Raw genomic sequence first — 54565 nt, 5'->3', positions numbered from 1 at the left:
TTGTAGTGCATCAAAGGGCGACAAATATAAGAAAGATAGAGATAGATACAAAGGGTGCTAGCTTAACCTACCTCAAAGGTTGAAATAATCTTTTCCCCGTTTATTATTATTCTTATGAAATTGAGTTTTCTATTCAACTACATAGTATACAATTGCACCTCTATGTATCTCTCTACTCCCACAATAGGGATTGATATGCCATTTCATAGGTGAGAGGAGAAAGATAGACAAAAGGAAATACTAACGTATACTACTAAGCAGCCTGACATATTCTTTCTCAATGGATAAGTGTGCTTGAACCTAAAGGCGTTTCCTATGCCTTCTCAAATTTTTTTTTTTAACTTTCTGTCACAGTAAATGAATAAAAAGATCATTTGTAAGCAAGCATGGGGAATGGGGTAGGTTCAAATAACCCTTTCCCATATTATCATACAGGATAAGGGTTCCATGAAAAACGAGAGAAAATAAATAAAAAATTGAATGTGGTGGCATAGGCTACCCTGTAGACTTAGAGACACTATTTTCCCTATTCTATAAAAGGAGAAAAGAATGCCATTGTACATATATGGGCACCAAAATGGCTATCTTTTCCCCTCCTCCACAAGGTTTGATGCTTAGGTGCATGTTCCCATCGGTCCCACTGACACAAGGGATACACAATCTGATTCTATCTCCTAATATAAAATATGGGTAGATCTCTGCATGGCTGTGTGGCCCTTGCACCAGCATAGGGGTCAATGAAAGCACACACAAAGGCATTAATATAGATGATATTTTTTTATTATTATTATTTCATAGGTAGGTAGTAGGAGTGTCAATGGGTCAGTTCGACATGATTTTGGTTCAGATTGAATTGGTTTTGATGTGGGAATGGGTGAAACCAAAATCGAACCAATATTGGAATTCCGATTTTAGTTTCGATGAGGTTTGGTTTTAGTTTGTCTTTGCTTTCTTATATCGGTTTGTAATCGGGTTGGTTTCAGTTTTTTGTTTGGTTTGGATTCGATTTTCTATATAAATGTATACAAAACTATGTAATTTTTTTTTAATGAATTTTGGACTATTTTCGGTTTCTTATCGGTTTGGTTTCAGTATAGGTTTTGAGTTGATTCTGATTTGGTTTTGGATTCATTCAATTTCTAGAGCGGTTCAGTTTGGTTTTGGGGTTGTAATACTACAAACCGAAATTGATGCAATAAGGCATTTGATTTAATTCAAACTAATATTGGTTCCGTCTTGCCAATTTTACCAGTTCAATTTAGGGTTTGACACCCCTAAGAGGTAGGTTACTAATTTCAAATGCTCATACATTTGATCAATTTTAGATGTGCAAGGCAGTTTTTTCATAACCCTCTAAAAATAAGGATTATGTATAGACTTAGGGAACGCTAGACAAAGAGTTATCTCTCCCAAATATTTATTTGAAGAAATAGGATATGTGTTTTCCATCTCGGAGTGCATCCCTATGCCAAGACATAAGGGGATATGAAAATGATGATTTCACCCTTCTGATCAATGTGTAAGTAGAGGTGCTGATGAAAGGAGCCACACTCTCAAATAAGAAAATATATTCTTAAGAAAATAATAGAACAAATAAAATAACGAGTTAAAATATCATCGTATAAGGGTTGTAGCGTCATTTCAACCCAAGACAGTTGGGTTGCGCGCCACCTTGGGTTTCACAAAAAAAAATTGAGAATCGAATGGGGTTTGCGACCTTGGAGTGAGAAAGGAGAGACCAATAATTAATGCTTTATTTGTTTATTAATTTAAAGGATAGGGATTACATAATTTGATTGAAATCGACGGCTCTCCAGTCCGTAGGCGTCGCATCGGCCGTGCCAAAGCTAAAGCCCCCATGTGCTCCCATCTTCTATCGGCCTCTGTAAAACCCCTCGTGTATAAAGTGGGCCCACTTTTTCATCGTCAGAAGTGATGGGGCCATATTATATATATACTATTATTATAGCACCTGTCAATTCAAGAAACAGTTTTGTTGATGGCTGCGCCCAACAGCCACCACCAGGCTTTCTTTCCCTTATCCTCTCCCAAAACTTCTCCAAAAATATCTCTTAAAAAAAAAAAAATATTGTATTTAATTGATGAGGAATGGTTTTGTGTAGGACCGTGTACCAAATCAATTATAAATTTAAATCGTTGCTAACCTCAAGTGGCTGGAGAAAGACTAGCAAGAGACAAAATAAGAGAGAGTGTGGGGGTGAAACAGGAGGGAGGAAACATAGTGCGGATTCTCTTCAATGCATCCAATGTTTGAAGGCACATCGATTGACTGGGAGGATTCGGCAAACACCTAGAGGTCCACTCAATTGTCCGATGAATATTGGGCATTAGACATGTTAAAGAAGATCTTGATGTGAGAAAACAAGGATTTCACTTTCTTTCTTATTATGTGTCTTGTTGATCACTTTCCAACATCCCAACTGAAAAAGATTTCAATCCATCAATTATTACATGAAATGGAGGACCATGAATCATACAGTCCATAAATGATTATATTCGTCCAACGATTCGATGCATAATTATACATAATGCACAACTATACACACAACATTTTGCTACTTCAGACTAATTTGTTGTGTTTTAGTAAAAAAAGAAAAACAAAAACAATTTGTTAATATATGCATGACAACTGGCTGGTATCTTTACCATGATCCTTATCTCACCATAGGGTAGAAACTCATTTTAGAGATTTTCTTTTTCTAGTATCTTTACCATGATCCTTATCTCACCATAGGGTAGAAACTCATTTTAGAGATTTTCTTTTTCTAGTATCTTTACCATGATCCTTATCTCACCATAGGGTAGAAACTCTTTTTAGAGATTTTCTTTTTCTAGTAATTATTTTTTTGGTAGAAAATATTTTTCTGATAATTGATGAAGTACAATATCCGTGGTAGAAAGTACAAATACACCAGAGGCCGTTTACCAAAAATACCCCACATGCTTGTCATGGAAGGTGGACCCCATTGTTATTAACAGCCTAGTTATACTAGGGAGTCACGTTCTCCCCATACTCCCATTAGTATTGGATCATATTTCACTGGGATCCATATCCTTTGGTCACTTCTTTGTATTTATCTTCCAAAAAGATGACTCACCACCTTAATATTAGGCTTTTTCCTTGTATTTTTAAATGCACTTTCACCCCTATATGTTGGATGGCAAAATTGCCTTTCACAGTTCTCTTATGCCGATTATTGTATTTTTTATAGAACCCAATTAATGAGTTGGGATCGACCTTTTCCTTAAGAATAATGTTAGGATTAAGTCATGTCATCGATCATTCTCTTTAAGGTTGTTATCGCCCTTACAATGTAATATGGGCTCTTACAAATCTATCTCTATGATTAAATAATCCCTAATTAGGTTTTCTAACTATTGTTTCAGCAACTTATTGGACTATGTTAGGAGACTTTTAGGTGTCTCAATCAACAAGAAGAATGGAACTCAGAAAAACCAAGAGGAGAGAGAGACAATATAAAACACTTAGAATATTTTCTATATGTCCTATACAGAAAAAATATCCCTTGAAAGCATCTGTCTAACTTTGGCTTCTTACTTCCCATGTTAACTAAGAACAAATTCTCGACAACTAATAGCTACTTTAGGATTGGAGGTGGTTCCACTAAATGTAAGAATTATCGAAAAAAGACTATAAGAATCAAAGTTAATAGGATAAGATGTTAGAAGATATACTTAGTGACTATATTTTTGGACAAACAGTTTATGTGCAACCAAGAAACAACTATAGAAATACATAATATAAACTATGGGAGTCATAGATTAATAGAATTGAACATAGAAGTGCAGTGACATTGATCTTGCAGGTTTGCAAAAAAAAAAAAAAAAAAATTACAGACAAGAAGTGGATGCCATTTGAGTTGGTTGCTTGAATTTTCAGAATTACCCTCTAAACTGAATATTTTTATACATTTAAACTAAAGATATAAATAAATCGAATATGAATGTAAAATGGATCAAATTGGATATCCCTCAATGGATACAAATGTAAATTCAATTTGAATTTATAATTATTCATCCACATCTCTAATTTAGAAACTTTTTTTTTCCAAGTCCCTCTAAATATTTGACACATTGACCTACCAAGTCAAAAAATGATTATATTTCATTAAAAGCAACTTAATTTCTTGGTGAGGAAAAGACAAACCCAAAGCTAACAGCCCTGAAATTATTATTGACAATTATTGTCCAATCAGCCATTCCAAAAAAAAAAAAAAAAATGTCCAATCAGCCTTTATGAAGTAGCATATAGAATCCTCTCCAAAATGTTGGTTGTGGATTTAATTGATTAACCCTACTCACCAGCATTCATCATAGGGTACCTTATTTCGAAGATGAGACATTTTGTCGCATTAGGCAATGCAAAAAACGAGAAGAACAACTACAAATTTAATTAGGGAAAAACTCCAATACAGAGGCTAATCCAAGCACCCTCTCCCTTCCCTACCCCCACTAGTGAATATTGATTATCAATCCAATATTGTGAATTAAAGCTATGTATCTGGATGATATTTGTCCAACATGAAAGTTACAATAGTAGAACCTTAAAACAAAAAGGTGTCATAGGACACGAGGTTTTTGCTATTTCATGATATCCGAAAAGATAGATGTAAAATATATGAATGTATGAATATACGAATATACAAAGCCTTATCTTACTTCACAGAGAGATTATTTTCATAATTTGAACTCGTGACCACTAGATTGCAATACCATTGGACCAAGTTTCATCTCCTGTGAATTCTTAATTTTCACTTATTCTCACGCTCTCTATGCTATAAGGTCCAACCGTTATCGGTCATCCAAGGATCCCAAGTTGTACAATAGAGCTACATTATTTGATTGACTTCAAACTAACGGTGCCTAATTTAGGGTCTACGGTAATATCCGTAGACCTCTAACGTGTGTCAACACGTACTGGGCGTTGAATGGGTTTTCAATGGCCACAAAGGAAAAATTGTCAGAGGTCGTTTGCCTCGGGAAATGCACAGAATATGATATGTGTCAAATCCATCTCAGCTGCCGACGGGGAGTTAAAGGAATCGTAACCGTAGGATCTTGTCTCTGCCGCCCGCATGAGGAGGACCAATCAGTTTGTCGCGTACTTGGGAATACCGAACACTTCACCAGTTAATTAGATTTACCAGAGCAGAGCAGGTATGTGGGTAGGTGTTACTGTTAGATTAGATTTGCATTTGATTCCGTACCAACGCACATGTATGCCGCTTCACATTTGTGCAGCATCTCCTCGTTTTGCTATATTGCTGTCACTGAATTTTTTTTATTATTTAATTTTCCCCTAAAAAATTATTTATTTAATTTTTGTCTAATAAAGTGAGTAAACACGACTAGATTCTCTAATCAGGATTAATTAATTTATTATTAACAGAAAATGATAAGGTGATAAGATTAAAAAAAAATGAAATGATATGATGTGGGCTCACCTATGTCTAATGATTTTATAGACGTTTGATCCATGGTTCGGGCATAATCCTGGTTCAACCGTTAGTAAGACCACAGTAATCAATGTTTTCTGCCATTGGATTAGGAGACTAAATCATGTAGGTAAGTTGTGCAAACCTAGGGGATCAAAACTTTTCGTGGAGAAGGACTTTATAATATGGAACTGGATTCAGCCTTATTATTGGCCGTCCATGGTTTGGCACCTTGTTAAGCATTGACTTTAGAGGATCATGTGGGCATCAAAATGGACAAGGTCAGACCTTAGATTTCCAAATCTTTCTATAGGACTTGGACCACCCCATTGTTCCACCTTTGGTCCACTTATGTTTTTCTTTCTCTTTTTTATTTTGGTGGGGTGAATGGTCCACTCATGATCTTTAAAATGTTTTTTCTAAACTCGTCAAGAGAGTTCATCCATCATCTTAGGTTTCACAGACTCTTATAGGATTTTAGTACTTCTTAGTAATCCCTTTTAGTGCTCTTTCACACATTTTAAACTCTATGGTGATTCCCATTCACCATGGGTACAAAAAAACTTTAACCTTTTCTTAAATGTATTTTTCTTGTAACCAAACGTAGAGCACTATGTAACACTAATTTGATTATAGAGTATAATATAAAATTTCTAGAAATCATTTCTGAGATGTGAATATGAAATGCACTTTCAAGATACATCTGTTTTGTTCTTGGTATCAAGACATCTCCATTTGTGGGAATCAAGAAATGTACTCTCTATCTATTATACAATTAATTGAGTACAATATACCTATATTATGCTCTCACGTGGTAGATGTTTGTGCATCAAAGTGGGGCTAAATTCTCTTGACATGAAGAGCTAAAGCTTTCTTACTCACATGTCGATGTTTGTTGGAATAGAATTCACCACATTAGGAAATTAAATTCTTGAGAATATTATCTATTTGTGAAAATGATTACAAATCTGGTCACTCATCTATGTGGCATAAATAGGGTGCTTACCATGTGAAATATACAATCTTTTGACTTACAATATTGAGGGGATTTGGGATGCTTTGAATTTATTAAATCCAAAAGCACCCACACAAATCCCATTGCTGTCTATCTTTTCTATCATTTTCCTTTTCCCCTAGACAATCTAGAGCCTATAAAAGGTCCTTTGCATGGCTCACATTGTATGGCATTCCTTTGTGGTCCATATAGTTTGGTCTTTATGACATGAAAATTCTTTCTATTGGATAAATATATAAATATTTGAATGGGTGGCTCTTCAAATTTAATCACATAATCCGGGGTTTTTTTTTTTTTTTAAGTTGTTTAAATTTGACTTTTAAATAGGTTTTCAAGGGACTTTCTTTGGTGCATCTTCAAAAGAGATATATCCAAAGTGATCCACAAATTCTTGTCTGAGAGCATAGTTTTCGCTAACTCTCTCCTTTTCTCCCCTCCTCTAAATGATCTTGATGTCTCCTAAAATGATTCCTTTTCAAGTGGGGGTACTAATTGGGCATTTCCTTATGGCATAGACTATGCTCTCGACAAGAATCATTCTCCTTAAGCAATATTACTATTAGATGACGACCATGTTACTTTATCAAAAAAAAGTAGTATATCATTTTTCAGGAAAGTTATTATGATCATTGAATCAAAATGGAGTGAATGTTACTAATTCATATGACCTAATATTTTCCCAATGTTATATCCAAAATTGTTATTATATTGTTCAAACATTATAACCACAGATTGAAAAGGCAAAGAACATTACTATTCGATGTAAGAACTGTTACCAATACTTGGCATATTTGATACTAAAAAAAAAAATACAATTACTAAAGTATGTATTTATAATATATATATATATATATATAATATGCGTGTGTTATTAATATATAATTAATTAAATAATATATTTAATTAATTTAACGGGAAATAATTACTATTCGAGTCTAGCTATAATCACTGTTAATTGTATTCTATTTTACTAAGCATCTAGTAAATGTTACTGCTTTCCACCAAAAAAAAAAAAAAAAAGGGAAGCAAATGTTACTGCTCCATCCCCACGTCTAGGTGGAATTTTATCTTATGTTATATCAAATATTATTTTGTAACTATTGAGATGTTACAATTATTTTGATGGATAATAAGGAACATTATAAGATGTTATAATCATTTTATGCTGGAGTAAGGAATATTACTATTCAATGTAGAAACTATTACTATTATCTGGCCAACTCAGGAGGAGAGAAGATGGAAGAACTACAGCTAACTCGTGAAACAATACGAGAGATAAAAGATGGAGGATTACCTTCTATAGATACTTTAATTTTAACAATTATTAAATAACACTGTCAAGCTATAACATACGCTAACACACTTCCATGTGTCTATCTCTCTCTATCTCTCTTATGAAATGACATATCTTCCCCCAAAAAAACTCTAGCTTAGACAGCCGGACTCAATCCCTACATTAAATTAGTATGGCATACAACAAAAGTTACTAATACCAAAAAAAAAAAAAAAAAAAGGCACAAGTGTAACAAGTTCCTAAGGTTGCTACTTGCCTTCAAAATTAAAGATTTTAAATTTGAGGCCAATATTAAATTGCATTCAATTAACAATTTTATCTAGTGTATAGAAAAATGCTGGTTATTAAAGCTCTTGTTTTGCCATGTGATTATCTTCCTTAGGATTTTTTATTTTTTTTTATAACCAACTTCATTAGGATTAAAAACTTGACCTATGAGTACGAAACTTAATTAAAATTCTACTTACCCACAAAATTTTATTGCAAGAGAGGGACATCGACTTTAATTGACAGTTTTTTTTTTATATAACATCTAACTTTGATTCCCATAACTCAAAACGTGCACTAAATTGATAATATTAATTAAAAAATTTTCCCCCATAAAGTCGTGTGTATTAAATATAAAAAAAAGAAAAAGAATATATAGTACATCACCAAGAGGGAGAGCAAATAAGCTCAGGCCTCTCACAAGAAGAGAAAGGAAATGCACAAACTCCACCTTCGGCATTGCCATCAGCAAAGCAGAACACCCACAAACTCAACTGCCCAAACCAAAAGAAAAATTGACATCCTAGACAAATCTAGAACAAGGACGACCAGAGGCGTCCATATCTAAGTCCATCTTTACCAGCACAGACTAGGAAGTTACTGGCGCAGGGATTTCAAACCGAGCTGCAGATTTTGACAAAAAATCCGCTAGTGAGTTTGCTTCACGATAACCCACTGTTATTTTCCACTCCCTCTCTTCAAGGAAGGACTTGCAATTTGACCATTTTTGACGAGCTATCCACGGAGGTTTCCTCTTAAGAAAAACGGTAACAACCGTGACTGAGTCACACTCGATCCATAACTATTGCACCCAAGATGCTTAGCAAGGTCAATCCCAATCATAAGCGCCAAGAACTCTGCCTCAAAATTTGATTTAATGCCTAGGAAATTTCTGAAATTAGTAACCACCTCTACCCTTTCGTTCCTGAGTAAACCACCTGCTCCAGCCTTCCCTGGGTTACCAAATGGGCATCAATCCGTATTCAGCTTAAACCAACCAGCCTGAGGAGGACACCAAAAAATTTCAAAACTTTCTCGAGGTCTTCCCCTCACCCCTGAAAAGCCCAATCCTCTAGCACTCAGCAGATCTGATACCGAGATGGGCGAGCCTGTGAGAATCAAAGATTGAGAGCTTATTTCATTTCGCAAAGAGCCAGAACACTGATCAACTAAATGAATAGTATCATCATACTTTCTGCCGTTCCTCTCCAGCCAGATAAAATATGGAATCCAAATAAAACCCTTCAGCCAAACCCCCTTGAAGGAAGTCTTCTTTGCCTAGGCCTTCCACCAAGCAGTCAATTTTATCAATCTTGTCAAATATTGGCCAATGTAAACGAAAACAACCACAGAATTTCTACCACAAGGAAATCGCAAAACACTCATAAAAAGAGTGATTCCTAGATTCCTCAGTGCGATCAAGAAGGGAGGGCGACCCCTCGTTTTTTAACATTGTCATCAGTAGGCAATTTATTTTTCATCATTTCCAGCCAAAGACAGATTGCCTAGGTTGGAGATGAGCTTTCCAAGTTAAGGAGAACCACCCCACCTTCGAAGACTCCCATCTTACACTTTCCCAAGCTGATTTAATGATAAACAATTCAGAAGAGGTTGGCCCCCAGTGACACGAGTCCTCCAAGTCAGATAACACAAGGAAATCGCAAACAACACTCATAAAAAGAGTGATTCCTAGATTCCTCAGTGCGATCAAGAAGGGGAGGGCGACCCCTCGTTTTTTAACATTGTCATCAGTAGGCAATTTATTTTTCATCATTTCCAGCCAAAGACAGATTGCCTAGGTTGGAGATGAGCTTCCCAAGTTAAGGAGAACCACCCCACCTTCGAAGACTCCCATCTTACACTTTCCCAAGCTGATTTAATGATAAACAATTCAGAAGAGGTTGGCCCCCAGTGACATGAGTCCTCCAAGTCAGATAAAATAATATTTTTTGCCTGCTGAAAGATATTATTCATAAAAACTGACTCTACTATGGGAAAGTTCCACTCACCTTGAGATATTAAATCCGAGACTTTTGCTTGCATCGAACCAAGTTGGTCCAAAGGCAAATCTGAAAGGACTTCAATAGAATTACTTCCCAACCAACTATCCCTCAACAAATTAACCTTCTGACCATTCCCTACAATCCACTGCTCATGAGACTCCACCCATCGCCAAACCTTTTTAAGGCCTGGCCAAATCGAAGAGGGAATGTGGCTGGTTTTCAGCGACCCATTAGGATTTAAGAAATGAGCACGAAAGAATGTGTTCATTAAGGAATTTTCATACTTTATCTGCTATACTAATTTAGCTAAGCAGGCAAAATTCACATCACGCAGCATTCTGATTCCTAAATCGCCTCCTTCAAAGGTTTATAGGCATCTTCCCACTTCACCACAATCTTCTTACCTATCTCCAAATCACCAGACCAAATGAAAATATACATCCAATTTTCCACCACTTTTACAGAGCTCCCCGGCCACCAGTAAATCCCAAAATTATGGATAGGGATAATAAAAATCACTGACATCACAAGCTCCACCCTACCTGCCATAGAAAGAATGTAGGTAAAGTTGTGTCAGATTATTGAAAGAGCAAACCTCAATGTCGCCTTCTTGATAAAAGAACTTTCAATCTATCATCTGTATGAAATATTTCTGATACTTGAAACAAAGATTGTTAGAAAAATTGGTGGGTTGAGTCATGTCACTTGACACTGTCCTTAAGTCTGTAGATGCCCCCTATGGTACAAATGGGAATATTGTAAATCGGCCTCCAAGATAAAACAGCCCGATGATTCCCCCAGTAATTGTGCACTCAACTACTGGATTCCTTCGAATGCTATAAGGCTGTGTTCAAACTAGAAAACAAAACACCAAGAAATTGATATGTGAAATCCAATGAAACTCAAGAAAATCAAAATTTGACAACACACACTTAAATGCTTCAAGTGACTTGATCCGTGTTTTTGCAAATGCTAAAGCTTTCCCTATTTATAAGACAATTGGGATGAGGAGTAAAAGAAAGGAATTAAAGAACTTTAAAATCAAAGTGAATAAATTGATACTTAAAGATATGAGATTAAAGATCTCTCAAATTTAATCTCTCAAAAACTGAAGAATTTGCTTCCTCAAGAAGCTTTTGTGTAGAGACATAAAATGTCTCAAAAATTTAAAAGAGAAATTGCCTTAAGGAGCTTCAAAGGATAAATTACGTACTAGCAACTGTAGTATTTAATAACAATTTTATGTAGAGACTTAAAGGATCTCCAAAACTGAAGGAAGTACATAATCCCTCTAGCTTCAACAATAGGCTACATAAACAAACTAGTCAATTAAGAAGCAATTAAGGGGAGATGTAAATAAGCTTAAAGAAAAACTAAAAGGACAAGTGTTTTGAATCTTAATTTGTTTTTTAAAAGTTGCATTAAAAAACAACAGAGAAGCCTCCCCTTCCAACCTGAGAGTATTTTTTTTAATGTTATTACTATTCTTTTCAGCAGTAGTTAGTTTCATTCTTGTTTATTATCATTTCATGCTAAGAACCCCATCAGTTGATATAAAAATTTCCAAACACTGTCTTTCTTTGTGACCATTATAAATTGTTGACATGACCATTCCCTTTTATCTCTTAAATAAAATTAAATTAACTTAAATATTACATTGTGAATTATGAATGTAATAGTTATAAGGTCATGGTCCCTGCCAAATATAGGAGAAAAAGAAAAGGAACAAGAATTTGACTTGAAAAAAAATATATATATATATATATATATATGAGTTTTTAAAATTAAAAATCATTTTATTTATAATAAATTATTTAAGGAATAGGAGATAATGCTGTCATGAACTTAGGATAGGATGACGTGTTATTAGATTTTGTTAAATTCTTAGAATTCATAAAAAGGAAGCTCACCACTTGGAGCCAGGTGCTTTGAAATTTTCTTTATGTAGAACCTGTTGGATCTCCCCACCAGTTTTCTTCGTAATTATGAATTTTGCTCAATGGTAACCGAATCCCCAGAGCGAGGACCATTGACGGAACTCTTTGAATCTGTTATAAGCCTGTGTTTCAGCTTTATTCCTTTGCCTTAGCATGCGAAGGTTTTTTTGACTAACCTGAGCAAACCACCTTGATGAGCGCTATTGCTCAGTTAGCAAAAAGTGAGAAGGCATTAAAGAAAATCTGTCTCTTTTCAGCACAATTTTCGTGAAGCCAATGCAGTGGCGGATCTCCTTGCCTCTAATCCTATTACTAGTTAATCTCCTCTTATGTTGAGACTCTCTCCTCCCCCCTTCCTTAAGCTGTCATTTGTATGATAATTGTATTGGTTCTGTGTTTTTACGTTAATGAAGTTTTTTTTTCATAAAAAAAATTAAAGAAAATCTATGAGACCTTTGGTCAAAGAACAGAATTAATGCTTATTTTAGTTAAATTTTTATTACACTTTTGTTTGAAAAAAAAAAGTTGCCGATCCGTTTGCCTTCCTTACCCGATGGTCAGTAAGGGTAAAGGGAAATGTGAATCTTTATAATTCCTTTTACCTTTTTCGCCTATGTATCCTTATTCATGATGGAATGATGGTTTCTTATCCATATCATATGAGGGCAAAAAGCTAAGACCCCACCAGCCACAAAAACAGGAAGAAGACAGCAGTACCTTCAAAGAGTAAAGCCTATACCCTACCCTAATTGTGGACGGCCTTATCCATTAACATCTTTACCTGGACAATCCTTAAGGTCCTGTTTGTTTGACAAAAATAGTGTAGTGGGATTTTTAAAATTTCATAAAAGACAAGTATTTTAATTGCCTAGACTGAAAAACTAATCAGATCATGGTTCTAAGTATTGGTATTGGATCGACTGAATCAGGTGATTCATATTGGTTTAATAAGTCTCTAATCTCGACACCTAATTAATTCTATATCGATTAAATGGTATAGACCATGAGTAAAAAGGTCAAAAAATTGTTATTTAAGGGAAGCAGGGTATTTCTAGTTGTTGAGGGTATAAACACTTGTTATTAGGATAATCCAGTTGTTGAGGGTTGATGTCTTGTTTTATTTGGCCTGAGTTGTTGGCTATTATGCCATATTCTTTGTTATAACGATAATCTTGTATTACAAGGGGATTATTTTGAAAGTTTGTATCGATTTGTTTTCCTTTTAAATTAATAACGGTGGGGTGAGACTGTTAATAGGGTTACTAGGAATTCTCTATAAATAGAGAGGTGAGAAGAAGAGATTGTTGTACCATTTTTTCCATTGCTAAAGATAAGTACATTGTCGAACTACGTGTATCTCTCTATTATGATTATTTGATTGTATTTCTTTATGTTATATTTTCCACATCATTAACTAAGAAGTTTCAATTTCTACAGATCCTTAGCATCCTAGTATGCTACATTCAGAAGTAAGATTAAAACAAGCATCAAAGCCAAGATCGATGTCCAAATTAATAGAAATGATATTTTTCTTGCATTTATGATGTGGTGGCCATTCCTATCCTTGTCAATATAGTCTCCTATGATCCGTTATAAATATGCTATTCCAGTTATTTTTCATGTTTAGTTAATCACCATGACAAGTCAATGGATCTGATCAGTCTATTTATAACAAATTAAGGCAAAATAAATAGAAAAGTGGATTTGTCTTTTGTAGTCATCTAGGGATTATCTTATAGTTCTAATTAAGAAGAAAGAACACTAGTCACCGGCGTAGATACACATCTAGACACAAAAGGGAAAATAAAATAGATGAATAAGGCAACTTGTATCAATTGTAGAGTGTACACTCCGATTGAAATGCTTGATGAAAACGGATTAGTAGATCGTAGTATTATTTGGTGGGTGTGGGTTCCTAGTACCAACACTTTATGCCTCATTATCTTGAAGATTTGGGGGCACAGTGAGGCATGATTGTTGTGCTTGGAACATTGAAGGTCATGAGCCACTCCACCTTGTGGTGAATTTTTTCCTTAAATAACTAGATGATCTACTATTTATTTTAAGTTATATTTGTCATCTCATCTTTTCTACCTTGAAGATTTGTTGGCATAGGGAGGCATGATTGTTGTGCTCTGAACATTGAAGGTCATGAGCTGCTCCACCTTGTGAATTTTTACCTCAAATAACTAGACGATCTACTATTTATTTTAACTTATACTTGTCATCTCATCTTCTCTGTCTTGACAGTTTGTGGGTTTCAGGTATGCTACCACCTGAAGATCTCAACTCTAAATTGTAGTTAAAGAAAATGAATACAACTATACTTTCAAAGCATTTGAAATCATGTAATGGACTTTTTGAAATTAAGGTTGTGGTTGATGTGATTTCTTGAAAGTGTACTTGTTTTCTTTTGCTCTTTGTTCTTTTATGATTTTATTGTAAACATTGTACTTGTCTTTCTTCATTAGTGAAGTTTTCCTTAATCACTTGTTGAATGAAAAATAAAACAAAACAAAACAAAAATCTCCCATGAAATGGATAAATAGAACTACCTTTTTTTGGAGGGGATAACTAAAGATTAGAAATTCATCATGGTAGGTGGATATGTTATCCATGTCTATCAATTTGTCATTGATTAATTTTCATTTCAATTTGACTTTGCCACGTTTAAGAATAATTTTTTAAAAGGAAGGAGATCAAGGGTCCCCACATGACTAGTGCGACTGAAGGAATCTTTCATACCACACTAATCACGACACTACGATTTCGTTAATAGGAGACCCACATCATACCATCTTTAATTCCTAACGCTCCTTCATGTGTAATTGGAATGTAATCTTAATGTACACGTAGACAGACGCACTAGTGAAAGAGGACCCAGGATACAATGTTGAAGGAAGCAAGAAAGCTAACGAATTTAGGGGTTTAATCCAAAAACTTATATGTTAAATGGAGATGATCTAGTGGTAGAAGACACATCTAGAATCTCATATAATCAATATGAAATTATACCTCTATAACTCTCAATTGTTACTTCATGTATTATATTTTTTAGTAATTTAAGGCTAAAGACTTTCTTTTCAATTTTTCATTTACTTGCTATACAATTTATACAAAATAAAAGATAAAAAAAAAATGGTATAATTAAACATTAATTGCCAACATTTATTCAATATCAGATCTCGTATCTTATAACTGCAATAATATAAGGCTCATGCCTCCCTCTAAGCTTATCACATACCATAAGAAAAAATGATAGGAATAAAAAAGGAGTATTTGACTCGTGAGATGCATACTTTGTGCATACTTGTGGTCAACAATTTCTATAGTGCAGACAAAGTTGACTTCAATTATTTATATTTTAAGAAATACATCCATGATGCTTTGCTAAGATAGGTTGTTCACATGACATAACAACTCACTATTCAAAGGATAAAGTTGAGAAGTCAACTCTTTGATTTGTTGTTGCCCATAATAAAAGTCTCTCTCTCTAATATATATTAGCCTTGAATTTCTACCTGAACCTTACTCTTTAATGTTGATCAAGAACTTCCACCTTTAAGGGTCAGTATGGGCTTGTCTCATTCATCTAGCCCAGGCCAGAATTTGTATAGTAATCTGCATAAAGGTTTAGCCCAACCTGTAAGCCCATTATTATGGGTTGGTACCACGCAGTTAAGGTTTTCGTATTAGGGAAGCTTGAGGAAGGATACCCATTAGTCCAACTTGAAACCATCCAACATAGACCAAGTCTTGGCCACCCTAAACTTGTTTTTTCATTAAGACTTTGTTTGGTTGCAAGGGGAATGTAAATCTTTGATGTAAAGTGAAATTTTTTTCCCAGGAAAAATAAATTTAGATGTTTGATTGCAAGGAAAATATATTTCACATGTGAAAAAATTTTCACATATACATTAAAACTTCCCTTTTTATTTCCCCACCAAAATAGGAAGGAAAAAAAAAAAACTCTACTCTCATGATCTCTCTCTCTCTCACGCGACTCTCATCTTGCTCGAGCAAGGTGGGACGATCTCTCTCTCTCTCTCTCTCTCTCTCTCTCTCTCTCTCTCTCTCTCTCTCTCTCTCTCTCTGTGACTCTCATCCTGCTCGCAATTTTCACATTCTCGTGGCTTTCCTTCTCAATAAGATGCTGCGTTTGGTTTGCTTGTGACTAAGCTGTTGGTTCTCTTTCTCAGGAGAAGAATTTGTAATCTCTGATCCTCAGGTTTGATTTCTTCTTCATTCATGTTCGTTCTCTTCTTCATTTTGTAACTAAGCTCTGTATTATTGCAACACATTGGTACGTGAGCATTGATCCTGCCAAGTGTTTGACGAAATGTGCCATAGAGATTTGGTTTTTTGAAATGGCTTGATTCTGATATTGTCCTGTGGGTACAGAAGGGAGAAGAAGAAATCCATGTGATTTAATTGAAGCAGATCAATAGTCTCTACTCTAATTTTAAACTTTTATGTGGGAATTCAAAACCACCCCAATTATAAGTAGGTTGGGATGGGCTTGTGCCTGCTTAAGATCTGCCCAATTCATAATATAGTGGATTCAATTAGAAGGCATATAGCCCAATCAACTGTTAATGCATTAACCTATGTGATCTGTCCTACCGAACCCTACCCATTTAATAATCGAGCCCGGTAGAGTGACACTCTTGCTTATATTTAAGATTCACATGTAACCCAAGAAACCCTTACCCAACTTTGCCTAAGCCACCCTTGCTCTACCAGGTGCAAGCAGATTCCTTAGATTTTGGTGAAAATTTTCCAAGACTAGACAGTTCATGTAACGTTACCAGATTTCCATAGCTAGTTGTGCACAGGGGAGGGTGATTTAGTGATTATGGTTATTGGATATTTGGGAAATAATTTGGGTTGGTCACATTTTTTATTTCTACATAATATTCAATCATATATGGTCACATGTATGTCCATACACGCCTTCTTAGTTGTTCATGAAATTTTTTTGTAGCTTGAGTTTTTCAATGTTTTAATTTGTTACTTGACAAACTTTGTTTGGGTTGAAACTTTTTGACATGCAAGCAGGGGACCTAAGGGTTTATCGTCAACAAAATTTCAGCTTCACTTGACGTGCGTAAATGTGTCCAAACAAGCTAAGACTCGCGCTGGTTGGATTTCTATTTCAATTCTAAGCATGTTTGGTATGATTTTTGCACCTAATTTTAGAATAGTTGTGAAGTTTCACAATTTCTTTTCCAATTGTACTAGAGTTAGGTTCCCACTCTTTTTTATATTTTCTTTTTAATTGGACACATAATCTGACTTGGAAATTCGATCTCTCCCTAAAATCAGGTTTTTTTTTTTTTTTTTTTCCTTTTTAATGGTATTACAATATTTGGATAAATATTAGCTTCTTATTTATATGGGGTGCAACTCCAATCGGACTGGGTTGGCAAATGATGAATTTAAATAGGGTATTAGGTCCAGGCCCAGTTCAATTTTTTTTCCATTTTAGCCCCATTTTCATGGGCTGGGCCTATTAGTATCCATTCCTTTATAATTACTACTTTAAGGAACCATAGTACCTGTCAAGGACTATGGCTCTTCACGAATAGAAGAGAGTTCCATCATCAAAGCCTAGTTGGGATCCCAAGGTATAGGTGCATCCGGATCCAGATCTGGCTCCACTCGAATAAATTTGGCACCCAACCCAGCATCCTATGGTTGGGAGGATTCGAACACACACCCAAACACATGGATGTGCACCCTCAAGTCCTTCCTGCGGTGGATGTCAGGTTGGGCACCCAGTGTTTTGGGGAGGATCTTCTTCCAAGGTATAGTAGTCCTCACTCCATGAGTGGTATTCCATATACAGATCAAGGTTATAAAATACGGTATTGGGCATCGGGTTGGTCATTGTTGATATTAAAATTTATACCAATACGGATTGGTTTATCAGACTGTATCGGGCCAATTTGAGATTAAAAAAAAAAATCTGTTGTTTCGCCGATAAAACCAATCTGTATCAGATACAGGATGGCTGTATCGTTATTGGTCTCTGAATCCCTTCAAACCCAGCCCAATTCAACCCGGATACACCCAACACTCTATGGCTTTAATTGATTAACAACTAGGTGGTTTTAAGTTCCAATAGAACTAAATGGCAAAACATAAACAGAGTTATAGTATGACCTATCCCTTTTAGTTGCAAAAACAGCTTTGTGGATTGGAGAGAGAGAACCTTAGATCTATAAAATGGAGCGGGTTCAAGTTAGGCACCATATTATTTATGTGACCTCATCTCAACCAAGTTTTTAGGTATCGATATTATCAATACAATATTGATATGTATCATTGGTATCGACTAAAATTGTGCCCTTTTTTGAATTTTCGACTAGTTCACTTGACACCGGCTGATTGGTATCAGTATCGAATTGGTTTTAGAACTGGTCATTACCTTGGAACTAAATCTTGGTAGAAACTGACTGAAATATCTAAGCTAACTCAGTTTTGGGCCTGGCCAAATTGAAACCCAAGGTCGAAACTTGGGTTTCAATCAAGAGAGGCCTAGGGTCGAAACATGAACAGATCAGGTTTACGTATGAGAATGTTCTCGTACACTCCTGATCCGTGGATATAGAATTTATTAAATGAAGAGAGAGAAAATTGATTCCATATCCTCGGATCAGGACCGTTCTCGTACGTTCTTGTGCGTGAACCTGATTTGCTCTCGGTCAAAACCCAGTACCTTGAAATGAAATCTGAGTTTTATTGATTTCAGACTTATCCAAAACCAGGTTCCAATTAGAACTTGGTCAGTACCCATCTCGATACCATGAACTAGGGGTGTCAATTCCAAGCTTGCACCGATAGGCCCAACTAAGCCCCACACGTTTATGGCCCGACCTGGACTGGCCTGATTAATAAATGTGTCAGGCCTACCCCCAGCCTGTTTATAAATAGGTAGTATACGGTGCAAGGGGTAAGCCCGATGGGTCTCCCGATCGGCCCGACCCATCTACAAGCTCGACTCGGACCGACACATTTAACCCGACCGTTTATATAGGTACTTTGAATTTTTTTTTTGATAGAATAAGGTATATATTGATATTTTTATCAATTATTGATTGTAAACAAGTGTTATATATTTTCAAAATTGTGATAATTTAATAAAATAAATTAAAGTATCTTAAATCTAAGAAAAGTAAAGACCGTTTAAGGCCCGACCTGGACTGGCCTGATTAATAAATGTGTCAGGCCTACGCCCAGCCTGTTTATAAATAGGTAGTATACGGTGCAAGGGGTAAGCCCGATGGGTCTCCCGATCGGCCCGGCCCATCTACAAGCCCGACTTGGACCGACACATTTAACCCGACCGTTTATATAGGTACTTTGAATTTTTTTTTTGGATAGAATAGGGTATATATTGATATTTTTATCAATTATTGATTGTAAACAAGTGTTATATATTTTCAAAATTGTGATAATTTAATAAAATAAATTAAAGTATCTTAAATCTAAGAAAAGTAAAGACCGTTTAAGGCCCGTTTAAGGTTTTATCGATACATTACCCCGTTTAAGGACCGATTAAAGCCCGATTAAAGTCTAGAACCTGATCGAGCCTGACATGACATTGATCAAGCCTGACTCATTCCTTAAATAGATAGGTCATGGTCCGAGGACATAGTCCCGCCAAGCCTAACTAGGCCCTACCAAGACCAATCCGACCCGACCAATTGACACCCATACCATGAACTAAGAAGATCCTCTCTTTTAAATTTAAATTGCTTGCAGTGAAGGATGAGATGCAATAAGCATCCAATGGCTGAGTGCAAAATTAAAGGCTATGCCCGCAGACAAAACGCATGAATGATTTATTGCATTGCATTGCGTGCTAATGAAGGCCGATCTATGTAAAGCAGACATGCGTTACTATGATGGAGGTGTGCCCCCAACCCAATCCCAATGCTCATCAAATTTGTCAGGTGGGGTACTGATCCATTATTATTTCCTTTTAATGGTGAGAGAATGTCTCTTTGAAGTAACATAAAGAGAGAATGTCTCTCTTTGTTTTGTGGTTGTTGGTTGAGTGATATTAACAAAAGAAGTTGCAAGAAGTGCAGTCAGTAGGGGAAAGCATTGTTGGAACTTTGATTAATACTATTATTAATGCACCAAAGTTGCTCCAATAAATAAAAGCTTTGAGAAGGTGAGAGATAAGGGAACATGGAGCAACAAAAGCCTTCAATCCAGTCTCTACTCTCAACTACTACTGCCATAGGGAGAGAGAAGCTTCCTTTTCTAATGATCATATGCATGGCTTAAGTGAAACACCAATCCCAACTTTCTGTACGATCTGTGGCCCATTAATTAGTGAGATCATAGCAGTAGAACCCTTTTAAAAGTATAACTTATTTGATGCTTCAGGTGAGCTTAAAGCTCTAGGACAGGTTCTTAAATATCACTAGGCCTTTAATTTTCTGAAAGCTAGTCATTGCTACTTGTGAGAGACCTATCTTTCCTGATGCACATATAGAGAACCACTAAAAGAGAATGTGAAAGAGTGACCATAAGGAATAGCTGATGGGGTCTCTCGAAGTTCCTTTCCATATCTTTTATTAGTGAACCTACTAATTGCAGCCACTCTACTTTCTTTCTCAAAAGAAAACTGGAATAAAAGAAAGGGTGGATCCTACACAGTCCACGGATAAAGGGGTGTTTTTTTTTTCCTGGGTGGTGCAAATATTTATGAGTGGCAGTTCAGTTGAAGCTCAAAATTTAGAAGAAAGATCATTTCTTACACGTAGGGTGCTCAACCAAAGAACCAACAGCTGAGAAGACTTGGGAACGAGCGCCCATATGTTGGGGTGCATGCCAAACCCTCCCACTGGTTGGTTGCCTGGTCAAGCACCCAATGTATTAGAATGGAGCAAAATCCCAAAATTTATAGACATGTAGACTCTAAGGGCCCGTTTGATAACATTTCAAGAAATGCGTTTCTGCTGTTTCTGTTTCCAGTAACAGCAGAAACGGAGCAAAAAGCGTTTGATAAAACTGTTTCGTTTCACTTATTTTTAGAAATAGAAATAAAAATTTTTACTTATTTATGATTCAAGAAACGACCCAGGAGAAACAAGTTCAACTTGTTTCGCCGTTTCTGGAAACGACTTGTGTTAATTCTTTCACTGGTTACCATCGACTTCTAAAAACATGACTTATCAAACACCTTTAATTCCGTTTCTGTTTCTAGAAACGGAAATTTATGTTTCTGCCGTTTCTTGAAACAGAAACGGCAGAAACGTTATCAAACGGGCCCTAAGGTTCTTCATATGTTCAAACAAAGTTTGCCAAATCAAAAAATAAAGCTTTCAAAAATCGAGACTACACAGGGCACCTTAGAAGCAAATACATGGGGATGCTAGATGCATCATGCATGCCAAAATCCGAGGGATTGAATTAGGTTCTGAAATATGAATTGTGGCAAATCCAGACAATTTTACTATTTATCCAATTGATAGAATCACCGCATTGTTTGTTCAATGTCAAATTACAGTCTTGTTATAGTTTTACCATATGAGAAGGCAGAGTTTGGAAAATCTATGGCTATTAGAGAGTGCAACACCATGTGAAAAGGCTCCTACTGCAGGCATGTAGGAAGCATTTCTCCACATTTAAAATTTTGAAAAAAGGATGCGATTGGTGCTATTGTATGATCCAACGTTGGAATACTAGGTTTTGACTCGAATGCATCACATGAGTCGATTAAAAAAAAAAAAATCATGTAGACTTGCCTAGTGTTAAAAATTGAGAAGACTTGCACCAAGTCCGAATCTTCCCTATTTACTTATGACTCTGTATTATAACCCGAATCAACGAAAACTCATCGAGTGTGGTCATTTTCCTTTTCCATTATTTTTGTCCCTAAACAATAATTATGATCACTACGTATATATATTACAATTCTTTTCTTTTCATCAACTGAACAATCAAAATTCATAGATTTGTAATTCTATGGGTTTTGTTTTTCTGATTTTTCTCATATTTTAAATGATTATGTATATTTATTGGTTTTAAAAATGAAAAATCATGATTTTCCTTGACCAGATTTTTGTTGAGAGCCATTCAAGTTGGGGAAAAAAAATCAATCTTCCAATAATGGTACAAGAATGATTTAAATTATTACTTTATTTTAAATTTACAAAAGTACCCTCCTCAAAGTGTAGTGAGAGTCATTATCAGAACCATTTGATACCCAACGAAAGACTCAATTGAGTCACTCAAGTCCCCCCCCCACCCCCACCTCAAAAAAATAAAAGAGCTAGGGTCAATTCTGGTCTCATCCCCCGGCCGAACCCGTTGGACCGGTAAGTCATGATTAAGAATCCTATATGATTAATAAGACAAAAAGTATATAAAAAGGGTAGATTAATTATTTATGATTTATGTTAAAAAACAAAAATTAAAGTGTCATTAATAACTTACCAAAAAAAAAAAAAAAAACGTCATTAGTATTCCGTCAGTACAACCACTGGAGTTGGGGGGGGGGGGGGAGGACACCAAAAGATCTCTGGGCGCTGCCGCTTTGTTTTAAAAATGGAAAACAAATCAATTTCCATAACGGATAGATTTTGACTGGTTGGAGCCGGTCATAGACGCTCCCCCTAATTATTAATTTCCCAATACATTATCTCCAAACAAGGGAATGCTCGGCATTAGGTATATTTCACATGAGAAAATATTAGATATGCTGCCGATATACTGTAAACTAGCACCCTCTGTGTTTGTCTCTTTCTTTCCCTTTTTGAAATGACATCCATATCTTTCCTGAATGAAACTCCCATTGGTATTGTCTATTAGCTTACTTTACTCTGGCATCATACCTATCCCTCTTCCCTTATTATATTTATATGGGACAAAGTTGTCCATGAGAGATCCTTGCACCACGGACACAAGGGCATGCAATGACCATCGTGTCCTTGTCTGGGGTTGCACACCCTTGTGTGCGGGCATAAAGGCCTCCACTAACATAAAAATCTTACCCTATATTATATTAGCTTTTTAAGGATCAGAACATCCACTAGAAGAGTTAGGTATGAGAGATCTAACCCCAAGGGGTTAGTGCAGTTGGCCTGGAAGGGACATGGTACTCTGTCTCAAGAAGGGAGGTCCCATGATCAAACTTTCGTCGATTTTTTTTTTTTTTTTGGCTAAATACGGGTATCCAAGCCTTCGGCCTGACTAGTCCCACGGGCCTATACTGACCCTACAACCGCATGGACCGGGTCATACCAGGGTTGAATGAGAACCATTCAACTTTCACTGAAAGCAATGAAGAACATTAAACACCCTCATGTGAATGGCCCAAGGTATGCCTAGTGGGAGTCGAACTTAGGACGTCCGAGTTTACGGCTCTCAAACCTTCGCCGATTGTTAACTCTTAAATTGACTTTTGCCGGGGTGTCAAGATGGATTGTCTAGGGATATTTCTAATAATTCCTTTCATATCTCTAGGGTCTTTAAAACAATTGTATTTAAGTTATTCTATAAATCTGAATATGTAATATCGGTACTTTTGTAGCTTGGGAAAATAATTTATGCATTGTAGTTTTCTTTATCATAAAGAATTCTTGAATTTTATGCAATCGAAACTTACATTTGCTCCATTGTAGTGGATGAATTGGACTAGGATGAATACTCAAAGATATGCATTTTTTCATGAAAACATAAAATATTCATCCGTGGGTTACCTAGATGGTTAGGGCGAATTAGTCTTCCCAACTTGCAAATAGGTCATTGGGAAGAAAATCCTCATTAAGGTTGTGGCTTTTTGCGTTCCTTCTTACATTGTGTCTGTTTCCAATTTCTAATAGTTCACTATGACTCAACAAAAATCATCAGCCATTTTTAGTAGAAGGATAACTAGTAAGAAGGTTGGGGGTTTAGGTTTTCGAGATTTGGGTAGCTTTAACCTTACTTTATTGGTTAGATGACAAAGGTAAATACTCTCTGAATTCTTCTCTTCTTGATGCAAGGCTTAAATTGCTCTTGGGCTTTATGGACCTATTGATATCATCTTTGAATCAAGAGTGAAACCAATGAATAAGGCTCCCACCACAACAGGGTCTAAGGAAGATCATAGACTCATAATGGTATCACCATTGAAAACCCTCTCTCATATCTCGGAAGCCCATACCATTTATTCTAAATGAAATAAAACTTTAACTCATTTTATAAAGTGTTTTTTTTTTTTTTTTTTTTAAACCTATGACCATTATTATATTGCAATGGAACAACTTACCATTCAACCAACGGCTGCCCTCTCCCAAACGATGTAGTCTATTAAATCAAATTTGAGTGCATTAAAGGAAAATAATTATGAAAACAGAGGAAGGGCAATTCTCGTGTATTACAAAATTCAGTAACGTCTGCCGTCCGCCATTTTCGAATTTGTATCCTTTCCTTTATTGCTTCCTTTCTTTTCGCATTTACGCTCTTCATTAATCACCATTTTCGTTCCCTCAGTAATCCCTTCTTCTTCTAAAGCTTGGAAACAGAGCGACTCGCCGCTCGCGAGCCTTTGCTTAGACTAGTCTCAGACTCAAGAGTAAGTATTGGCTGAATATCTTTAAACCCATTTGTGCTTACATTCAGTTGTTCCTAAAAATCCGGGTCTTCAGTTCTTTTCGAATTTCGAAAACCCAAGAAGCCATAGGCTGTTTAACGTTACTTCCATTGTTGATGAATGGGGTCTCGATTAATTCTTAATCATGGAGAAAACAATATATCAAGTTTTTGCCACAAATACTCGAACAGTCTGAAAGCTTCTTGAGTTTGTTCTCTTGCTTCAAACTTCAATTGATTGCTTACTATTTAGTTTAGTTTCGGATTTTGTGTAGCAGAGCAGGGTTTTCGGTGTCTGGTGATAGAATCGAAAAATTCACGACGGAGGTCTTGTTCACCTTTCTGACTGTTTTCTTGGAATTTTAATTTATGGGCATTCATGAAATGATCTTGAGTTGGATAGGAGATTGATTTCTTAGGTGTTTTTTTAGGCTTCATCTTCAATAATCTGCTAGGTTTATAAATTTTATCGCTTCTTGGGAAGTTTTGGTTAGGAGAATCAAGTAAACATGAAATGGGTTGTTTCTGAATTTCTGTCATTCCTGATAAAAGGTTGGGTTTAAAGGTTTTGAGTTTTGACTAAAGAAGGCGTAGGAGGAAGAAGAAGGCTATTTTCGTCATTTTGAATCTTTGAGCTTTCTGGTGATAGATTCGACTATGTTGTACAGTTTGTTTTTAGAAAATTAAAGATTGTTACTTCACTTTCTATTTGTTTATCAGATTCTGCCAGAACCTCTGATTCTCTTGCTTTCTTTTTCTATATATGTGTAGGCATTAAATTTTCATTTTTCTTATAATTTTATTTTAATATCATACTGGTTTCTTAGATTTTCATAAAAGAAAGTTTGCTAAAATCACAGTACTGTTCTTTCTTCTTATCCTGGATCTAGTTACCAAAGTTCCAAAAACCACTGTTTTGTGATTGTGTTCTAGAATTAATGTTTGATAATCACTCTATACTTTAATGGCTTCTCATGGAATTTTACATTTAGCTTATATAATCACTTTTATTAATCTATCTATTGCTTATGCATGGCAGGTATAGGGACCTTTCCTTCTTGTGTGGTGCTACTTCTGAGTCCAGATTTTGAGGATACTGTAAGTGTATGCATTTCTCTTGTTCTTTGTAGTTATATTAGTTGCAGTTTTTCCTTTTTTGGCCCCTGACCATAGTCTGAAACACCTCTGTTTTTTGGCTGAGGTTCGGAAGGAGCTTTTGTGTTACAAATGCATTAAAAAACGCTTTCTTGTTTCTGAGGAACATTTTTCAGGTTCCATGTATTCTTCTCCAACCTTTATTGTACAATCTTTTGGAGCACCACAGTGGAGTTCTATATAAAGAACAGTTCCTGATATTGAACTCCCTTGATTTCCTTGTTTCTGTTTCTCTTGTTTCAGCATCCGTTTGCAGTGTTCTGCCTTTATTTGGGCATCAGGGGTCTTTCAAGACTCTCTGATTGGAATTCTGTATGAAGGTTTCTTTACTGATTAAAAACAAGAAATATGCATGTAATTGGGAAACTCAGAAGTTGCATATGTCATTTCCATGTGTTTAATTTATCCTTTTCCTTCCTATTTTCACTGTATTAAACAAATCTCTTCTTCTTTTCGTGTGCCACTTTTCTTTTAATTTCATATTTTCCTGTGATGATTTGTGTAGTTAGCTCCATTAACAAGTTTATTGTTTTTTGTTTTGCAATCTTCTGCTTATGATTCAACTCAATTTTGGACTCGTTACTTATAATTTTATTTATTTATTTTTCTTTTTTTCTCTTTTACTGTACCCAAAACCTCGAACTTGTTCACTAATATTGTTTTCATATCCCATATCATTAATTTCCACTTTTTCTCCCCCTCAGCATTCTTGCATGAGCAGGGTTGGAGCTTGTGTCCACAAGAAAAGGTTCCAGCAGGGATTTTTAGCTTTCAAGAACTCATGAATTACAGTGGACGGTTCTGTGAAGGGATTTTTAGATGAGGAAGCTATTCTTTTTCAGATCATCTGCATCTAGCAGTGGAAACAGCAACCCAGCTCCTCCAACACCAAACAGTGAGAAGGTTTTTTGGGAGACCCCATGGGAAAATGGAGTAAATAATGCAAGTGACAAAGGTTCAGCTCCTTCAGGTCTTAGACGGAGCCTCTCCTTTTCTTCAGCAGACATATATGTTGGTGGTGTGGGAGAGAGGAACTTAACTCACTCAACTGATCCAAGTAAAGCTCCAACTAGCAGAAACATTCTGCCCCAAGTCTCTGATTTTCCAGTTCGGTAAGTTGGTTTAATAAACTTTTTTTGCATGTTTAATAATCCAAAAAGCTGTTATTTCATTTGATTAAAGAATTTCCCCCATTATTTTACTAATTTCTTGGGACTTTCCTTTGTATTAGATGCCGTTCTCGTACCCCTGTAAAGCAACAATCCAAGGCTAAAAGTGGTGGTGATGGAGATACTATTCGAAAGGCATATGGAGTAGGGAAGAATGATTCTCCAAATTCATCTAGATTTTACCATGAATCCTCAGGGAACTCTTCTTGTAGCTCTGATCCAGTCCCTTTTAAATGTGGGTCAACTTGTTTAAATCATGCCTCAAACAAGATTCTAGACCTGTACATTGATAGTGAACAGCAACAGGACAGGAATTTGAAGACCAAGAATGGTTTGTATGAAAGAAACCTTACATGTAATGGAAATGGAGGTAATAGGCTTCCCCCTCGAGTTCAGGCCTCAGCATCACCTTCACCAACAGACAGTAAATTGAATGGTAGATCTTATTCATTTGGGGAAATGAGGGAGACAAAAATTAGACATTCAACTAGAGAGAGGAAGAAAAATGACCTTGGAACTGTAACTCCGCAGAAAAATGCAAAAGATGTTATTGAGAGACTCTGTAAGCTGGCCCCACAGAAACCCAAGACAACTTTCTGGGGTCTCAACACTAACACTCCAACTCCAGTTGGAGAAATTTTTGATGACTACTCAGACGTACATCTGCATCCAAATTCAGTTGGAGTGGCATTAAAAAGTTGTATATCAGATGGTCCTTACGGATCCATGAATGGATTTCATATGGAGGAAAGCTCAGGAATTCAGAAACATAAATGCTTTCATGGTAATGATCCAGGGGTTCTGCTTGCAATGCAAACAGAAGGGAACATTAATGATATGGAATTACATAGGAAAGCAAAGGAAGCTGCAGAAAGGGCATTGCTTTTTGCAGAAGAGGTTGAAAATGAAACCCTCCTTCAAGATGGTAGCTTCAGTGTATCAGCAATGTTCCAGAAAATTAAAATCCTCACTCAGGAGCGGAGAAACTTGGCTCTTGAGGTCTCAGCCCAGTTACAGAGTCGAATCACTGATAGGTCTTCTGCTAATGAAGCACTTAAGGCGTCAAAGGTTGAAATGGACTGCCAAATCCAGCAACTGGAGAAAGAGAAGAAAGAGTTGCAGTTAAAATTAGACAGAGAGCTAGACAGAAGATCAAGAGACTGGTCCTTTAAGCTTGAGAAATACCAATCTGAAGAGCAGAGGCTCCGGGAGCGGGTAAGCGAGCTAGCAGAGCAAAACGTCTCCCTTCAAAGAGAAGTCTCTGCCCTTAATGGCAGAGATATGGAGAGAAAAAGTTGGATAACAGATTCTGAGCTACAATTGAAGGAACTTATGGCAAGGGTGGATGAAGCAAGAGGGGAAAACCAAGAGTTAAAGCAGACTATGTTAGAGCTACAAGATCGTGTTCAAGCAGCTGAAGCAGACAGTGAATGCATCCAGAGAAGCTACAAAGAAAAAGAAAAGGAAAACAAGGATTTGCAAAAGGCTATTACAAGGTTACAGAGGACCTGCAGTGAACAAGAGAAGACAATTGGTGGGTTGCGACAAGCACTAGTTGAGGAAATTGAAAAGAAGCAGTCATCAGAAAAGTTGGACAATCATTTTGGTAAATTGCAGATGGAACAAGTAAGATTAGCTGGGGTGGAGCAGTCTTTAAGAAGAGAGGTGGAATCATATCGAGTTGAGGTTGAGTCCCTTCGGCATGAGAATATTAATTTGTTGGACCGCTTAAGAGGCACTGGGAATGATGGCGGGTCTTTATATTTCAAAGTAGATCAGGAGCTGTTGTGCCGGGTTGAGTGCTTACAGAAGCAGGGGCTGTCATTGCTCAATGAATGTAGTCAGTTATGTGTAAAGTTATTAGATTTCATCAAGGGGAAACCAGGCAAAACTATGGAAGCAGCGTCAGCAGATACTGAACAGTGTCATGTGTCTAAGAGTGGATTAGATGTGTACTTCGTTGTGGAATCAGATATGAAAGTCCAGAGTTTTAAGAGGGCAATTGAAAATATGAGAAAAAGTCTACAGATGATGGATGTAGTATTGCATGAGAAGTCCAACCCAATGTCTTTTGAATCTCAGTCACAATGCAAGGAGGGTGGAGGGTTTGGAAATTGTTGGGCCAATGAGGTAAATTGCTACTTAATTTTTTTCTTATGATCGTATTCAGTTATTGAAAACTGCCTGCACAATATTCTTTTATCAAATTGACAAGCTAAATTGTCCTCTTTACTAGTGGTATCTTGTTTTGCCTTTTCTGGTTCATTTTTTTTTTTTTTTCGGTGTGTAGGATGATATTGAATTCAAACTCAAGGCAGAAACTCTACTAACAAGTGTATTGAGGGAAAAGTTGTACTCAAAGGAACTGGAAATTGAGCTATTGCAGGCTGAGGTGGCAACAGTGGTAAGGGGTCATGACATCCTTAGGTGTGAAGTTCAGTCTGCTCAAGATGCTCTTTCTTGTGTGACCCACAAGATGAATGGACTTGACCTTCAGGTGAGCATGAATATTTAACTGCTTTGTAACCTATTGAGTTCTCATACCATCTCATGATATAAACATAGTCATAATGCATTAATCTTATGCATGGTCTTTGGATTTTTATGTTTTGTTATCGGTCCCTCTGACTCATAAAGTCAACGGAGACTACATAATGTGTGACTTCTTTTTTTGTGATTTAGTTTAACATGCTTTCTTTTGTGTCTTTGAGTCATTGGAAAACTTAAAATCTAATTGACCTGAAAAAGAGATGTATGTATCATTTGTTTATTACACATGTATGTTTTTTTCTGTTCATACGAAAAGCAGGATCCTTATTTTTTGTTTTGTTGCACTTTTGGCCGGATAGTAGTATTTATGCTACTGTGTTTTTATGCATTTATACACAACACCGACTTGAAATGAATGGAGTATAAAAGATGTGTCTTGAAAATTGCACTTCAACTATTTATATCTAATTTTTCTGTAGAAGAATGAGTATTCTTCTTGTTGGATTCAAAATCAGAAAGGTTTCAAAGGGGAACCCGATGTTGGGAATAATCCCACATTGGAAAACTCTGAGACTTGGATGACTTCATAAACAGTTGGGCCTCTCCACCTAGTAGCTTAAGATTTTGGGAATACTCCCCCATTGGAACACTTAGACGATACTTCATATACCACTTGGGTCTCTCAAACTAATAGTCTAAGCTTTTAGGTCAGATAATTCAACATAATATCAAAGCCACCAGGCCCACTACGTTAATACTGCATTCATGCATGGCTACCCAAAAAGGGGCCACACATGCCAAGTGTACTGTTACCCAAAATGAAGGGCAACATGTGAGGGCGAGTGATGGGAGTTATCCCACATTGGAAAAATCTGGGACCTTGGATGACCATACACTACTAGTTGGGCCTCTCCACCTAACAGCTTAAGCTTTTGGGTTGGACTTATTCAACGCCCGAATGGCAGATCTGCCTCTAGGATCGAGTCAATTGTAAGGGATTGAGTGTGTTCCTTTCTGGTACTCTTTTATGCGATGTAAAAATTGCCTACTTCACTTATTAGAAGATTTGAAAAGAGTTACAATTAGCAATCCATTTATGCTCCAATTGTTTTCTGAAGAATAAGTTCACTTTGAAAAATTATTTTATTCGAACACACACACACACACACTCACGCGCACACACACACACACAATGATGACTGTTGCTCTAAAAAATTTTTTGGATGCCATTTTCTACGTTTGCCCCTCAAGTTCAACATATTTTACAAGGTGTTACATTTCTATCTCAAACAAACATTATGAAACTCTGAAAGATATATTATAGAATCAGATTTCCTGGTGAAACAACCGGAACATTAGCTAAACGTATGAACTTAAATACATTAGAATAAGTTCACTTTGAAAAATTATTTTATTCGAACACACACTCACGCAAGCACACACACACACAATGATGAATGTTGCTCTGAAAAATTTTTTGGATGCCATTTTCTACGTTTGCCCCTCAAGTTCAATATATTTTACAAGGTGTTACATTTCTATCTCAAACAAACATTATGAAATTCTGAAAGATATATTATAGAATCAGATTTCCTGGTGAAACAAACGGAACATTAGCTAAACGTATGAACTTAAATACATTAGCTGTTGGATTACCCAAAAAAAAAAAAATCAATATTACGATTGAAGGTTTCTTTTTCATCTAATCTAACTAACAAAAGTTAGCATAATAAAGTCCCATTGATGGATTTTAAGGGACACAGGGTCAGTGTGTATTCATCTGATTCCAGAGGATATAAAATCTATGGAGAATTATACCATGGACCTGGGTTCCTTAAGCAATCAACTTTATCCCCAGACTTCTCTTCACCCTAACAACTAACCACTGACCAGATTTTCTGTCATGAAAGCTAAAAAACTAAAAATAAAAATAAATTAGTAAAATAAAAATTAAGTGAAACCATAACCTTTTAGATTTGGACTTTCCACAGAAAAAAATATTGCTGAGACTTTCATTCGTTTTGAACTCCTACATGGTATTCCTCATTTCTAAATATTAGAATATTGTAAGTACACCCTACTCATGAGACCAACCTTTAAAATCCAAACAGTATCTTTTGCTTTAAAATGATAACATTCGTCGCCAAGTAAACTAATCTATTGTTCTACATAAAATATTCTTTACTAGTTGCTTATAATATGAACAACATTTATTTTCACTGCTACAAAGTTGCATTTTGGAATCACTGGACTTTACTGTTTCCAATCTGTTTTCAGATTTACTGACTGATGTGTCCCATTCACTTCTTGCTTAGAACCTGCAGTTATATGTCAAAAGATAAAGAATAACTTTTAAATGGTTGACCCGGAAGGTCTAATTTCTTGACTTGTGTCTCTTTCTAATTTATCTGGGATTTGGTACAATTGTATCATTTTATATATCTTTGGATTCTTGGTTTCTTGTTCTTCTCTTGCTACACTAACTACCTTCCGTCTCTCTTTTTAGCAATTTATCTGAGATTTTTATGATGGTATTATTTTGAGTATCTTCTGTTTCATGGCTTCTTGTTTTTCTCTTGCTATGGCTCCTTCACCCTGCCACGTTTCCCTGTTGGTGTTGATTATATATAGAGCTTCTATAGCTGTGAAAGCTTGATTTTTTTTAGCTTGGATCTGTTCTTGAATTCCTAATTACAATTGGATTACATCAAGGATTAACTTTAAGCCCGTATTTGTTTGCAATGACCATAAACATTGACTAAAGGCATTCAAGATCAGATCCCTTGGTTTATGATTTTTTCTGATGATATAGTTTTGGTGGATGAAACATAAGCAAAGATAAATGCAAAGTAGGAATTTTGGAGATAAACCTTGACGTCAAAAGGTTATAAAATAAGTAGAGAACAAAAACATAGTATATGGTGTGTGACTCTAGTAACAATAGAACTAAAAGTGAAGTACAAATTTTAGGTACCTAGGTTCAATTACAAATAACTAAGGAAAAATAGAGGATGACATTGCACAAAAAATTAAGTAGGGTGGATGAAGTGGAGGGCTGTGTTCTGAGTGTGGTGTGATTGATGTATTCCTTTATAACTCAAAAGGAAATTTTTATAGGATAGTTATAAGATCATCTTGATGTATAGAGATGAATGTTGGGCAGTGAAGAAACAGCATAAAAATAAACTTCGTGAAGATGAAATGAGAATGTTGAGATGGATGAGTGGTAAAATTTGAAAAGAGAAAATAAGAAATGAACAAATTAGAGCTAATTTAGCAGTAGATCTGATACATGATAAGTTGCAAGAGATCTGTTTGAAATGTTATGGACATGTGCAAGGCCTTTGAATGCTCTAATAGGGCCTAAAATAACTCTAGGAGAAGTGGTGAGGAAATACTTGCCTAGCTTAGGACTAACAAGTATGGCTTTGAATAGAGCTGATTGGAGAAAAACGATCCATGTAGCTGACCCCGTTTAGTTGGGATAAGGCTGAGTTGAGTTGAATTGAGCTGAGCTATCTGTTCTTGAATGGTTTTCCATTTAGATACTCTTCCACTCTCTTAATAATATCTCTTACCCAAAAATACAATTTTTTTGTCTCTATCTTTCATAAATTATAATTCTTTTCTCAATGGTTATTAAAGCATGACTATGACTATATACTCTCTTTTTTTTTTTTAATGCTTTTTCCCGGAAGTAGTTTGTTTTCTATCTTCTATGCATAATGCTGTTTATAACTAAACCATAAGTGGGTAATAAACAGATGCTAAGGAAGGATGAGAGCATAAACCAGCTTAAATGTGACTTGCAAGAACGCACAAAGGAGTTAACAATTATAAAGGGGATATTTCCAAAAGTTTCTGAGGAGCGAGATTTGATGTGGGAGCAAGTGAAGCAGTACAGCGAGAAGAACATGTTACTAAACTCTGAAATTAACTTTTTGAAAAAGAAGATAGAAGCTCTTGATGAAGACATACTACTGAAAGAGGGCCAGATCACAATACTAAAAGACAGTCTTGGCAGCAAATCATTTGACCTCTACAGTCCTAATTCTATGAAAGAATTTGCAATTGAATGAATTGTGGTGGTGCTCTAATATCCATATCCTTTGTGAGTAGTTGCTACTACTGTTCATAGTCTTTTACTTTGCTTTTCTGTTTTTTCTCTTGATTTTTCCCTTATGTGTTTTTATTTTTGTTAACCTTTGATGAACGGGAAGTGTACATTCTACCATAATTCTTTTGTAATAGATCAGAATTGTCTTTATGTTCAATTCAAAATATATTTTCTAGCAATCAGAAGTGGGAATTTCAAGAAATTTTGCTTTTTTTTGCAGTGGAATATTGAAATTTTTTAGTGGGACTTTTGTCTATAGTTTTCTATTATTTCTTGCTTTTTATATTTTGCAAGTTTCAGGGAAGCCCCGTGGACAGAGGATTCAGGTGGTGTTACTGTGAGGCAAGTTCCCCACCCCAGAGAACCTGCAACAACCCCTCCCTCCCTCCCCTGCCTTCCTTCCTCAATCCCTTCCATCAGTGGAGGATAAATCAAGGGTAAAATTGGAATTATAAAAAAAAAGGATCTCAAACGTAACATCGGTGAAACATGAGATACCACATACCTAATAGGTGTAATTTCACCAAATGTTGGGTAGCCCAAGTGTACTTTACCCTAAAATGTCTTTAGCTGGAAAACACTTTATGAAGGCACGGACCTTGTGGTAAAAAAATACAAATTTAAGAACATGATGGAACAAATCCTTTTATTTTCGCGGGCAATTTTGCCAGTTCTTTCCATCTATTTGCCTTCTGTTGGCTATGCTAATTCTAGATAAATTACAGATTTAAGAACATGATGGAACAAATCCTCTTAGTTTGCATTGCTTCTTGAGTTCAGATCTGGATCAGAGGTCTTGTACAGCACCATAGTTCTTAAGGGGTACCCCTTGTATATGTTTTTCAACATTCTTCATGTCGAAGTGATTATAACCTTTTGGGTGTCTCTCATGTAAAATTTTTTCTTTAGATGTCTCCATAATTTGGAGTCAATTTGAAGGTGTGCTTGTAGGCTTCAACTGGTGGCATGAAAGTTCTCTCATTTTCCCAAATTGAGAATGTTTTTCAGGTCTTCATTCGCAGGTGGATTTCTTGCTCAGGATCATTAATTCAAGGGCTGAGAGAATTGGAAGTGATAGTGGGTGCAGTAGTAAATTGTTCACACCAAATGTGGTGATTCAAACCCACTTTTTAGCTGCCCAGTCAACCCCCATGGATGGGAAATAAAATCTTTAGGGGATAGCATTTCTTGTCCCCCTCCTATGCTGGCTCTGAAGTTACTGGTGAAGGAAAACTTTTGAACTTAAAATTTTCTGATAGCATTGAATGTCATCATGTCATGAATGATAATATATCAAATAGAAAGTTATATTAAAAATTTCCACAAGCTACTGCAATATATATATTAACCCACTAGATCCAACAGAACAAATCAGTGAGGTATATCATATACACAAACTTCCCAACAACTGAAAACTGTTAGGGACTCTGTAAATTTCATCCTCAAAAGCTAGCTGTTAAGGAGAGGGTGCCAAATACCCCCGAAGCCTCCACATCGGGCTACTCATATCCAATATGGGATTATTGTTATTTCTACCTTCAGTGTGGAACCCCAACAATAACTTCATTATATTATACATTATTCTTTACCATTAACCTATCTCGAGCATGGCCTCTATGTATACGATATTGCTTTCCTTTACCAAGATGAGCCATAATAAAACAAACAACTGTGAGAAGCTCTCCCCCACCAGCACTGAGTCCTCTGAGCATGGAAATATCCTCCGCATTCACTTGCTGCATTACACAGTATCTCCAACCACACGTGGCTTATGATCTTCCATTTCTTTTCTTTGTTAGGTACTTTCTTCAATAATGATTTTGCAAGATTGGATGCCTCCAATAATACAGAGTTACTTGTGTGATCACCTTCCACATCTTCTGTTGAAACTCAAGTGTTTAGCTCATGCAGCCTTTTGCAGGCTTGTTCTTCTGTTTCTCTCCTCCCTCCTTGGTGGAGAAACCTTTGGGCCTCAGAACAGGTATCTCCAAATCTGATTTGTCCAATTCCTGCAGGTAACATTGAAAGACGTGATACAAGAATATATAACATGTAATTGGATATGTCTCTACTTTTTCTCTGATCGGACAACACTGTTTCGGATTGATCTTTTTCTCCATCCAAATAATAGCAGATATCTGTAGCTATGTGCCAAAGCAAAATGCTTTCATCAAATTCAGCCTTGATGCTATCTTCTAGTATCTGATCATCATCATCTCAGATACTTGTGAATCTGAGAATCCAACCTTTCCAAGTACGAACCACAGCAGCCTTGGTGTATAGAATCTCATACAAAAACCCAAGTTCAATCTCAATTACTTTATATGCTTTTTCCCAACTTGTATTCGTGAAGAAGGAACGACTCTCTTTTTGATCATGGAAAGTGAGTACCAGATCAACAATAAGACGCTTGAATATCTGAAAGAAATCATGAGCTATCAATATCAGCTCCTGATCATCATCATCATCTTCATCCGGGTATTCGGGTTTTCTTGCCTGCGATTCAGGATCTCTGCTTGGATCAGCTGGATTAGTCATCATGGACTTCCTAAAATGATCTTGGCTTGCATTCACCAGAGCCATTATCCTCTCTATGTACTTACTGATTCCCCCAATTAACATTAGAATGGTGATCACCCAAGAAAGCCAAGGTTCAGGCAAAGAGCTGATGAAGATATAAATTGCAGTTCCAGACGGGAATAGGAGTCCAACCAAGTGCCTCAACCAAAGCTCATTATCTTCTAATGAGAAAGCTGTGATGTTGTCTGTGCCACCAAGATGTAAAAGAAGAAAAGGTGCCCAAAATGCTTTAAGCTCATCTTCTCCGATTCCTGCAGACTCATCTCCAACACCACCATCAGTAGAGTTATTGTTGGTCATCAGGCTCTTAACAAGGACACCAAGAGCCAAAGTTGCAAACCAATCGGCTAAGAAGTAGCATGACCAAATGAGGAAGCTGATCCTTCTGGATGCTGTATGCTTACGGACACTTGCCAAGGAAATGAGTAGAGTCCGAATGAGGAGGCTAATCAGAACCGAGGACCTGACTTCCCATGCATTCCATAACCTTTTTATCTTTGCTAGAAAGCTTGCCATATCCTGCTTGTTCTGTTTTTTCCAACTCTGCCAAGGCAAAACCAAAAAAATTGAAAAAAAAAAAATATATATATATATACATATAAGTTTTCTTTTAGACAATGTACCCAATAAAGCAAAAGAAATACACATAGGATTCCTCCCCATAGAGCCCAAGGAACAAAGAGTGATCTGGACGATGGTTTTAGTGTAAGGCATCGGAACAGATATCGGCCATCCTCAAAATTATTATGGTATTGTAATGGATTGGTATTGGATCGTCCATGTCGGACAGAAATACCCCTATTTCCCCTTTTTTTTTTTTTTTTTTTTTTGACTTTTCAACCCCTGGTTTGTACCGTTCAACTGATATGGTACTAGCCAGGTATTAGGATCTGAGACTTACCAAACCAATATGGATTGCACGATATGATATGGGTGATCTGATTCCGATACTTAAAACCATGCAAGGGACTCACAGTGGAGCCAAGAGAACCACAACCTTCTTGAAGGGTAGGAAAGTTACTAATAGACATGGAAAAAGTTCATTGACCACTGACCACTGATGAAGTCCTTGAAGCACCCTCCCAAGGAGAAATGCCAACCACTATAGAAAGCCCTGGATCTGCCATCTTCTACTTTCTCTCTACACTTATAAGAAACATATGAAAAAGGGGTGCTTTCCTTGCTTCACATAATCCACACCCTATTATAGAGTAAGTATGAGACTTTGGATAACTTCATATACCAGTAAGGCTTTTTCACATAATAGCTTACTTTTTTTGATGCAATTACATGTGTCGAAACGGAATGATCCCCTTCCCTCTAGGTATACAAATACCTCTTAGGGCCCATTTGATTTTGTTTTTACTGTTTTTGTGTCTAAAAACATCAGAAACAGAAGAACCCGTTTCTGTGTTAAGAAACGATGTTTTGAATCGCAAAAAAGTGTTGGATTTTTCTGTTTCTAGAAGTGTTTTCAACAATGTGGTAGGAGGTGCTCTCGGGTTCAAGACACGAGTGAAGGCACAACGTTGTAAGTATATAACTCACGAGTGAAGGCACGACATTGGAGTTGCAGTTATGCCTCGTGGAGATGAGCTTCAAAAGGATGAAGGCAGTCCGAAACTGTAAGCTTTGCACAACAAGGTTGGAGTCGCTGCTACTGGGTAGCGAGAAGTTTCAACAATGGGTTGGGGTTAGGGAAGGTCGAGTGAAGTATCAGGTTTTCACAATTTTTTTCCTTCCCACTTGTTTCTAAAAATTGAAAAATAAGTCTGCCTTGTTTTTCCATTCTTGTTTTTAGACAAAAAATAAGCATTACTTTTTATTTCTATTTCGGAAAACAAGTGAAATGAAACAAAAAAATTCAAACGGTTTTTGGGGTGTTTTTTCTATTTCTGAGCACACAAAAATGGAAAACATGTTTATGAAAACAAAATCAAAGGGAACCTTAATTTTTTTGTATTTTTCCAAAACATCCTTGTGAAATTATATTTCAACACATGCGATTGCAGATCCATCAAGAAGGAGAGTTGGGAAGGGCCAAACGGAGAGAGAGAGAGAGAGAGAGAGAGAGAGGGAGAGAGAGAGAGAGAGAGAGAGAGATATGTAAAGTTGGGAGGACTTTTACATGATAAGATGAAATATTGGTGTTAATAAGGAGTACTCTGCTGGCAAGAAAACCCGAAACCAAACCAACTCCCTCGATCTCTCGCTTCAGCAGATATGGGGAAACGCAAAGATAAACGATAACGAGAGAGAGAGAGAGAGAGAGAAAGAGAGAGAGAGTACTAACTATGCTGGAATTGGGCTGTTGGTTTATATACGAGAGGGAAAAGTTAGTTGGATGTTTTGTTTTTTGGTTAATTAAATATTACTTGTTGGTAGGAGATTTAACAGCCCAAGTTTTGGTTGATTCTTTCTTCCTTTTTTGCCACAAGGGAAAGAAAAAAGCAGGAGGTGCCTAAGACAATGGATAGAATATTCTAAAGTGACCACTGCTCCCTCTCTCTCTCTCTCTCTCTCTCTTTTTGTTTTCTTATTTTTTATGGGGTTTGTCTGGTGGTGGGGGTGAGATTTGTCTTCTGAAAAAACCACCCCCACCCAAAAAAAGAATTACACTCATATGGCTTTGTAATCTGTACTTCCTCTCTGAGCTCTCTCCAATCCATGGTTTTAATTATTAGTATCGAATTGTCAATATCAGATGATTCGTATTGATTTGGTAAATCTTTCATCTTGATATTTGGTCGATATCGTATCAGTTGAACAGTATGAATCAGGGGTAAAAAGTAAAAAAAAATCCATGTTTTTTAAAGAAATCATGGATATTTTTGTTTGACACGGGCAATTCGATACCAATTCATTTCAATACCGTATCAATTTTGAAGATGATCAATACCCATTCTCATACCATGCACTAAGCATGATTTTCGTGCAGTCCTATTTTTGCCTCTTTAGGATCCTAATTCCGTGCCATTAAATATTCCTTGTTAAGTGATAAGTTTTCACCTAAGAAGAAAAAAAAAAGAAAGTTGCGTAGTTTACCAAAAGAAATGAGACTTGTCATTTTTCTTCTTGACAAGAAAAGTATAAGTGAAGGAGAATCATCACCATGGAGGATAGAAGCAAAGTATAAAGTAAGAGCATATACCTATAACACAAGATACAAGGTTTTAACCGATAGTGTTAATTTGCATTTTAGAGTAAGTGAATGAGAGTTATCACTGTAAAAAAGAGAAGGGAAGTATGAAGTAAAAGCGAATACTTATACTACAAGGTGAGAAGTTTTTCTGTTGGAGTGTGTTTTTCAGAGAATAATTCTAAATCTCGGCAAATTTCACTGAGTTTTCACTTTTTACACCAATTTTGAACTTACTGAGACAAAATGGCAGGGAAAATGGTAGACATGCATTGTTTTGGTATTCGCTGAAATTTCAGACTGTTTCATGCCATTTTTGCAATAACGTAAAACATGTCACTTTTTGCTTAATTCACTTACATTTCAACTATAAACGGTCTATAACTCACTTGTTTTGTCAATTCCACCTTGTAGAAGGAGAAAACAACTCATTTGCTTGGATTTTTACCATATCACCACCTTAAACTCTTGAAATATATTGTTGAAGTTGTTACTTTATTTTAAAGAGATTGATTGTTGCATATTGGTGAAGATATGGTCATACTTTTTTGAAAAATTGTGTGTGTGTTTTTTTTTTACAAAATACATTATAAAAACTCAATGTTGGACGATGAAATTTTTATATGTCAAACATCGAAGGCCAATGTACAACCTAATGGTAGCGAAAAAGTTTCTATTTATGTAATTTTAAATTTTCTGTTTAAAAAAAAAGATATCCTACAACAAAAAAATGAAAAAAAAAATGTTAATTAATATGAACTGGATGGGTACAATTATTTATATGTTAGATACCATTGGCTAAACTATGGCCTCATGAAGATGGAATTTTTTTTTTGGGTGATAAATAGTAATTTTAAAATTTTAAAAATGAGAAAAAATATTCTATTTTTGTGAGAAAAATAAATTAAAAAATATGAAAGTAATTTCAGAGTGTTTTAAAGGGTATATGAGGCTCATTATGTTGTACCATGTTTGCTTTTATTGTATTGGGTAAATATTTTATTAAACAAAATTGTAAAAAACATTTTTAATGAAGAGAAAAATATAAGGATTAGGGAAGAAATAAAAAGTAGCTATCATAGATGTTTCAATGGTCTCAATTGATGTGCCTCAGTTAATAATTGCTTGTTTTCTTTATGCAAAAGTATGGTGGTGAGATCATGGCTTCCGGGAAAAGTGACAAGGTGGGAAGCAGAGGAGAAGACATGGGTGACATAGTATGGAAGTATGGAGTGTCAATTGATGGTGCCAAGATAAAAACATGGTCTAATTAGTGCCACTAGAATATTATGGGAGGTAGGGCCACAAGATTTACACAACATTTGGTCCGAATGCCAGAGAAATGGCTACATGCATACATGGTTCATGTGGAGATTTTTAGGGTCATAGCTACACAGATAACGGGAGGGAATTGGATGAAAGCAGAAAAGGGGAACGTGATGATAGAATTCAATAAGACAGTTCAAACAACCTAGCCAAGACAAGGGGGATGATGATAATAACAATGACAATAATGATGGAATTCACACCTATTTTACAATTCACAACCGTTAACACTTCTATATCAATATGGGAAAGCAATCAAAACATCAGATTTTTACGTGATTCGACAATGTGCTTATATCCACGGAACAATACCCTTTTTAAAATTATGCATTTTGTTCAATATTCAACACTTGCTTTGGTCCTAGATAGCATAAAAACCAAGAACTATCCTACCAAAAAAAAAAAAAAAAAAAACCAAGAACTACGAACTCTTACAACTCATAGCTACTGAGAGTGCCTAATTAAGCATTAATGATTCAATTACTTGGGAGAACCCCACCTATTTCAAATATTTCCTCCTCTAATGCTCACCAACTTACTTGAAATGCTCCCATTGATCCAAAATAATGAAATCACATCCTTGAAATTTGCAAATTATGGAATTTATAGTTCCGTCTAGACAAGTTCCACCATGTTCTTCACGAATTTCTTTGAAAAACTACAATTTGAAGTTTTGAACCAACTGATTTGACCAAAATGCGATTTGGGACTTATCTGTCGTTTGTGATATGTTTAGAGGCATATTGGGCATCTGGGAAGACACATGGAGCTTTTAATAGGCCGGCGGTGTGCCTTCGAACCGTTGGATACCCTATTCAAAAAGCAGGTGAACTGTCAGCCGTAAGATCTCCTTAATATAAGCTTTAAATTTTGGAGAAACGAAATTATTTTGTTTAGAATCTTTCATTGTTACTTCACCAAGCCGCGATCTACTGAGTCAAATAGATGTGTCGCGCACAGTAACTGTCAAATCAAGCTGTGACCTCAATCTAGATGCCAGAATTGAAATCTAACGCATACGGACCCAATCTAATGGTCCTCATGCCTCTGTTTCCCACTTTTAATGCTTGAAAACACTCACTCTCTGGATGTATTAGTTTTGACTTTTAGGCCTTACTCATGCATTGCTATCAGGATCAGGAATCCATCAAAGCCAATACTAGTCCGATCCAACTGATACTGATCAATCTGATTTGAGTTTTTGCAGCTGGTTGTTCGAGACCTATTTAAGTCGTGAAAGAGTTGGGGTAGGAAGCAGAAGTCGTGTTTCTCAACTTAGATGAGTGGCACGGGGTTGGGGCTTTGAAGTGACAAGTAGAGAGAAAGGATTGCTACATGCCTAGTTCGCCCCCCAACAACACCCTCCACCGCCACCCAACCAAGCCATGTGACTTTCGTTGGCCGACACCGTGAGTGCTAGACTATCACCATCACTTCTGATCCCAACTTCATGGCAGCACTAGCTTTGAAGGAAACTGAAATGGGTGAGTGGGATTGGAAGCACAAAACTTACCAAAATGGAAGAAAAGAGGGCAAAGGCAGGTACTTTAATAGAAGTGGGAGCGTTGATACACCATGCTAGGAATAGGGGTATGAGCACATCATGTTCATCTCTTAGGCATAGTCACAGGAGAACTTCAAGAAATACAATGTCCGCCCATACTACCATCCACGACATCTAAGAGCTTTTTCAGGCAAACGGCCAGGTGGAGTGGGTCTGTCTCCCTATGGGTAAGTCACAACGGCTAGGGTGGAAGAGACTGGATGGGAGAAAGAAAGACTAGATGGGAGAGAGAATAAGGGAGAACAGGGTAAAAAAAAAAAAAAAAACATACATGGTGAGAGAATGACACGGTTTTGAGTAGTTTTGTCCATCTTTGTTTTGGATATATCTGTTGAAACAAAAATTGGATGGATAATTTAGTAAAGTGAAACCCATTTGAAGGTAATCTTGTAATTTACTTATTTATTTAGGGTTATGGGGTTAAGTGAGTGTATTTTAGGTACTTCATTTTTTAGAAGAGTAGTTTGGTATTTATAAGAAATACACCAACTGATATCAGCATTTGAGGTATATTCCATAACAACGACTGACGGTAGGGGGTGCAAGCATAATATAGTATTATGTAGGGGGTGTCCCTCTAATTGTGGCATTCTCTAAGGGGTGGCAATATAAATTTCCCTTTAATCATTTGGATTGTGTTCTTAAAAAAAAAAAAAATCTTTTCGATTGTTGGTTTTGAATGACCTATGGGATTAAACTCAAAAGGGTAATTGGGTCGATAAGATATGGATACATTATGTATAGGTAAGCTGGACCTCGAGTTTGAATCAGGTTAAACCTGGCCAGGCCTAGCTAGAGTACAACAACAACAACATCCAAAATCTTATCCCAACTTAATGGGGTCGGTTACATGAGGGTACCAATTAAGGATGAGCGCAAGGATCCATACAAAAAGATTGATGGGTTATGGCTAATCATAATAAGTGTCGGCTGTCAACTTGACACACAACTACAAATACGCCACAAACTTATAACAACAAACTATAATAAGGTACCGATTGTCTACTTAATATATCATATAAATCGATCATTCCAAAACTTCTTATATGCATTATGTCCTCCACCAAGATAATTCATCACCCAACATACTTTCATGAAAGAAGGAATTAGATAACGAATTCTTGATACACCTGCTAAGCACGAAAGTAACAACTAGAACACAATTTTTTTTTTTTTCCAAAATATTATCTGGGACCCGGGAAAGCCCCTAGAATTTTTTTAAAAATGAAACTAATAATAAAAAGACAAAGGGGGACATAACCCACCATACCCCAACCCAGGAGAGACAAGTCACTCTATCACTCTCAAAACTCAAAATAAAACACCTACAAAATAATTATTACATTCTAAAGACTGGTAAAATTAACCTTGTCCTCTGGCATGATGCCACTAAGATCACCTGGAAGAGAAACATCAACATAGAAAGCCAAATCTATTGTAGAATCACATGCAAAATTAGTTAATCAATCCGCTGCTCGATTGCTTTCCCGATAAGAAAATGATATGTGGACTCTCAAAGAATCACAGAGGTTGATAAATTCCTGAAACCAATGCCAACAACTCCACAAATTACAGGTTCTTTGGGTAACTAGCTTCACAACCAAGCAGGAGTCAGAATTAACATAAAAATTGGAGAGGCCTAATTCCCCACACAATCTCAATCCATCTCTAAGGGCTCTAAATTCAGCCATTGAATTTGAATACACCCCATAGAAATTAGAGAAAGTCACAAGAACATTCTTGTTGCTGTTTCTAATAATGCATCCCCCACCACTAATGCCCAGATTTTGCTTACTTGCATCAGCTACATTCAGTTTAATAGTATGAAAGGGAAGGCACCAGTAAATAGGAATTAGAGCCTTAGCTTGACTAATAGGAGGATTTAACTTAAATACATGTAGAATAAGATCATCTCTCAAAGGGAGGGCTTTAGAGAATTTAGTGAGATAAGTGATCTCATGAATCCAATATTTAACCCTCTCAATGATGGTAACTGATGCATGTGAGCCTTCACCATGTCTTATGCTATTTCTTTCACACCATAATTTCAAAACAACAAATGTTGGCAACAAGCTCGTGATATACTTGCAAATACCTTTAACACCAGCACATGACTGTCAATAAAGGATCCTACTTCCAAGATCCTGAGTTGAAATAACATCAATGTCCATTGTTCTTTAAGAAAAATCCCAAATCTTAGAAACATTTGTTCCTACTAGTTGTCGTTTCTCTCCAAAGATCCCTACAACAAGAGTATTTAGATGCCAATGGAATACCGATTTTCATCAAAGCATCATCAATTGGAATCTTTTCATTTAAGATTTGCTATGAAAAAAAACTAATTTTGGGAGGAATTGACTTATTCCATAATCATTTAGAGTAAGAAACTTGAGGAGAGTGCAATCGGATCTCATTCCATGCCGACTTAGTAGAAAAAAAGCCATCACTCGCCCGGGTCAAAACCAATCTGTCAACTTTACTTGATAATATAATGTTGGAGTTAAGAATATTATCTCTAATCTTTGAGAAATCAATAACATTCAACACATCTTGATCCCAACTATCATCACCTCTAAGCACATCTTTTATCCAAGTCTCAATATTTAGATTCAAGGCACCATCAACATAGTTGATTAGGGAGCCCATACCCGATCAATTATCAAGCAAAAATTAACCTCACCAAAGCCAATCAGCCATTTGGACTTTAATAAGATAAACTCTTTAAGTTCTAAGGCCTTCCTCCAAGTTTTAGAGCTCACTAACTTGCAATCGGCCAAAGTAATATGGTTACTCTAATCACACACAACTCTGCATTAAAATTTAAATACGTAACAAACAACTCTGCATTAAAGACTAAAAATGCAATCCACAACTTGAGCCGAGGCATCTATGAATAGTGGTTCATTGCACCATGCCTAGCTAGGGTCTAACCCAAAAGAAGATTGGTGAACCTGGCCAGCAATGTTTGGCATGTATTCTTGGAATGCATTTTTTTTTTTTTTTTATCAAGAATGTGTTTTGAATAGTAAGAAACAATGTTTGATCAGCACTCCATTCTCATATCATTGGAATTAGGGCTATGTTTGGTGGTCAATAAAAGAAAAGAACATAGTACAAAGACATAATAAGACAAAATCATAATCACAAAATGATTTTCTTATGTCTTTATCTCTCTCTTTAAATTCAAAAAAAAAAAAAAAAAAATTTCCTTGGCTTCCAAACATAGCCTAGAGGTGTCAAAACCTAACCCGAACCAATGAAATTGATTGAAACTAATAAAACATTGCTGAACTTAAAAACCGGATCCAAATTGATAAACCCCAATAAGATATTAATACCAACATAAAATTTTATAAAAGAATATATTTTTTTCATACTTTTGAATAAATTTCCACAGTAAACCGAGACCAAATCAAAACGAATGCATCCTTATTGGTTCATGTTTGAGTTTCACTCATCCCCACATTGAAACTGATTAAACCAAATTAAAAAAACCGGTTCAAATCAGCTGTTGACAACTCTAATCAGAATGCCGCCAAGAATGTAGCCCATTTTGGAATGCAATTTTTTTCCATTCTCCGGCTCGAGTCTAGAGTCACCTCTTCCAAGGTCCTGAGACTCAGGGACGGTCATGGGATCCGTCAAAGTCGATATCATTTCAATATCAATCTGGATCGATCTCACATATATATGCTCCCGACTCCCGAGAGCCGAGATCGCATATTCCCTTCTTGCTTCATTCTCTTCGTCCGTTGGAGGGGACGCTAGGCTAGGGCACACAACTACCAGTGTCGGAGGAGGAAACGGATCCGATATTCTGCAATGGAGAGTTCAACTAACAGAACAGAGGGTGAGAAGGGTCAAGACGAGCGAGAGAGATAGAAGAGATGGATTTTCTGCATTGAAGAGTTCTTCCTCCGTTTCAAAACATCCACGAAGGTTTGTTTCACCTCTTAACGCTTTACTCTGTTTTGAAATTAATTTGTATTTCTGCAAAGCTTTTTCGATCTCAATAGTGGAGAGCTTGCCCATGCGCTGTTTGATGAAATGCTCAACAGATGTGAGCATTCTATAATTAAGAATACGTTAGTGGGAATGCATACCAAACACTTGATCTCCCTTTCCCCCTTTTTAATTGATGGGGTTGCATTTATTCCGATATTAGCTCAATTGGGTCTTTGCCATTGCTTGGAGAATGGCCAACAACGATTACTAGATGATATTTTATTGATTTGGGTTTGATGAGATCCCATAAAGCTGGGGGGATAATTTGGATCATGTAGGCTAGATTTTCTTTTCTAAATAAACAACGACAACAAACTCAGCCTTGTCCCAATTTAATGGGAACAGCCTCTTCTATAAATAAACAAACCAGCATAAACAGAAGCTAATTAGAACAATGTGAAAATTTAGTTGAAAGAGAGAACAGAGGGAGAGGGATCGCTATCCAGTCTTATGGCTTCTACCTGCTTCTACTGCAGACTGCAGCAGCTTTCGGAAAAATGAGATAGCGCTGGGAGTCCTTGACCACAGAGGCGGGAAGGTGGTCTTTTCATGCGGTCCTGCATCTGGAAGTAGGATTCCGGTTTCATCATTTTTTACCATTAACTTAGCTTTAGCATGGCCTCTATGTATACGATACTGCTTTCCTATACCAAGATGAACCATTAAAAAACAGACGACGGTGAGAAGCTCTCCCCCGCCAGCACTAAGTCTCTGAGCATGGTAATATCCTCTGCATTTACTTGCCGCATAGCACAACATCTCCAACCACAAAAGGCTTATCATTGTCCATCTCTTTTCTACATCATCAGGTACTTGTTTCAACAATGCTTTTGCAACTCTGGATGCCTCGAATAATACAGATTTACATCGGTCACCTTTCACATTTAGGAGTGAAATATCTGTGTTCACCTCATGCAGCCTTTTGCAGGCTTGTTCCTCAGTTTCTCTCCCCCCTCCTTGGCGGAGAAACCTTTGGGCCTCAGCACAGGTATCCCCAAATCTGATTTGTCCAATTCCTTCAGGTAACATTGAAGGACGTGATACAAGAAGATATAACATGTAATTGGATATGTCCCTACTTTTTCTCTGATCAGACAACACTGTTTTGGATTTATCTTTTTCTCCATCCAAATAATAGCAGATATCTGTAGCTATGTGCCAAAGCAAAATGCTTTCATCAAATTCAGCCTTGATGCTATCTTCTAGTATCTCATCATCTTGATTATGTCTCCTGATTTGGTTTGCCAATTCATGATGACCTTGTTGATCATTTATCCTGCTTTGAAGTGCCAATTGACCTCTACTAGTTCCAAAATGCAGGAAAGAGTGATAAGACCCTGCAGACCCAGGAACGGCCGCTTTTTGCAACTCCTCGAAGATGTATATTTTAAGCTCCTCAGAGATTTCCTTTTTAGTTCTGTACCAGTGTGTATCAAAAAGGTCCTTCACATGAATGCTCTCCATGATTTTTCCCAAGAAGAATGGTTGATGATCTTTGATGCAAAAATTGATCAGGTTGTACTGAGACATGGAATTAGACCACCTTGATCCATTGGGTTGCAGTAGTACTCTTCCTTTATAAGAAACAACTTTAAACACAATTCTCATGATAAATCGATTGAAGTTGTTCATCTTCATCCAAGCAACGGTCCAGTCTGAGAAGAGTAATCGAGTGAGTGACCAAAAATCTAGAGCAATAGCCCCACTCAGTAAGACGCATGTTATTGCTATGTCAATCTTGTGATATTGTTGCTTGTCAGTGAAGGCAAAGAAGATACTTGAAACAACAATAATGGAGGATACACTGGTGAAGCGGAGAATCCAACCTATGCGAGTACGAACCACAGGGGCCTTGGTGTATAGAACCTCATACAAAAACCCAAGTTCAATCTCAATAACTTTATATGCTTTGTCCGAACTTGTTTTGGTGAAGAAGTCCTGACTTCGATCTCGATCATGGAAAGTGAGGATGAGATCAACAATAAGACGCTTGAATATCTGAAAGAAATGATGAGCTTTCGATATCAGCTCTATTTCATTCTCTTCCTTAATTTCCTGCTGCTTTGGCGACTCAGGTTCCCTTTCACAGTCTATCCTTATATCAAGGCCGGCATTCTTTTTGGAAGTGTATTCCACCATGAATTTTTCATAGTCAGGTCCTGGGTCAGGTTTAGTGAGCATGGACTTCCTAAAATGATCTCGGCTTGCTTTCACGAGAGCCAGTGTCCTCTCTACATACTTGATGATTCCACCAATTAACATGAGAATGGTGATCATCAGCAAGGAAAGTGTAGGTTCAGCAGGCAAAGAACTGATGAAGATATAAATTGCAGTTGCAGCCTGGAATAGGAGTCCAACCAAATGCCTTAACCAAAGCTCATTATCTGCTAATGAGAAAGCTGTGATGTTGTCTGGGCCGCCTAGGTGTAGTAGAAGAAAAGGTGCCCAAAATGCTTTAAGCTCATCATCTTTTTCGCTGCTGCTTCCAGACTGATTATCTCCATCAGAAGAGTTGTTCATTAGTAAGGTCTTAGCAAGGACACCAAGAGCCAAAGTTGCAACCCAATCGGCTAACAAGTAACAAGACCAAACCAGGAAGCTGATCGTTCTGGATGCTCTATGCTTTCGGACACTTCCCAAGGAAATTAGTATAGTCTGAATGAGGAGGCTAATGAGAACTAAGGACCTCAGTTCCCATTCACCCCATAGCCTTCTTATCGTTGCTACAAAGCTTGCCATATCCTGCAACTATGCCAAGGCAAAATAGAAATAAAATTTTTCTTAAGCAAGGAACCGATACAGCAAAGGAAATAATAGCTTAACCTTATGGGTTGAAGAATTTAATATGTAAGCCATCGCACACTTACATTAATTGGGAGTGTCAATACTGGGCCTGGTTGAAGTGTTTGAAGTGTTTTTCAATACCCACCCCAATAACTCAACCCAAGCCCAGTTCTGTCCTAGGTTAGGCCGAGATTTCTCTACCCAAGCCCAATCTTGTCCGGTTTAATCCAACTCAGCCTGACCCTAATTGAGACGAGCTAGGTTAGGTTGACCCTGGTTGACCTTAGTTGACCCTGATCAAGATCCAGCTAGCACTATTTGACATTGATAGTATGATGAATTAAAAAAGGGAAGCAAATAAGTTAAATAACTATGGGACTTCCGTATCAGACTTCTAGCAGGAAAAAAAAAAAAAAAATCGCTCATGTTCAATTAGCATCAGTAATTACCGCAATCATTGAGCCATTTTCTTGTAGTGGAAAACTCCATTTCGTCTAATACATAACATGTAGGAATTGAAGGGAATCTGGGGTCTACCTCTGCACAAAATTTTGTGATCCTATATAATTTGCCATGTGGTAGATATATAATCCGTTTGAAAATCCCTTCCAAAAGGCATGTGCTAAAAACCTTTGCCCTTTCTAATATTTCATATTGAAATATTTCATACGATATAATTTGGGAAAAATTATTTTATGCAATTTATAATGTATTTTGTTGTTTGATTTAATTCACATTTCTTTTTATATTGTCAAATATTAATTATTAATTTAACTCTTCCTACACAAAATATGAAAAATCCCCCCCCCCCAAAAAAAAAAAAAACTTTCATAGGCCTTGGTGTTTCACTTATCAAAACTTGGTTTAATAAAATAACCTCTCATGTATTTGTATGCATCCTCATATGTGTCCATGCATGCTTACAATAATTTGATCACTACAATATATTTCTTTCTATTCCTAAATTTTTGAACCTCAAATTTGCATTAAGAAAACTTTATTTGACATAAAATTTTACATACATGTGAAGGGAGACCTTGTTGTCTACATCTCTACAAAATTTGGGCTACATCTAGATATTTAAGGTACCTTGATAAGCTTTACAAGGGTAGGCTACGTAGAAAAGATCTACCGTTCCAGAATATCAACAAGTTAAGGGTTCTCTGATCACCCGTCCACATGGCATTGCTCGTACAAGGACTATAAATTCCATTGGTCTTACCTCGACAAAAATAGTTTGTCAATTTTGTCTCTTAAGCATTTCTAGTCTTACTTTTTAGTGTGGACATGGAAATTCGCATGCAGAGGTGGAATTACATGCGTCTTCCCTATGGGTTTGCAAATACCCCTTAGGTTTTAGTATTTTCAAAAATAACCTCGAGAGATTCCATTTTGGTGCATGTGATTACAGGAAGCAAGAACATTCCTGCTATTCGGGTTGCAAGAAATTAAGTCAGCGTTGGTGGAAAAAACAAATCACTGTTATTCGAGCTCATAGCCAAAGAAATGAAATAATTCTCCTCATCTTTTGATTCATAAATACCTTTCTAGATTTTAATATTTTTCAAAATGCCCTTCTTCAAGGTTCTATTCCTTTGGCTGTGAGCCGAGTAACAGTAAAATTTCATCCTGAGTTTGGGGACATTGGTATTTGGTCATTGAGAGAGAGAGAGAGAGAGAGAGAAGGGCCACTGGTAACATAACAAATGAGAGACAATTTTTTTTATTCTTCTTAGTTTGTCTAAGTAGAAATAAAAGATACAGAGTAGAAGGATTCTTACATGATAACATGAAATATTGGTGTTGATAAGACTACTGGCAAGAGAACCCCAAACCAAACCAACACTCTAGCTCGCTTCAGAAAGCAGATATGGGGAAACGCAAAGAGATACGATAACGACTGCGAGATACTATTACGGCCCTGAGCTCTTCCACTGGTCTGATGCTGGACTTTCTCTCTCTCTCTCTCTCTCTCTCTCTCTCTCTCTCAACCTGTAATTCAGCTGATGATGGTTTATATATATGAGAGGGAACAGTTAGATGTTTGTCGCATAAGCAAGAGGTAGAGAGTGAGATCTGATATTCCTCCTGCGCTTGTTTGCCAACAACTTTAAGTCTCAGTTTATTCTTTCTTGATTTTTTGCTTTTTTGTCAGATTTGGAAAGTAAAGCTAAGATATGGAGAATTCAAGATCAGTTGAATCAATGTCTTATCTTGTGACTTTTATTACGGTCTCATATCAGTTTACGAGTTAATATAGTCTTGAGTCCTTTCACCTTGTAAATCGATTTATGAAATTGAATTCTTTTCTAATTGTATCATGTTCATCCCCATAATTATGAGTGAGACAAGGGCAATGAGCCGGATCCAAGAATTCTCTAAGTGACAACTGACAACTATGCTTTCTACTTTTTCTCTTAAGAGGGGGTGGGTTTGTCTGGTGGTGGGGCGGGTTTGTGTATTTTACAGACTTCTTGACCTTTTAGGGGTAAAGTGAATGACACTTGTCACCAGGGAGGAAAAGGAAATTAAGTATAAAATAGAGGCAGATACCTATAACACAAGAGCACGCAAAGTTTGCTTGTGGGGTTAAGATCACAATTTATATTACTAGAAGTAAAAGAAATACAACGACCCATATTTAATTCCTAGAGAGAGAAAGATACCGAATCTAGATGCGAGGCTGCAGGCTTGGATCCATGAGATTTTCTTCATTTAAAATCCCACCCACGTCCATTACACTACTTCCCTTGTAAAGATGGAAGGTACATGTTTGATCTTCTCCCCATCTTTTCTATTTTTTTTAACCTTTTTTGGCATAGCCAATGTCAATGAAAGTTTCTGTAGCGTTGTGATGTAATGTTTCAATCCATCAGAATCCATTTCAAACAATCATAGATGCACATGACCAGAAAATGAAGGGAGTACTCCAAGTTTAGTCCTCAAGCTACTTCAAGTTGGCCAGCGCCCGAAATGATGTCTCTCTGAAATTCTCCATGAGTTCTAATAAATCCATTTTCCTTTGGCAAGCTGTGAAAAGATGCAGCCTGCCTTCATTTCCCCATGTGTCTAGGCATGAGGGATGCAAGTGGATGGTATTCTTTCTCCTTAACATTATATATGCATTCTTATTACGTGCACACACACCCTCAACCTCACCAGAAACTTATTTTAAGGTGGGATTAATTGGATCCCAAGACCTAACTACAGCCATTCAAGACTTGTACCTCCTATGCAACCAGCTCTAATTGGCTAAAACTTGACAAGTGGCTAGAGACCCTTGGATCTAATTATTGACAAGATTTGAACCATGAATCCAGTGCATAGCGCATTGGTTGCAGCCATTGCTGGGCTTGTTCATCCTGATTGTTGAATTAATGAAAGGGTTTGTAGAAAACAGTTTATGGAAATCAAATTAAATCATTTAAACCAGAATCAATAAACCGTTAAAACCATTTATTAACTGATTCAGTATTATTAAGAAGTGAGACTATCACGAACACTAGGATAGCCTAGTGGTGGTAGCTTCGGCTTGTAGAGCCGGCACCTAGGGGAGGAGGCCGTGGGATCGATCCCTATCGTACGCATTGTGTGAGAGTGTGTGTGTATGTGTGTTTTCTTATTTATTCTGTATCCACCCGTGGGTTACCCAGATGGTTAGTGAACTGGGGATTGTGTGGATTAGGCGCACGGTCTCAGGTTTGATTCCCCATTTGTGCATTTGCGATTTAAGTAGAGATCATGACGGTGGGTTGCTGTGCTGATCTTCTTGAGGATTAGTCGAGGTGCAGGTAAGCTGGGCCGGACACTTTGATTAACCAAAAAAAAAAAAAAAAAAGGTGAAACTATTTTATTAGATGGATCAGTTTTGATTTTAAAATGTGAAACCATTTAAACTGTTGATTTTGAACCAATTAAAAAGGATATGCGATTGACCAATTATACATACTTAACCGATAAAAAAACTAGCTAGTCTTAGCATTACATGTACACGCTATAGTGTTCTTTATCAAAAAAGAAAAAAGAAAAAAAGTAACTATAGTGTTTTAGTTGATTAAAACCATCTAAATTACTTAATTTTTTTTATATATATATTTTAAGTTATAATTTGAACATAAATTGAACAAATTAACAGAAACAGAACCAGCTAGTACCATTATCTGGAACTTCTTGGAGGGGACATCCATAGAAGCTTTCTTCTATGTAGAGCGTTGGCTTGTTCATCATGATTGTTGAATAGATAAGACTCTTTGAATGGACATTATATCAAAGTTTGGTGACCCATCTCTTCCATATATATGACCAACTATGTATAGGAATTTATAGTTTAATTTTGTCAACTATTCAAATTCTTCGAAAAGAATTATGTTTTTATACTATTTTTAATTATCATATTTTTATTTGGTGAAAGTTTGGTTATGTGGGATGCATCGACTCTGTTGAAGTATGATAATTTATTTAATGTCGTTTGAAAATAGGTACAATCAACATTAAAAACTGAAGAGTAGAATTTCTAAATTGTAGAATGTAATTTTTGAATTAATCTAAATATAGTTTTTCACTATAATCCCCTCCTCCCCCTTTTAATGAATTTTCAATTTGGCAACATGAGCTTAATCCTGAATCCCAAATTATTCACAAATACGTGAGGGGGGATAGTACAATAGAAAAATAAAATCTATGGGATAGAGTTTGGATAATAGCAATATAGAATTATCTTTATCTGCTAAGGCTTAGTCTCATTGCAAGTAATTAGAGAAAGGGAAGCGAAATCAATTAAAAGAAAAATTCAAACTTTTGTAGTCATGGGCCTCATGGCTCTATAGACTATAATTACCTTAAATTCTTACTAACGAAGGTAATCAAACTTTTCCAATGTAACATTTATTTTCTTCCTAAATCCAAAGAATTTGGTTGCAAAATATAGAAAAATTAAAAAGGAGGAGGTTAGGTATGCCGTCGGCTTTCCTGGAGCTAGCGGCTCAACCAAAAGGAGGGATGAGAAGGGATGGGATGGAATGGAATGGGATGGCATAGGAGACTTTTCAAAGAAAGGAGGAGAGAGATAGATATAGATATGGATATACCAGTGGCTTACCTAGTTTTTTTCCAAATTAAAATAACTATATTTAGACTATTTTGGAGTTAGTACATAAAATTTAGATAATGAATACAAAGATTTATTTTTTATTTCATTTCGCTTCCTTTTAAAAAATTGGCCTTGACCTTTCGTTCATTGGTTGTGTCTCAATTAAGGTGTCAAAACCAAACTAAAACTGTTTATCGCAATTGGTTGTTTTATTTTTTGTTATTTAAATCTTTCTTAGTCTAGTTTGCCATTGAACTGTTGAAATGATATCATTAACTCAAGGGGGTAGCGCAGTTAGCGAGCAACAAATTTGGTACGAGCCGTAAACTCGAATATCCTAAGTTCGACTTCCACTCAACACACCTTGGGTCACTCACACTGGAGTGTTTAGTGCTCTTCACTACTTTCAGTGAAAATTGAATGGTTCTCATTCAATCTCGGTATGAGGTTAGTATGAGCCCGAGGGATTAGTCAAGCCGAAGGCCTGAATATCCGTTGTTAACCAATAAAAAAAAAAAAAGTTGAAATGATATCATTGAAATGAATACCCTTTTTTTTTT

The 54565-nt window shown here is 36.5% G+C and overlaps 2 protein-coding genes and 1 long non-coding RNA gene across 7 annotated transcripts; 2 read left to right on the top strand and 1 right to left on the bottom strand.

Moving 5' to 3' along the window:
* The first annotated feature begins 24337 nt into the window (after window positions 1–24337).
* LOC122088052 (myosin-13-like) lies at window positions 24338–35719 on the top strand. Of its 4 annotated transcripts, XM_042657189.1 has the most exons (7): window positions 24338–24570; window positions 25627–25685; window positions 26447–26854; window positions 26974–29041; window positions 29202–29408; window positions 33166–33512; window positions 35318–35719. In XM_042657189.1, the coding sequence occupies exons 3-6, from the start codon at window positions 26562–26564 to the stop codon at window positions 33478–33480; spliced, it is 2883 nt and encodes a 960-aa protein (XP_042513123.1). In that variant the 5' UTR covers window positions 24338–24570; window positions 25627–25685; window positions 26447–26561; the 3' UTR covers window positions 33481–33512; window positions 35318–35719. The 4 variants fall into 4 exon arrangements, with proteins under 4 accessions (XP_042513123.1, XP_042513120.1, XP_042513122.1 ...); XM_042657186.1 differs by lacking the exon at window positions 35318–35719 and having other exon boundaries at window positions 33166–33697; XM_042657188.1 differs by lacking the exon at window positions 35318–35719 and having other exon boundaries at window positions 25627–25691; window positions 33166–33697.
* Window positions 35720–45630: 9911 nt separating this feature from the next.
* LOC122088492 lies at window positions 45631–47663 on the top strand. The gene is made up of 4 exons (XR_006143082.1): window positions 45631–46066; window positions 46609–46852; window positions 46942–47120; window positions 47453–47663. It is a non-coding gene; the product is annotated as an uncharacterized LOC122088492 (long non-coding RNA).
* Window positions 46382–50899, bottom strand: LOC122088491. Of its 2 annotated transcripts, none has more exons than XM_042657772.1 (2): window positions 50698–50899; window positions 46382–48880 (listed from the first exon to the last, which is right to left on the bottom strand). In XM_042657772.1, exon 2 carries the CDS (start codon window positions 48869–48871, stop codon window positions 46571–46573), a length of 2301 nt encoding a protein of 766 aa, XP_042513706.1. In that variant the 5' UTR covers window positions 48872–48880; window positions 50698–50899; the 3' UTR covers window positions 46382–46570. The 2 variants fall into 2 exon arrangements, with proteins under 2 accessions (XP_042513706.1, XP_042513707.1); XM_042657773.1 differs by having other exon boundaries at window positions 46382–48874.
* Window positions 50900–54565: the final 3666 nt, after the last annotated feature.

This window comes from Macadamia integrifolia, chromosome 9, assembly GCF_013358625.1.
Source record: "Macadamia integrifolia cultivar HAES 741 chromosome 9, SCU_Mint_v3, whole genome shotgun sequence".
In the NCBI taxonomy this organism is placed as follows: domain Eukaryota; kingdom Viridiplantae; phylum Streptophyta; class Magnoliopsida; order Proteales; family Proteaceae; genus Macadamia; species Macadamia integrifolia.
This window is presented reverse-complemented; position numbering and strand designations above follow the sequence as displayed.

Bases quoted from the DNA above. Each gene is read 5' to 3' on its own strand.
- LOC122088052 (XM_042657189.1), top strand. From the start codon at position 26,562: ATGAGGAAGCTATTCTTTTTCAGATCATCTGCATCTAGCAGTGGAAAC. The intron at 26,855-26,973 runs GTAAGTTGGTTT...CCTTTGTATTAG, and splicing joins GTCTCTGATTTTCCAGTTCG to ATGCCGTTCTCGTACCCCTG. The intron at 29,042-29,201 runs GTAAATTGCTAC...TTCGGTGTGTAG, and splicing joins GAAATTGTTGGGCCAATGAG to GATGATATTGAATTCAAACT.
- LOC122088491 (XM_042657772.1), bottom strand. From the start codon at position 48,871: ATGGCAAGCTTTGTAGCAACGATAAGAAGGCTATGGGGTGAATGGGAA.